Source organism: Rutidosis leptorrhynchoides, chromosome 5, assembly GCF_046630445.1.
Source record: "Rutidosis leptorrhynchoides isolate AG116_Rl617_1_P2 chromosome 5, CSIRO_AGI_Rlap_v1, whole genome shotgun sequence".
Classification (NCBI taxonomy): Eukaryota; Viridiplantae; Streptophyta; class Magnoliopsida; order Asterales; family Asteraceae; genus Rutidosis; species Rutidosis leptorrhynchoides.
This window is the reverse complement of record NC_092337.1, coordinates 348,641,198-348,713,286: the sequence shown is the minus strand read 5'-3', so window position 1 is coordinate 348,713,286 and position 72,089 is coordinate 348,641,198. Positions and strand designations below refer to the sequence as shown.

The following is a 72,089-nucleotide window of genomic DNA, read 5'->3' as shown; positions in this document are numbered from 1 at the left end:
ATGCCCTCATTTGCAAGAAATCAGTAACAATTTAAATTATTGAGGGTGATTAGCGTAAAAAGATGATTAAGATTTACCAAAGTTTCCAAATATATTGTTCTTTGTTTGAATGATTAATGGTGCACATCATTTGTTCATTCCTGCAGTTGTTATATCACATTTTTTTCGTCTTGTCGTCAAAATTAATAGTTTTTTGCTGAACTTAATGCCAGTCTTTGAAAGTGCACTGTTTTACCCTGTTTTGTGCATAAGATAAACTACAAACATATATATATTTTTTTGAAGTTGAGTATATCACCCCACGTTCAAAAATTTATAAAATCTAATATTTAAAACGTTAGAAAACTATAAAAACTATTACAATACCAAAATAAATATTAAAAGTAGTAACATTGCAAATAATAAAATAAATAAAACTAAGAAAATTAGGGTTGATTCTGATTGTACCAGAAGGGATTCCAAGGTTCGTGGTATATGTTTTGATACACTTAGAATAGGTCATATGTAGGAAAAGGTGGTCGTGTATCGTCGGTCCATGGAGGAAAATAGGCTGGTTCAGTAGGAATGTAGTTCCTACCTTGGGAGGCTAAATAGGCTTTGATATATTCTTGATGATATTGCCAAGCCTGAAACTCACGTTGCATAGCCTGATTGTATGCACTCTGGGCCATTATTCTTTGTATATCTGTCATTTGGTTTCCTTCACCCGCATTACCTTGCTCCTGATCTCGTTCTACCTATAGATGCGTGCCATCATATGGTACTGCAGCGTTATGTCATTTCTTTAAAACCTTTGCACCATAATACACGCGTAGATCAATTCTATCACGGGGTTCTGGTACTGCAACTAATAATCCCCCTGACTTCTATCCACATTGAGATACTCAGCAATTAAAGTAATGAAAATTCCACCTCCTATTATACTATTATTTCGCATACCCCTTACTATTACCGATAAGTAATAACCCACACAATAAGGTATGTTCACAACACTCTGTGGGTCTCGAATACACATGAGGTAAAATAGATCATTTTCATTTACATTTTCTTTATTCCTACCTCGTTGTGTAATCGAGTTTTCTAAAAACCTATGGATCACTCTTAGCTCAGCTCTATTAATATCAGTATAAGAGTAAGATCCCCCACGAAATCGGTTATGGCTAGTCATTCTACTCCATATTCCATTCATATCAAAATTTTCATCAACCCTTCTACCATTAATTATTAACCTTTGACAATCATTAGTATCTAATATAGACATATGGCGCATCACACCTGCTAACAAAAATCTAATAAAACTCTGATCAGTTAAGCTAGCTACCTGATCATTTATTTCAACTGTACTTAATAATTCCACACACCATTCCCTATATACAGGCCTACGTATAGTGAATAAACGTTCTCAATCATTAAAAGTAGAATTACCATACCTTTGGTAAAGTAATTCCCTGATTCATTCAGCTAATCCCACTGTTTCTAACGGTTCCCAATCTATCACACTGGGCACTTCAACATCCTTAGACTGAAGAATGTGTAAGTTCCTCTGATATTTTGGATAATCTATCCAATGTCTATAAAATCTTAAATTAGGGTGTAAATCTGCCACTTGTATATTTGAATATGAAATGAATTGATGTTGTAGATTTTGTCTGTATTGGTCGTTAATCTCATGTTCGTCTGCATTTTCAGGAGGAGCATTGTGAGCCTGAGATGCGGATGAAGATTCAACCATTTCAGTCTGTAAAACACATTAAACACAATTTTTGTGCATCCAAATATGCATTAGTGTTAGCAAAATCATAAATCAAAACAATCATAATGACATGTTTGAACAATATTAATCTTATACGCATTTTTCATAATATTAACAATTCTACACTTTTACAAAAAATATATATATGAAAATGTATACAATGTTTCTTAGCATTCATCTTCTAAAACATGTCAAAAATAATCATTATAGCAATTAAACAAGTTTCAAATGGCATTCATATCAAATTAATCAAGTTTATGTATTTTAGACTTAAAAAGTCCACTTTAATGCTCAAAAATCATTTTTAGGATCAAAGTTTGGATCATTTAGCAACCTAAACATGTTACATTACTTAATTAAGCATGAACTAACAACAAAATTCGGCCATAACCCGTTTATATCAAAAAAAACCTCAATTTTGCTCAAGAACACAAACCCTAGATTGTTAAAATTTTGAAGTTTAAGGCTTCTAATCATGTTAAATAGCATCAATCTAGGTTATACAAGCATAATATACAAACAATTTAAGCACAATTAAGCTAGAATTCATCAAAATTAAATTAGGTAAAATTTTGCTCAAGAACACCATAAATCCGAATTAAAGAGTGTATTGTGTAGAAATTTACCGTTCTCCTTGAAAAACTTCTTGGTAGGATTCTTCTCATCATGATTTTAGCAAGAAATTTGATGATTAACGGTGAAAAATCGCGTTTTTTGGTGTTGTTTGTGTGTGTTTTTCGCAGAAAAAAATGAGATGTGGGTGTTTTTGGGACTGGTCTGTCGACCAGTTTATCTGGTATGGGATTTGGGAGCTCCGCGACTGTGGATGTTTCTATACTCAGAAGCTCCGCGACTGCGGTGCTCTTTTATTTTTTATTTTTATATAAAAACCTTTATTAATAAAACAATTAATGGAGTAATTTTTAAAATCTTGTTCCTTTCTTTGGGTTGAGGTCGTTTCGGTACGTTCATCTAGTTCGTCCCTCTACAAAATTTTAAAATTTGTCATTTCAAAGTGATTGTTTTAAAAGCAAAGATTTTTGGGTTTTTTTTAATGTGTTTGGCATACTTTAGATCAATAAAATTAAAAATAATGATAACAAAATTTCTCGTCCCGCCCTCGGGTAAAGCAATTTCGGTTCAACGACCTAGTCTTCAACACACGATGACTTTTAGAAATCAAAGTTTTAACTTAATGAATTAAAGTAAATTTTTATTTTTAAACTCACACCAAACTTAAATTTAAAATGCATAAAATTTCATATAAATATTATTAGTATTTATATACATTAGTTTACAAACTTACATTTAAAAATAATATACTTATATATTAATTTAGAAAACAATAAAAATCCTTTTGTTCTTTTATCCCAATTTAATCAATCAAATATTAATAAAAATATACATCCCTCTTTTGGGTAAAGTAATTTCGGCTATATTACCTAGTTTTACTCCTGACGAATTTCTGAAATATTTTGAGTTGATTGATTAAAGATATTTATACCTTATGAATGAACGGTAAATTTCACAGTGATGAATTAAATTTTTGTCTGATATCAATAATTTCGGTTTATTATACCTAATTTTATTGAATATCAATTTAATACTTTATAGCGAACGATTCAGCGTTTATTATCAAAAGGTTAAAAGCAATAAATAAAAATAAAATAAAAACTGTACATACTTACCTATGAGATAGAATTCTCAGAGACCTACTTTAGTCGACTCATACGAGAGTCTTTCGATTTGGTTTTCCATAGCTACATAAGCGTAACCTCGATTTTTCAATAATTTTTCTTCTAAACATATGAACGGTCCTTCTCTGCATAAAGTAACGAACTCAGAATTGGAATGTGTTTGATTGTTCGAACATTTCCCTTCGTGTGACCATTTTCCGCATTTATGACATCTTTCAAGGTGTCGTGCTCTTCTTTTTGTTGCAGATTTTGATTTTCCTTTACCAAAATGTATCTTATTATGATCTTTCATGAGTTCTTTCCTCAGTTTGTCCATTTTGCCTCTTATGAATGATACCAGTTCACTTGGGAAGGTGTTATTATTACGTTTAGTAATCATGGCGTGTAGTAGTAGACCATGGATCAAATCAAAGGAATTCTTCATCTCGTGAAACCTAAAAACACAAAAATTCAGAATTGAGGGAGAAGACTAGTTCTTTAGGGTCTACTGGGGAAAGACCATTCGGATTCCATTCTTGAGAACTACACGAAAATAGAAAATCTAACTCTAGACAGCATTATATTATCCTTTAAAACATTTGAATCTCCCCACACTTAGTTAGCTGTGGTATCGAAATTGTGATTAACTTCAATATTAACTTCAATTGGACCATCAACAACTTTCATATCTCTGACTTTTGCTTCAAGCCATTTGTTGATTTCCTCTGTAACATTCACAAATTCAACTAACATCGCCTTTTCTTTAGGCGACAAATTGGATACTAATCGGTTACATAACTTAAAGTTTCCCTTAATCCTAGCATCTTGAATCCGTTTATAAAGTTTCTTCATTGAACTGTTAAAAACGGGTTCATCTAATTTCGTATCAATAACGGGGTTCTTTGTTATCGAGGTCATCATTAGGTGTTTCTTCATCTTCCTTAGGCGTTTTTATTGGTTCAACAGTTTTGGTTGGTGGAGATTTAAACTTTCGGTTTACAAAGTTGACCGATTTGTCACCATCCCTAAGTGTCATTCTACATTCTCTTACATCAAAGAATGCCTCGGTGGTTGCTAAAAATGGGTGACCTAAAATTAGAGGAATATCAACGTCTTCCTCCATATTAATAACTATGAAGTTTGCAACAAATGTCCAACTTCCCACTTTAACAAGTAAATTGTTGGTTATTCCAACAGGGTGTTTAATGGTTTGGTCAAATAATTGAACACCTATTTTGGTTGGTCTTAATTTACCCACACCTAATATTTTGTATAACGAAAGAGGCATAACATTTGCACTTGCTCCTAAATCTGTGAGCCCATTATACATAGCACCATCATTAAGCAAGCAAGAAATGATAAAATCTCCTGGGTCTCTTACTTTAGTAAGTAGAGTTGGTTTGTTAACCTTTTCCGGGTGATCTTTTCTTGGTTCTTTCACTTCTACTTGAACTTCTTGTTCATATTTTTCTTCGTTTCTTGGAATGAGAGGTTTATATAGAAATTCTTCTTCATCACTCCAATTTGAAGCCTCCCCGTATTCCACTTTTGGTTTTTCACATGTTGTGTAAAACATATTTATGTTTTCATTCTGAGGGTTTTCTTTGGTGGTGAAATTATGATTAACTTCATTGTCAACTTTCATCGGACCATGTATGTAATGTTTAACTCTGTGACCATTAACTTTAAATTCAATCCCATTTGAATTTATTAACTCTATTGTTCCGTATGGGAAAACTTTTTTGACTATGAATGGTCCAGACCATCTTGATTTCAATTTTCCAGGAAATAGCTTGAATCGTGAATTAAAAAGAAGAACTTTGTCTCCTTCCTTAAATTCTTTTGAACTTCTGATTCTTTTATCATGCCATTTCGTCGTTCTTTCCTTATAGATTAACGAATTTTCATATGCATCATGTCTTAATTCTTCTAATTCGTTTAGTTGACTTAATCGTAGACGTCCGGCTTCATGTAAATCAAGATTACATGTCTTCAAAGCCCAAAATACTTTGTGCTTAATTTCTACTGGAAGGTGACATGCTTTTCCGTAAATGAGTTTAAATGGTGTGGTTCCAATTGGAGTTTTGTAGGCTGTTCTAAAAGCCCAGAGTGCATCCCCCAATTTCATGGACCATTCCTTCGGATTTGATCCTACAGTTTTCTCTAGAATACGTTTTAATGCTCAGTTGGTATTTTCAACTTGTCCGCTTATTTGTGGATGATAAGCGGTTGAGATTTTATGAGTTACTCCATATCTTTTGAGAACTTTCTCAAGTTGATTATTACAGAAATGAATTACCCGATCAGTTATTAAAGCTTTTGGTGTTCCGAACCTAGCAAAAAGACGTTTTAAGAAGTTGACTACAACTCGTGCATCGTTAGTTGGGAGAGCTTGTGCTTCCGCCCAGTTAGATACATAATCAATGGCAACGAGAATGTAGAGATTATTATGAGATTTTGGAAATGGACCCATAAAGTCAATACCCCAAACGTTGAATACTTCACATACTTGAATGACATTTTGTGGCATTTCATCACGTTAACTTATTTTTCCAGCCCTTTGACATGCATCACAGGATTTACAAAGAAGGTGTGCGTCTTTGAAAATTGTAGGCCAATAGAATCCAGCGTCGTAAACTTTTTTACTGTGAGTTGAGGCCCATAATGCCCTCATGTTGGTCCTGTGTGACAATGGTTTAAGATTTGACTAGCTTCATCCCCGAATACGCATCGGCGTATTATTCCATCGGGACATCTCTTAAACAAATGTGGATCTTCGAAAAAATAGTGTTTTATATCACTAAAGAATTTCTTTAGTTTTTGATACGACAATCCTTTTTCAAGGAATTCACATACTAAGTAGTTTGCAAAGTCTACAAACCATGGAATTTCACTATAATCGATCTTTAGTAGATATTTATCAGGAAAGTTATCTTGTATGGCCGATTCATTTAGAACTTCTAATTCAGGATTTTCAAGACGAGAAAGATGATCAGCGGCGAGATTTTCTGCTCCCTTTTTGTCTCGGATTTCAATATCTAATTCTTGTAAGAGTGAGATCTAACGGATTAATCGTGATTTGGCATCTTGTTTTGAAAATAGGTATCTAAGAGCAGAATGGTCGGTATAGACCACCGTTTTTGCTAGAACGAGATATGAACGAAATTTGTCAAAAGCAAAGACGATAGCAAGGAGTTCTTTTTCAGTAGTTGTGTAATTTGTTTGTGCTCCTTGTAACGTCTTACTAGAGTAATAAATAGGTTGAAATCGTATTTCAATCCTTTGACCTAAAACGGCTCCCATTGCAAAATCGCTTGCATCGCACATGAGTTTAAATGGTAAATTCCAATTTGGAGTTATCATGATCGGCGCATTAGTGAGTTTTTTTTAAGAATATTAAAAGATTTGATGCATTCATCTGAAAAGATGAATGGAGCATCTTTTTCAAGGAGTTTATTCATAAGAGTGGCAATTTTAGAAAAATCTTTTATGAAACGTCGGTAAAAACCTGCATGCCCTAGAAAACTCCTAACTCCTCGAACATTGGTGGGATGTGGAAGTTTAGCAATTACATCTACTTTAGCTCTATCCACTTCAATTCCTTCCTTTGAAATTTTATGACCAAGAACGATGCCTTCTTTAAAAGGTTGCAGGGGCGTTGCAAAGTCCAAATGGCATGCGTTTGTAAGCAAAAGTACCATAAGGGCACGTGAAGGTGGTTTTCTCTTGGTCCTCGGGTGCGATTGGAATTTGAAAGTATCCGGAGAAACCGTCAAGAAAACAATAGTAACTGTTTTCGGCTAACCATTCCAACATTTGATCAATGAAAGGTAAGGGAAAGTGATCTTTTCTGGTGGCGTCATTTAATTTTCTATAATCAATACAAACACGCCATCCTGTTATAGTCCTAGTAGAAATAAGCTCATCTTTTTCATTTGTGATGACAGTCATGCCACCCTTCTTCGGTACACATTGAACTGGGCTTACCCATGGACTATCAGATATTGGATAAATTAACAACATCTTGCATATTAGGATTTAGTCTTCGTTGGCATTGCACATAGGTTTTATGATTTTCTTCCATAAGGATTTTATGTGTGCAATACGAAGGACTTATGCCTTTAATGTCATGAATCTTCCATGCAATAGCTGGTTTATGAGCTTTTAGCACAGAAATGAGTTGAGATTTTTCATTTTTCGTAAGAGAAGACGAGATTATTACAGGTAATTCAGATTCGCCATGTAAATAAGCGTATTCTAAATGGGTTGGAAGTAGCTTTAACTCTAATATCGGTGGTTCTTCTATCGATGATTTGTATCGATATCTGTCTTCCTCTTTTAGCATTTGAGGTTCTTCTGTTGTTGGTTTGTATTCATTAGCCATGAGTGTAGCTAACATTTCAGCTTCATCAATTGGTTCAGTTCCTTTCCCTAAAGAACATTCTCCTGTTCCTTGTAATTCTGGAAATTCTTGTAACAGTTCTTCTTGTGAATTTATAGTTTGAACATAATAACATGTATCATCTGCAGATTGCGGTTGTTGCATGTCTCTATCAACAGGAAAGGTAACACTCTCGTCCTCTATACTTAGGGTCAGTTTCTTACCAAACACGTCTATTATTGCTTTAACCGTGTTTAAGAATGGTCTTCCTAATATGAGAGGAACTCGAGAATCTTCTTCCATATCCAGAATAACAAAGTCTAGTGGAAATACTAAAGTACCAACTTTAACTAGCATGTTCTCCATTATCCCTCTAGGATATTTTACTGATCGATCGGCTAGTTGTATACTTATTCGTGTTGGTTTCAATTCTCCAAGGTCTAGTTTAGCGTATAATGAATATGGAATTAAATTTATACTAGCACCTAAGTCTGCTAATGCTTCTATTGAATTAAGACTACCCAGAAAACATGGAATTGTGAAACTTCCTGGATCTGATAATTTTTCTGGTATCTTATTCAACAGCACTGTAGAACAATTAGCATTCATTGTTACAGCCGAGAGTTCTTCCATTTTCTTTCTATTTGTGATTAGATCTTTCAGGAATTTAGCATATCTTGGCATTCCTAAAATTACATCAATGAAAGGAAGGTTGACATTTATTTGTTTAAACATATCCAAGAATTTAGATTGCTCGGCTTCAAGTCTTTCTTTTCTCATTTTTCTCGGGTAAGGAAGCGGTAGTTGGTATGGTTTAACATAAGGCTTTGCCTTAACTGTGTTATCTTCATTAACCTTTTTAACTACCGGTTCTGATTCCTTCTCTTGCTCAGATTGTGATTCATGTGTAGTAGGATTAGAGTCATCAGAATTTACAGGCATTTCAGGTGGTTTAAGTGTAATACCACTTCTTATGGTAATGGCTTTAGCTGTTTCATTTTGGGGGTTAGCATTTGTGTCGCTAGGTAGACTCCCCGGTTTTCTTTCACCTATCAACCTTGCTAGGTTGCTCACTTCTTATTCCAGATTTTGGATAGAAGCTTGTTGATTTCTAAATGCTTGAGCATTTTGTTCATTAGTTTGTTTCTGAGATGTGAAAATTGAGTTTGAGATTCAACTAGCTTTGACATCATGTCTTCTAAATTTGGCTTTTTATCATCGGTTTGTGGTGGTTTATTTGGAAAAATAGGTCTTTACTGGTTGTAAGTATTGTTAGATGCTTGTTGATTGCTAGGACCTTGTTGGTTGTTGTATGAAACATTTCGGTTATAATTCTGATTTTGATTGCAGCTTGGTCTTGGCGGTTGATAATTATTTTGATAATTATTTCCAGGCATTTGGTTCATGTATGAAACATTCTCTCTTTGTTCCATTGTTTGTTCAATACTGAGACAATCTTTTGTCATATGTGGTCCTCCACACTGCTCACAACTAATTCGTATTGCGTGAATATCTTTAGTCATTTTTTCCATTCGTCTCTCGAAAGCATCTAACTTTGCCGAAATGGAATCAAAGTCATGACTAGAATCGGCTCTAGCCGCTTTAGATGAACGAAGAATATCTTTTTCTTAATGCCACTCATGTGAGTGGGAGGCTGTGTTATCAATAATTTTTTGAGCTTCGATTGCAGTTTTCTTCATAATGGAACCACCACCTGCTGTGTCGATGTCTTTTCGTGTAGCAACGTCACATCCTTGATATAATATTTGTACTATTTGATAAGTGTCTAAACCATGTTGAGGACATCCTCTCAACAACTTTCCGAATCTTGTCCACGCCTCATATAGAGTTTCATTTGGCTTTTGCGTGAACGTAACAATTTCTCCTTGAAGTCTCACGGCTTTAGATGCCGGAAAGAATCTTTTAAGAAATTTCTTAACTAAAACATCCCATGTGTCAATCGCCCCTTCAGGTAACGATTCTAACCAATCTTTGGCTTCTCCCTTTAAAGTCCAGGGAAATAACAAGAGATAGATCTGTTCATCCTCAACTTCTCTGATTTTAAATAGAGTACAGATCCTATTTGTAGTGACCCGAACTTTTCCATGTTTATATATATTAAATGAAATTTATTTTTACATGATTAAGTGTTTCCAACATGTTAAGCAATCAAATTTGTTAAGACTTGATTAATTGAAATAGGTTTTATATAGACAATTGACCACCCAAGTTGACCGGCGATTCACGAACGTTAAAACTTGTAAAAACTATATGATGACATACATATGGATATATATATATATATAGTTATCATGATATTATGATAAGTATGTACCTCATTAAGTATTTTAACAATGAGTTATATACATAAAAATGAGACTATTGAATTAAGAAACTTGAAAACGGTATATATAACGATTATCGTTATAACAACGTCTTACTAATTACATATGAATCATTTTAAGATATTGATACACTATATATAAACATGTTAAATGATAAGTAAACATATCATTAAGTATAATAACAATGAACTACATATGTAAAAACAAGACTACTAACTTAAGGATTTCGAAACGAGACATATATGTAACGATTATCGTTGTAACGACATTTATCTGTATATATATCATATTAAGATATATTAATACATCATTATATCATGATAATGTAATAATTTAACATCTCATTAGATATAATAAATAATGTGTTAACAACATTTAACAAGATCGTTAACTTAAAGGTTTCAAAACAACATTTAGATGTAACGACTAACGATGACTTAACGACTCAGTTAAAATGTATATACATGTAGTGTTTTAATATGTATTCATACACTTTTGAAAGACTTCAAGACACTTATCCAAGTACTTCTACTTAACAAAAATGTTTAAGATTACATCCTCATTCATTTTCATCAACAATTCTACTCGTATGCACTCGTATTTGTACTTGTACAATACACGGCTTCTAAATGTATTTACTATTGGTATATACACTCCAATGATCAGCTCTTAGCAGCCCATGTGAGTCACCTAACCATGTGGGAACCATCATTTAACATCTAGCATGACTTATGAGCAAGGAAACAAAAATAAGAACTCCTTTTAACCCCACTCACCTTCACCACCTACTCCATTTCACTTCTAATTTTCTTCCCAATTCTCTCTCAAAACACACACACTCTGCCATGAACGTCTAAGTTACTATTTTTTCTGCAAAAATCATCAAATACAAGCTTTGGTTATTACCTATAATCATCATAAAAATAATTACTCAAGAACACTTCCAAGTTTACAAGTTTACTTCCAAGTTTCCTAATCCATTCCAAGCAATCATCTAAGATCAAGAAACCTTTGTTATTTATAGTAGGTTATCTTTCTAAATCAAGGTAATATTCATATTCAAGCTTTGATTCAATTTCTATAACTATAACTATCTTAATTCGAGTAATAATCTTACTTGAACTTATTTTTGTGTCATGATTCTATTTCAAGAACTTCCAAGCCATCAAAGATCCTTTGAAGCTCAAGTTATTTTTTCATCATTTCCATTAGGTTTACCTACTAAACTTTAGGTAGTAATGATGTTCATAACATCATTCGATTCATATATGTATAACTATCTTATTCGAAGATTTGAACATGTAATCACTATAACATAGTTTAGTTAATTCTAAACTTGTTCGCAAAAAAAAGTTAATCCTTCTAACTTGACTTTTAAAATCAACTAAACACATGTTCTATATCTATATGATATACTAACTTAATGACTTAAAACCAGAAAACCCGAAAAACACCGTAAAACTGAATATACGCCGTCGTAGTAACACCGCGGGATGTTTTGGGTTAGTTAATTAAAAACTATGATAAACTTTGATTTAAAAGTTGTTCTTCTGGGAAAATTATTTTTCTTATGAACATGAAACTATATCCAAAAATCATGGTTAAACTCAACGTGGAAGTATGTTTTTCAAAATGGTCATCTAGACGTCGTTCTTTCGACTGAAATGACTACCTTTACAAAAACAACTTATAACCTGTATTTCCGACTATAAACTTATACTTTTTCTGTTTAGATTCATAAACTTAAGTTCAATATGAAATCATAGCAACTTGAATCACTCAAAACGGATTTAAAACGAAGAAGTTATGGGTAAAACAAGATTGGATATTTTTGTTTGTTGTAACTACGTGAAAATTGGTAACAAATCTATATTAATCATATCCTAGCTAACTCATATTGTATTATACATGTATTATAATATATTATGTAATCTTGGGATACCATAGACACGTATGCAAATGTTTTGACATATCATATCGACCCATGTATATATATTATTTGGAACAACCATAGACACTCTATATGCAGTAATGTTGGAGTTAGCTATACAGGGTTGAGGTTGATTCAAAAAATATATATACTTTGAGTTGTGATCTAGCCTGAGAAGTGTATACACTGGGTCGTAGATTGATTCAAGATAATATATATATCGATTTATTTCTGTACATCTAACTGTGGACAACTAGTTGTAGGTTACTAACGAGGACAGCTGACTTAATAAACTTAAAACAGTAAAACGTATTAAAAATATTGTAAATATATTTTAAACATACTTTGATATATATGTACATATTTGTTATAGGTTCGTGAATCGACCAGTGGCCAAGTCTTACTTCCCGACGAAGTAAAAATCTGTGAAAGTGAGTTATAGTCCCACTTTTAAAATCTAATATTTTTGAGATGAGAATACATACAGCTTTCTAAATGTTTTACAAAATAGACACAAGTACGCGAAACTACATTCTATGGTTAGATTATTAAACCGAATATTGCCCCTTCAAGTCTGGTAGCCTAAGAATTAGGGAAATGACCCCTAATTGACGCGAATCCTAAAGATAAATCTATGGGCCTAACAAACCCCATTCTGGAATTTGGAATGCTTTAATACTTCAATTTATATGGTGATTGCAATTGCCAATTTATGACATACTTGCGAGTATGCGGGGAATATTCTATATGCATTATGTTAATGTCGGTTACCAGGTGTTCATCATAGAATGATTTTTATACACTTGCGAGTGTAGGATTATTGAATAAATGAAATCTTGTGGTCTATTATATTAATTTGATAATATATAAGTTAAACCTATAACTCACCAACATTTTTGTTGACATTTAAAGCATGTTTATTCTCAGGTGATTATTAAGAGCTTCCGCTGTTGCATGCTAATATATGGACAAGACTTGGTGTCAGCATGCTTGTATAATATTATTTAAAACTGCATTCGAGATTTACTTTATTGTAACATATTAATATTGTAAACCAATATGTATTGGTAGTGTGTAAGTGTGATATTTTTAGATTATCATTTCTGATAATCTCGGTGGTGTCCTTTTAACCTTGTCGATAAAATAAAGGTTATGGTTTGTTTTAAAAACGAATGCAGTCTTTTAAAAACGTCTCATATAGAGGTCAAAACCTCGCAACGAAATCAATTAATATGGAACGTTTATAATCAATATGAACGGGACATTTAACTATTAAAGGTACGAAGATGTTCGTTTGGATCTTCTTTTGACGTACCACTAAATTGGCATTGATTAGTTACCATGTGTAGGATTTGTCCTTTGATTTCATAATCTGGCGCATTAATGTCTGGCTGAGTAATGGCATGACCTTGGCCAGTGCGTGTGGCTCTTATTCGGTCTTCCATACTTAGAGGTTTCTGATTTTCCATGATTGAATTTTTTGAATCTGAATCACTAGAGGATTCTGATTTAATGGTTTCTGATGTTAAAGCGAAGGGGTACAAAATAGTAGTATTTTTGCTACGAAATACTATTAAATACGATACAATTTTACACAAGTTATTTATTTATTTATAGAATGGATATACCTAAACCTTGCTACAACACTTATAGGCAGTGTACCTAATCGTACAGTAGTGTAGTTTTTAGTAAGTCCGGTTCGTTCCACGGGGATCTTAGCCAAGTTTAACGCTATATTTTTAAAACTATATTTGTAAATATATAAATATATAAGTAGTATTATTATTATAAAAGGGGGTTTTTACCGTTTAATGACCGGTTTGTCGATTTTAAAACTTTAGTCGCAGTTAAAACCTAATGTAAAATATTAAAAATAAATATAACTTAATTTAAAGCATAAAGTAAATAACAATAATGACATAAAAGTGCGATAAAATAAAATTGTGATAATTAAAAGTGCAATTAAATAAAATGACAGTAAATAAAATGCGATAATTAAAAGTGCAATTAAATATGAAATAAAGGAATTATGCTTATTTAAACTTCCGTAATCATGATGTTTGACGTGTTGATTTTAGTTTTATTACCATGGGTTAATTGTTCTTTGTCCTGGATTATTCAATATGTCCGTTTGGTTTTTGTCCATAACAGTCCATCAGTCATAAATATAAAGTGCGGGTGTCCTCGTCAAATTATCCTTATATCCGAAGTCAAATATTCCAACTAATTGGGGACTTAAACTATAATTACACCAAGTGTCCTTGTATATAATTCACCCCTATTTTAATAAGTCCATTGACTATTAATCCATTCCCGTGTCCGGTTAAATGAACGATTATTAGTACTTATAAATATCCCGCCCATCGTGTCAGATCGAGTGTATATGGTTATTTATAGATACGTCCAATTGTAAATCTTTATATTAAATTAAAAAACTATCATTTAATTAAACAAATATAAAGCCCATTAATAGCCCATAGTCTAATTTCCACAAGTGTCGTTCTTTTGTCCAAACCCCAATTATGGTACAAAGCTCAATTACCCCGTCTTAATATTTTAGCCCAACATCATGATTACTTCGGCTTAAATAAACATAATAATAACTTAGCTACGAGACATTAATTTAAAAAGGTTGAACATAACTTACAATGATTAAAAATAGCGTAGCGTTACACGGACAGAATTTTGACTTACACCCATACAACATTCGCTAACATACCCTTATTATTAAAATTAAAATTAAAATTAATATATATATATATATATATATATATACGTTTGAGAGATGGAGAAAGAAAAAGATGTGTTTTTGTTCGACCAAAACTGCGAAATTTATAGATGTGGCCAGCATATTGGGGCCATGCGATCGCATGGAATTTTCACTTCCAGGCCATGCGATCGCATGGCCTGCTTTTCCAGCTCACATTTTGTTGTTTGCTTCTTGTCGGCGGTTTTATAAATAAATAAAAGTATATATATATATATATATATATATATATATATATATATATATATATATATATATATATATATATATATATATTTATATATATATATATATAATTTTTAAGAATTATTTATATATTATATTATATTTATGTGCATAGTTGACTTGTAATTTTTAGTCCGTTGCGTCGAGCGTTGAGAGTTGACTCTGGTCCCAGTTCCGGATTTTCGAACGTCCTTGCGTACAATTTAATATCTTGTACTTTGCGTTTCGCGTCTTGTACTCTTGTAATTTTGAGATGTTTCTCATCAATAATTTGAACCACTTTGATTGTACTTTGTACTTTTGAGCTTTTTGGTCATTTGTGTCTTCAATTCGTCGAATCTGTCTTTTGTCTTCACCTTTTATTATTTAAATGAATATCACTTGTAAATAGAACAATTGCAACCAAAAGCTTGTCTTTCTTAAGGGATAATGCTATGAAATATATGTTCATTTTTAGCATTATCAGTTTCTTCCTTGACAATCTCTGGATGAGTAATTTGTGGTTCACGAGGAATAATTAGTGGTTCAGGATCTCTGAATTGTCCTTGAATATCCTCCGAGTTCTCAATTGTGAGGTCGGGTTCAAAAAATGGATTATCAAAAATTTGAATTGGAGTATTTGTTCGACTAGATGATGATTCTAAAGAAAAATCAACGGTGACAATATTGGCTAGATGTCTTGATCGAGTTACAGGTGGTGAACGTATGAAAGGTGGTGAACGTTTTGCTCGGTGCATTCACTGAATATCCTATTAGTTATAAAGATAAGAATTATATAAGTTATCAAATTAATAGACATTTCTAATTTTGCCCACGTTTCGAATAGCCAATAGATGCAGCACGTAGCCAGGACCCTTTAAATCGGAAGCCCACAACTCGCCACTAACAAATCCAACTATTACTACTAACCAGAAAATTTTGGATGTCTATCCATTTAACCGCTTAAAATAATTTTTCGTCAAAATTTAAAGAAAATAAAGAAAATTCTATGTCCTAAAAACTAGAGCGTAGAAATGAGAAAGAAAAAGCGCGTCGAAAAATAAGAGGTCGAAAAATAAATCGTCGAAAAATAATAATAAGAAAGAAGAGCGTCGAAACTTAAAAGTCTAAAAACTAAAAATTAAAACTTGCGTCTAAAAGTATTAAAGCTTAAAGGAATTCTATATCCAAAACGGCAATAACTTGATTAGGCACATAAATCTTAATACGGCGTCGCAAAATTCTAAAGCACCTAAATCTTAATCTAAAGAAAAAGCACTTAAGGGATTTATAAAAATTACGAATTATATGATTAAAATATACAATTTATAAAAAGAAACAAGAAATGATAAAATTACTTATTTTATATAAAAATATTATTTTTATATTATTTTATAAAAGTATTAATTTTATATATTTAATAATAATTAATAAACTTAATATTACAAAATAAAACTAAAACTAAATACTAATTAAATAAATCAAGACCTAATTAGGTTAATAATAATAATTAATTTATTAAAACCCTAATCAGTAATTAATGCGTACAAGGTTCAGCCTGTCAGATGGCTCCGCGACTGCGGAGTTTTCAGACTCAGATTTCGTGCAGGCCAAAATTCGTGCAGATTCAGATATATTTTTTTTTAATATTTTGATTTTTATTTTCTGTTTCTGATTTTAGTTTTTAGAAAATATAATTTAAGTAAAACATACATTTTAACAAAAATTACTTATTAGTTTTTGTAACTAAAAAAAATAAAAACTTTTTTAATTTATATATATATATATATATATATATATATATATATATATATATATATATATATATATATATATATATATATATATATATATATATTTTAATATTTTGATTTTTATTTAATATTTAAAACTTATATAAATATATTTTTACAAAAATAGCTTAAAATTTTTTTTTATAGCGTTTTATGGCGTTCCCCGGCAGCGGCGCCAAAAATACTTGATGTTGTGCGGGGTGTATACGAAATAGAATATATTTTACTACAAAATACTATTAAATATGATACAATTTACACAAGTTATTTATTTATTTATTGAATGGATATACCTAAACCTTGCTACAACACTTATAGGCAGTGTACCTAATCTTAGAGTAGTGTAGTTTTTAGTAAGTCCGGTTCGTTCCACGGGGAGCTAGCTGAGTCTAACGCTATATTTATTTTAAACTATTTTTGTATAAAAATATATATATAAGTAATGTTATTATTGTTATAAAAGGGGGGTTTTACCGCTTAATGACCGGTTTGTCGATTTTATGTCTTAAGTCACAATTAAAACCTAATGTAAAATATTAAATATAAATACAACTTAATTTAAAGCGTAAAGTAAATGACGATAATTTAAAGTACGATAAATAAAATGACGATAAATAAAAGTACGATGAGATATAAATTAAGAGAATTATACTTATTTAAACTTCCGTAATCATGATGTTTGACGTGTTGATTTTAATTTATTACCATGGGTTAATTGTCCTTTGTCCTGGAGTATTTGATAAGTCCATATGGTTTTGTCCATAATAGTCCATCGGTCATAATTATAAAGTACGAAAGTCTTCGCCAAATTAACCTTATACCCGAAGTCAAATATTTCAACTAATTGGGGATTCAAACTGTAACAAGGTCTTAATACTTTATTTAATGAATACACCAATTACCCTTAAATGTAATCCACCCCTATTTAATGAGTCCATTGACTATTAATTCATCCCCGTGTCCGGTTAAATGAACAATTACTGGTATTTATAAATATCCCGCCCACCGTACCCAGTCAAGCGTATGTGGTTAAATATAAATACGTCAAATTATAAATCTCTATATTAAATCAACGAGATATCATTTAATTAATATAAAGCCCAATAATAGCTCATAGTCCAATTTCTACAAGTGTCAGTCTTTTGTTCAAACCTCAATTATGGTCCAAAGCCCAATAACCCCGTCTTTAATATTTAGTCTAACATCACGATTACTTCGTCTCAAATAAGCATAATAATAACTTAGCTACGAGACATTAATTTAAAAACGTTGAACATAAGTTACAATGAGTATTAATCGCGTAGTGTTACACTGACAGAGTTTCGACTTACAAACCTTAAAACATTCACTACAATAACCTTATTATTAATCTTAAATTAAAATTAAAATTATAAATATAAATATATAAATATAGATTAAGAGATTTAAGTAGAAAAAGGGGTACGTTCATCGGCTGAATTCGTGGCCTTTTATAGGCCCATTTTAACTGTAGAGCTCCGCGATCATGATAGCTTTGTTCCTCACAACTCTGCAGTCGCGAAGCTTTGGATTCCAGCTCACCAAATGAATTAAACGTGGGCTGCTGATTATTTTATAATATAATATATATAATTAATTATATATTATATTATATTCTTGTGCATAGTTGACTTGTAATTTCAGGTCCGTTGAGCCGCACGTTGATAGTTGGTTCATGTCTCGGTTTCGGATTTTCGAACGCCTTTTCGTATGATTAGATATCTTGTACTTTGCATTTTGCGGCTTGTACTCTTGTAATTTTTAGACATTTCTCATCAATAATTTGAACCACTTGGGTTGTAACTTGTACTTTTTAGCTTTTTTGGTTACTTTTTAGCTTTTTTGGTCATTTGCGTCTTCAAATCGTTGAATCTGTCTTTTGTCTTCACCTTTTATTATTTAAACGAATATTACTTGGAAATAGAACAATTGCAACTAAAAGCTTGTCTTTCTTAAAAGATAATGCTATGAAATATATATTCGTTTTTAGCATTATCAGGGTGTGACACATGTGGTCTGAAAATTAGCAATCAGAGCTCCCATCATCTTTTGCGACCATTGACGAACTATCCTCTTCTCCTTTTTCATTGCCAGTTGCTTGATTACTTGGGACCCGTTCAAACCAGTTCAATAATTTTTGTAAATCAACGAATGCCCGTTTGTATTCGTTAAATTCAATATAATATGCGTCATATGCTTCGGATTGTACAAGATTGTGCTCATTTAAATGCGGTAAGCGCGCTGAATTGTATGCACATTAAGGCATCTATTTAGGTCTAACAATCCTTCAACTTATCTTTTTATCGTAAGATTGATTTTTGATAGAAATACCTGACGCTGACCGTGATTTTCATCTGACGGTTTTGACGTCATTGTTGCGATTACAACTTGCGTAGGAAATTTGACCAAACCGTGCGATGTAGAAGGTACGACCCCAAACTTTTGCAAAGACGGGCACCCTAATAGCGCATCATAATCAGATGACGTACACACGATGCTAAACTCCACTCTCTTCATCCGTGTCTTCATCTTGTCATTATCATCTTTGAGTTGATGCTCAACTTCTAGGGTCCCCATGGTCCATGTTGGGTTACCCGAGAGTGTGATGCCCCGTACAAAACCGTCGTGTACGAATCATCAACAACAGGATCATTACAAGGTTAAGTACTATATGCTGTTTCAAAAGAAGTTGCATTCACGATAAAAAGGCGATGCCATAACCGACATCAAACGTTTTACATTAACAGTATGCTTGTATGAATAGAAAACATGAATAAATGTATGTGACCCTTAGGTCGTTACAAATCATAGTTTTAAAAGTAATATAGTTTGAATGCAAGATAAGGTGTTTCATGCAGTTGACATCTCTAGAGCAGCGGGTGTCTACAGCAAGTCTAGTAACACAGCGGAAGCAAGCTTAGGCACCTGAGAAAAACATGCTTAAAACATCAACACAACAGTTGGTGAGCTATAGTTTAAGTATAACAGTAATGTAAGGTTGGCCACAAGATTTCAGTGCTACAAAGAGCGTTTCAAAACAGTATGATAAAGTATATGCTTAACCGTGGGCACTTGGTAACTAACTTAACGTTTATACCCCCTGAAAGTACACTTGGCAAGTGCGTATGATTACGAAGTATTAATCACTCGTTAAATGCTAGCGCGACTAGCCCGAGTGGGGATGTCAACCCTTATGGATCCATATCTAAGATTCGCGTTCACCGGTTCAAAAACCAATGACTAAACCTTACCGAGCTAAAGGGAATGTTTATGCCGTTGTATAACCCACACATATATAAGTTTTAAGTACTCGTGCCTAGTATGTAAAACATAAAACGCGCATGTATTCTCAGTCCCAAATAGTTAAAGTAAAAAGGGATGCTATAACTCACAATGATAAAGTAGCGGTAAAGTCGAGTCGGGAAGTAAGCGAGTACGTTTGTCCAAAAGGTCCTCAACCTAAGTCAAATATTACTAAGTCAGTAAATCATCCCAAAAGGTTTAGAAGTAAGTAAATTAGGTCTTAAAGTTCATCATCATTCATCATCAAACAAAAGGTGTAAAGTAAGTTTCGTTTATCAAAGAAGTTTAAAACAAAGGTTGAATTTGATCAGTCACCACGGCCTATATACATACTGAAATAAGGTGAGACCAGTGGCCATGGCTCTGTATATGAGTCCTTTAGTTGTGGTAAAAATTCCAGAAGCAAACTCGTCTTCGTTTGACCGTGGCGACGGTTTAAGTGCGAGTAGGTCAGAATTTTCTGCACAACGTTAAAAGGACCTAGTGACGATCGGAGGGCCATAAATCCTAAACCGTAACTCGGATTAAGACGAGTCTTAAATGAAAAGTTATCTAATCGAACAGAGATATCTGAATATCACAGTTACAGTAGCCCAGGTCGTGCTTATCAGACCCAGAATACAGAAAACAGAAGGGTCAGTAGGTTCCGGTGGTTCTTGGTGCTCGATGCTTATCATGGTTCTCATCCTTGATGCATATAGCTTCAAGTGTACAATTCGTTGATGTGTTTGCATCATTTTCACCAAGGTTTGACCATCATAACACTTGTGTAAGTCTAAGATATGTAGCACAACTCATTTAAGTGTTGCAAGTGTTTTGATGAACCAAAGTTACATCAAAGTCTTAGATTTAACACATACATGAAATATAAAAGTATTATTTAACTACAAACTTGAAAGTAAACTAACTAATCAAGATCTTAAGTTGTAGAACGTAGTTCTCAGTTTGATCTTGAAGATCCAAGACCCAAAAGTCTTGATCTAAAGTTATTAAGTTAATTCTATGTTCTTGAACTTTTTAAAGTTAATCTTTAGTTCAAGAAAAATGAGATCAAAGTTAACTTGTAACACTTGACCATCTACAACCAAAATCACGATTTTTAAAAGATGAACAAATGAGGAAATAAACTAATTACACAAGTAGTAAGTTCATGGGTTTCATACTTTTAAAGATTCAAGCCTAAGTCTTGATCTTTAGAAAGTAAACTTTTAAGTTTACTTCATGAACACAAGTATGACTTACAACACATGGACTTTATTTCTTGTAACATATAATATGTAGAACATAAACTAGAGAGTTTTGTTCTTGCATGTTCTTATAAATACAAGATAAAATGAAGAATAAACTAAAGAGTTTGATTCTTGATAACTAATGAGTAATAACTAACAAAGACATGTAACAAAATAACAACAATGAATAAGCAACTAGTCAACAACATAAAACAAGTGATGATGATGATTATGTGTGTGTGTGTGTGTGTGTGTTCGGTTTTTGCAAGGAAAGAAGAGAAGAAAAATGCTCAAGATACTTACAAGTAGAGAGCAAGAATGAGAGAATAAGTTTGAGAGAAAAATGCTAGTAAGTGTGTGTAAAAGTGGAGAGGTAGAATGGTAGTAATAGGTAGTCAAAGTTTGAAACCAAAAACAACCTCCAAGGCCACTATGGCAGTGAGGTTCCCATCACCAATGGGGGAGGAGGATGTCCACTAAGTCTTGCATGCTCTTTGACTCAAGGTTTGGTAATTAAGGGTGCATGCATGGGGGTAAGGTGCAAGTAAGTGGTAACTAGATTCTTACTAAGTTTATTCATCTAGGTTAATCCTAAAGTAATACTTACATAGGTAATGGGCTAATAAGTCCATTAGGGTGAGTAGGGTGGGCTCTTAAGTCCACTAACATTAATCAAGGTCCAAGTTCAAGTAACTAACAAGTTAATCCAATTATAGCCCAAGTAATTAACAAGTAGTCATAATTAATTAAAAATGATTAATAGAAATTAATCATGAATGTAAATAATATTTGAAAGTATTATTCGTGTAATGTACGCGTGTCACAAAGACGTTTTGGGCAATCAAAGTTAATCACGGTAACAAGTAAGCGTATATAAACAATACATTTAATAAGTCACAAGTATTAATAATAATTATTATTAACAAATAACGTTGGAAAATCCAGGGTCGTTACATTACCCACCTGTTAAAGAAAATTTCGTCCCGAAATTTTAAGCTGAGGGAGTAGAAGGAGCTGGGAAAAGGTGAGGATACTTCCATATCATTTGATCCTCTCGTTCCCAAGTAAACTCAGGTCCTCGTTTGGCATTCCATCGTACTCGGACGATCGAAATCTTGTTGCGTTTCAAAGTTTTGATCTCACGATCCATAATCTCGACAGGTTCCTCCACAAAGTGGAGTTTGTCATCAATCGTAAGTTCTTCCAGTGGTATGATAAGTTCTGGTGCAGCAAGACACTTCTTCAAGTTTGACACGTGGAAGGTAGGGTGAACTGAGCTCAATTGCGTTGGAAGATCCAAACGGTAAGCAACGGGTCCAACACGTTCCAAGATTTCAAAAGGACCAATGTATCGTGGGTTTAACTTTCCACGTTTTCTAAAACGGATCACACCCTTCTAAGGTGCAACCTTCAGCATTACACGGTCACCCACGTTGAACTCAAAGTCTTTACGTTTACGGTCAGCATAACTCTTTTGGCGATCACGGGCCGTCTTAAGTCTCGCTTGAATCTGGGCAATCTTCTCTGAGGTTTCATGGACTATCTCGGGTCCGGTGATTTGCACTTCACCTAACTCAGCCCAACAAATAGGAGAACGGCACTTACGGCCATACAACGCTTCAAAAGGTGCAGCATTAATGCTCGAGTGATAACTGTTGTTGTACAAGAATTCGGATAACGGCAAATGTCTTTCCCAGGCCTTTCCAAAATCGATAACACATGCACACAACATGTCCTCTAAAGTCTGAATCGTTCGTTCACTTTGACCATCGGTCTGTGGGTGATAAGCAGTACTCATGTCGAGACGAGTTCCCATGGCTTCTTGCAAAGAACGCCAAAATCTAGAAGCAAAACGGGGATCGCGATCTGAGATGATCGATAAAGGTACACCATGACGAGATACAACCTCTTTGATGTATAGTTGAGCACGTCTCTCCACCGTATCCGTTTCCTTCATGGCTAGGAAGTGTGCAGATTTAGTAAGGCGGTCAACAATAACCCAAATGGTATCGTATCCGCCCACCGTCTTTGGTAGCTTCGTAATGAAATCCATTGTTATCATTTCCCACTTCCATTGCGGGATTTTCGGTTGTTGAAGTAATCCAGAGAGCCTCTGATGTTCGGCTTTAACCTTCGAGCAAGTCAAACACTTACCAACGTAAGTTGCAACGTCTTTCTTAAGATTCGGCCACCAATACTGTTCCTTTAGATCATGGTACATCTTGCTCGCCCCCGGATGAATCGAATATATCGTCTTGTGGGCTTCATCAAGTATAAGGTTCCGTAAATCTCCATAACGAGGTACCCAGACACTTCCGGCATAGCATCGGAGTCCAGATTCCCTAACCTTAAATTTTGAGACGAGAATGTTCAAGTATTCATAACGTAAGTTCTTCTCGATGAGAGCCTCTTCTTGGGCCGCTCGGATCTGGCTGTGAAGATTCAAATGAATGGTGATGTTCAGAGCTCGGACACGAAGAGGTACCGTCCTCTCCTTTCGGCTTAATGCGTCAGCTACAACATTGGCCTTGCCAGGATGGTAATGAAGTTCACAATCGTAGTCGTTTAACGTCTCAATCCATCGACGTTGTCTCATATTGAATTGTTTCTGATCGAATATGTGCTGGAGACTCTTGTGATCGGTGAAGATAGTACTTTTAGTTCCATAAAGATAGTGTCTCCACAATTTGAGCGCAAAGACAACGGCTCCAAGTTCGAGATCGTGAGTAGTGTAGTTCCGCTAGTGAATCTTCAATTGGCGAGAAGCATAGGCAATAACCTTCGTTCTTTGCATCAATACGCAATCGAAACCATTTTTGGAAGCATCGCAATAAACGACGAAATCGTCACTGCCTTCAGGGAGTGATAAAATAGGTGCGGTGGTCAATTTATTCTTCAAGGTTTGAAATGCTGATTCGTGTGCGGGTTCCCAAATGAACTTCTTTCTCTTGTGAATCAGTGCGGTTAACGGTCATGCAATCAGAGAAAATCCTTCAATAAATCTTCGGTAGTAACTGGCGAGACCTGAAAATTGGCGGATGTGAGTCGGAGTAGTGGGTGTCTCCCACTTGCTGATAGCTTCAATCTTAGCGGGATCAACTTTGATGCCCTGTTCGCTTACAACATGACCCAGAAATTGGACTTCCTTCAACCAAATTTAACACTTGGAAAATTTGGCGTAAAGTTGCTCTTGTCTCAAGAGTTCAAGCACTAGTCGCAGATGTTGTTCATGTTCTTCTTCGCTTTTGGAGTAGATGAGGATATCATCTATGAAGACGATAACAAACTTGTCCAAGTACGGCTTGCAGACATGATTCATAAGGTCCATAAATACGGCAGGTGCGTTGGTCAAACTGAATGGCATAACGAGAAATTCATAATGACCATATCGGGTTCTGAATGCAGTTTTCATTACGTCGCTTTCCTTCACCCTCAATTGGTGATAACCGGATCACAAATCGATCTTTGAGTAAACGCTCGATCCTTGCAGCTGATCAAAAAGATCATCAATTCGTGGGAGAGGATACCGATTCTTGATCGTCAATTTATTGAGTTCACGGTAGTCGATACACATACAGAAGGATCCATCCTTCTTCTTCACAAACAAAACAGGTGCGCCCCACAGCGAAGAGCTTGGATGAATGAATCCTTGGTCTAGTAGTTCTTGTAGTTGGCTTTGTAACTCTTGCATCTCTGAAGGTGCGAGTCGATAAGGTGCGCGAGATACAGGTACAGCTCCTGGCACTAAGTCAATCTGAAACTCTACTGCTCTCGGTGGCGGTAATCCAGGTAACTCCTCTGGAAAGACATCAGGAAACTCGTTCACAATCCGTACGTCATTCACACTCTTCACCTCGGTTTCTACCATTTTCACATGTGCTAGAACAGCAAGACGTCCCTTCTTCATGATCTTTTGCGCTTTCACGCAACTGATGAGGTTCAGCTTCGAGGTACATCTCTCTCCATAAATAACCAGTGGTTCGCCATCTCCTTGTGGTATACAGAGAGCTTTATCTCCACAAATAATATCGGCCCTTACTTTGGTCAACCAATCCATACCGACGATCACGTCAAAACTTCCCAGTTTGATAGGTATCAAGTTAATTTCGAAATCCGCACCAGCTATAATAATAATAGCTCCTCGGCCAATTTGGTCAACCTTTTTCAAGTTTACCGTTGGCTACCTCGACAAGCATACTTTCTTTTAAAGGAACTAACGACCAATTTATCTTATCGCAAAAGTGTCTGCATACATAACTTCTATCGGCACCAGTATCAAATAGGACAGAAGCTAAAAGATTATTGATAGTGAATATACCTGTCACCAATTCAGGGTTCTCGCGTGCATCCCTTGCATTAACATTAAAAGCTCTACCTCGCGGTGATCCGTCGTCTTTTCGCTTGTCGGGACACTCATTCCTGAAGTGACCCGTCTTTTCGCATCCGTAGCACTTCTTCGGCCTGGTGGGGTTCGCCCTTGCATTCAAAGTAGTGACCTTGCAATCCTTGCCTATATGCCCAGACCGTTGGCACTTCTCACAAACAACATTACAATACCTAGTGTGGTGTTTGTAACACCTCTTGCATTGCGGTAAGGTACCTTTGTAGTTCTGGTTGGAGCTTGTGCCGGGGTTGGGGTTTCCACCATTGTTGTGTCTCTTAGCGGGGGTTTGATCATAGGTCCTCCCCTTACTGTTATCCCACTTTCGCTTGTCACTACTACCCACTTCAGACTTGGACTTCTCCGGTTCATCGATGAGAATTTGATTCATGAGTGTATGCGCCATGCGCATTACTTCGGGAACATTCGGTGGCTTGGACGAGGTGACATTACCCTTGATGGACTTAGGGAGTCCCCAAAAGTATCTCTCCATACGCTTGAATTTCGGGGTGACCATGGTAGGACACATAAGAGCTAACTCAAGAAACCTCCGATTGTAACCATCGAGATCGTTGCTAATAGCTTTCAATTGCATAAACTCCATTTCCATCTTTTGTATCTCTGTTCTCGGACAATACTCATCAATCATAGCTGCTTTGAACTCCTCCCATGGCGTAGCATACGCCTCATCAATACCTTGTGCCTGTGCCATGGTGTTCCACCACGTGAGGGCACCATCAGATAGCGTGCAGGAAGCAAATTTGGTTTTGTTGGACTCGGAACAGTTGCTGACTCAGAATACTGATTCAAGCTTTTCAAACCATCTTGTGAGACCAACAGGCCCCTCAGTTCCGCTGAAGTTATGTGGTTTACAGCTCTGGAATTCCTTGTAAGTACACCCATCACGGTTGGGCTGATTAACTGCTTGAACTTGTGGTTGCATTTCCGCAAGTGCTGCGGCTACACGTTCCTGGATCATCTCTTCAATTTGAGCAGCAGTAGGTGTGGATCGACCGTTAGCCATGACGTTCTAAACAAAATTTTTGACTCGAGTCAAAATTCAGCATGCAATATGTAATAATATAGTATATAACAATCAACATGAAAACAGCACAACACATGTTGATAAGCAACGCAATTAGATATAAATACCACAAAACCATGATACGGTAACGTAAATAGAACACTTGTGCAAAAAGTAAACAACACAAAGTTTCCATTCATTAATAATAATAAGTTGCATACATCCGTATAAGTTCGTACAATACATAAGAGAAACATAAAACTACAACTTGATTACATAATGAAATCTACTACAAAATCCCTACGGGGATGGTAGGTGTAGGATGTCCAATACATGAGACAGCTGGTCCTCGAGCTCAGTAACCCGAGCTCGGAGGATTTCCACCTCCTTTGTCAATTCTTCGACAGTGGGAGATGGTGGGGCAGGCGGTGCTGGAGGTGTAGGTGGTGCAGGTGGTGCAGACGGTCCAGCTCCAGAAATAGAGGCTGCGAGGCGGTAAGGCTTACGGATGAAGGGGTCAGCAGGATACGGCACAAGCCGCTTACGGGCGGTAAACCTACGACGCCGACCAAATGCGTCAGTGAATGCTCGTCCTCCGTTGATCCCCGGAATAATGGTACCGTCGAAACGATACCGCTTCTTCAGCGGGGTGGAGGGTGTCTGAACAGATGCATCATCAAGTTCCTCCTCGTCGGAGTCATCGTCACTAGAGTCATCTGTGGATGAGTCGTCGGATGAAGGATCATCTGAATCGTGTGGAGGTGGCTGCACGGGTGGCTGTACTGGCTCTCCTCGGGCGGCCATTATCTGTCGATATCTGAAGGGTGGAATAGGCACGAGACTTCCGTCAGGAGCGCGTCGGCACCAATGGCGATACCGGTTACGGAACGGTCCTTCCCCGAATTCCGCAGGAATCACAATCTCACCGGAGCGGGGCTGTGATCCTGAGGGTCCGGGGGCAGATGGAGTTGGAATCTCTGGAGGGTCCTGGGTTCCGTTAGCAGTAACCACTGGGGCTGGCGCATGGCTGCTAGCTCCGGAGGATGAAGCGCCTGGATCACTAGTGGGTAGCGGGATCGGTGTGTCGGCAGCAGCAGCAGGTGAGGTGGCTGATGAGTCTGAACTGCCCAAAATGATAGCAGGTGGAGTATCCGACATCTGAACAAAGAAAAATAAATTTCCCATGTCAGTAAGTCATAAACCAAGCACGTATCAGGCCAACAGTTTAAATCATGTATAACATTAAATAGCATGGCAATAACAGCAAATCGTACAGAAGTAGCATGCAATCGGAAGCAAGTAATATCATGCAGTGGTGAAAGCAAGTAGCAGTATATGTCATATAGCAGTAAAAGTAAGCAACATCATGCAGTAAGTTCAACATAAGCACGTAAAGTAGCAAGTTGTAGATTAATCCTATTAGTGAATCCTACTCGGGTCGGTCTTAGATTCACTAATGCAACCTAATTCCCTACAACCAACACTCTGATACCAAATGTGATGCCCCGTACAAAACCGTCGTGTACGAATCATCAACAACGGGATCATTACAAGGTTAAGTACTATATGCTGTTTCAAAAGAAGTTGCATTCACGATAAAAAGGTGATGCCATAACCGACATCAAACGTTTTACATTAACAGTATGCTTGTACGAATAGCAAACATGAATAAATGTATGTGACCCTTAGGTTATTACAAATCATAGTTTTAAAAGTAATATAGTTTGAATGCAAGATAAGGTGTTTCATGCTGTTGACATCTCTAGAGCAGCGGGTGTCTGCAGCAAGTCTAGTAACACAGCGGAAGCAAGCTTAGGCACCTGAGAAAACATGCTTAAAAATGTCAACACAACGGTTGGTGAGCTATAGTTTAAGTATAACAGTAATGTAAGGTAGGCCACGAGATTTCAGTGCTACAAAGAGCGTTTCAAAACAGTATGATAAAGTATATGCTTAACCGTGGGCACTTGGTAACTAACTTAACATTTATACCCCCTGAAAGTACACTTGGCAAGTGCGTATGATTACGAAGTATTAATCACTCGTTAAATGCTAGCGCGACTAGCCCGAGTGGGGATGTTAAACCCTGTGGATCCATATCTAAGATTCGCGTTCACCGGTTCAAAAACCAATGACTAAACGTTACCAAGCTAAAGGGAATGTTTATGCCGTTGTATAACCCACACATATATAAGTTTTAAGTACTCGTGCTTAGTATGTAAAACATAAAATGCGCATGTATTTTCAGTCCCAAATAGTTAAAGTAAAAAGGGATGCTATAACTCACAATGATAAAGTAGCGGTAAAGTCGAGTCGGGAAGTAAGCAAGTACGTTTGTCCAAAAGGTCCTCAACCAAAGTAAAATATTACTAAGTCAGTAAATCATCCCAAAAGGTTTAGAAGTAAGTAAATTAGGTCTTAAAGGTCATCATCATTCATCATCAAACAAAAGGTGTAAAGTAAGTTTCGTTTATGAAAGAAGTTTAAAACAAAGGCTGAATTTGATCAGTCACCACGGCCTCTATACCTACTGAAATAAGGTGAGACTAGTGGCCATGGATCCGTATATGAGTCCTTTAGTTGTGGTAAAAATTCCAGAAGCAAACTCATCTTCGTTTGACCGTGGCGACGGTTTAAGTGCGAGTAGGTCAGAATTTTCCGCACAACGTTAAAAGGACCTAGTGACGATCGGAGGGCCATAAATCCTAAACCGTAACTCGGATTAAGACGAGTCTTAAATGAAAAGTTATCTACTCGAACAGAGATATCTGAATATCACAGTTACAGTAGCCCAGATCGTGCTGATCAGACCCAGAATACAGAAAACAGAAGGGTCAGTAGGTTCCGGTGGTTCTTGGTGCTCGATGCTTATCACGGTTCTCATCCTTGATGCATATAGCTTCAAGTGTACAATTCGTTGATGTGTTTGCATCATTTTCACCAAGGTTTGACCATCATAACACTTGTGTAAGTCTAAGATATGTAGCACAACTCATTTAAGTGTTGCAAGTGTTTTAATGAACCAAAGTTACATCAAAGTCTTAGATTTAACACATGCATGAAATATAAAAGTATTATTGAACTACAAACTTAAAAGTAAACTAACTAATCAAGATCTTAAGTTGTAGAATGTAGTTCTTAGTTTGATCTTGAAGATCCAAGACCCAAAAGTCTTGATCTAAAGTTATTAAGTTAATTCTATGTTCTTGAACTTTTTAAAGTTAATCTTTAGTTCAAGAAAAATGAGATCAAAGTTAACTTGTAACACTTGACCATCTACAACCAAAATCACGATTTTTAAAAGATGAACAAATGAGGAAATAAACTAATTACACAAGTAGTAAGTTCATGGGTTTCATACTTTTAAAGATTCAAGCCTAAGTCTTGATCTTTAGAAAGTAAACTTTTAAGTTTACTTCATGAACACAAGTATGACTTACAACACATGGACTTTCTTTCTTGTAACATATAATATGTAGAACATAAACTAGAGAGTTTTGTTCTTGCATATTCTTGTAAATACAAGATAAAATGAAGAATAAACTAAAGAGTTTGATTCTTGATAACTAATTAGTAATAACTAACAAAGACATGTAACAAAATAACAACAATGAACAAGTAACTAGTCAACAACATAAAATAAGTGATGATGATGATTATGTGTGTGTGTGTGTGTGTGTTCGGTTTTTGCAAGGAAAGAAGAGAAGAAAAATGCTTAAGATACTTACAAGTAGAGAGCTAGAATGAGAGAAGAAGTTTGAGAGAAAAATGCTAGTAAGTGTGTGTAAAAGTGGAGAGGTAGAATGGTAATAATAGGTAGTCAAAGTTTGAAACCAAAAACAACCTCCAAGGCCACTATGGCCGTGAGGTTCCCATCACCAATGGGGGAGGAGGATGTCCACTAAGTCTTGTATGCTCTTTGACTCAAGGTTTGGTAATTAAGGGTGCATGCATGAGGGTAAGGTGCAAGTAAGTGGTAACTAGATTCTTACTAAGTTTATTCATCTAGGTTAATCCTAAAGTAATACTTACATGGGTAATGGGCTAATAAGTCCATTAGGGTGAGTAGGGTGGGCTCTTAAGTCCACTAACATTAATCAAGGTCCAAGTTCAAGTAACTAACAAGTTAATCCAATTATAGCCCAAGTAATTAACTAGTAGTCATAATTAATTAAAAATGATTAATAGAAATTAATCATGAATGTAAATAATATTTGAAAGTATTATTCATGTAATGTACGCGTGTCACAAAGACGTTTCGGGCAATCAAAGTTAATCGCGGTAACAAGTAAGCGTATATAAACAATACATTTAATAAGTCACAAGTATTAATAATAATAATTATTAACAAATAACGTTGGAAAATCCAGGGTCGTTACAGAGAGTCCCTGAAATCTTTCACTTGACGGCTTTGAACTGGGCCTGAGCTTACACGAGAGTTTCTTGTAACAATGTTCAGACATGATATTAGCGTTGCTTCCAGTGTCCACAAAGAAACGCTTGATTACGAGTCCGCACTAGGGTAGATATCCACCAATCACGATGAGATCGCACTTGGCTCCCTGATCTCCAACAGATGGGAAAGAGACCTGCAAAATTTCCCATGAGTGTGTAGGTCTTAGCTTTGTTACAGCACGTTCTTTTTTGAAAACATGAATCACTTTATCTTTCCCCTTTACCTTGTCTTCATCATATTCCTCTTTGCGTGATTTCTCCTTATGTTCCTTCAAGTGTTGAAGCTCCCCTCGCTTCAAACACGTGACCATCTTATTGGTTAGAGCTTTACATCTGTTAGTTTCATGACCGTAGTCACATTGAAATCACAGAATTTAGATTTGTCGCGCCTTGCATATTCCGACATGCGCAGGTCGACTAAAGGTCTGAGATATTGGTTCTGTTGTAAGGATTTCCTTAAGACTTTTCGCCAAATTTTTTATGAGCGTTTGGTTGTTTTCCCTATTCTGGTTTCGTTGATTGTTACTGTCATGATGTCAGTGGGTGTGCCCACGATGGTTGTCATTGATGTGCTGATAGGGACCCGCATCTTGGTATCCTCTGAGAGAGTTGTGTGGGTACCGAACCTCCTCTAGGCGAGTCATGGTCATCGCGCCTTCCATGAATATTCCCGTACTGAAGAGAGTACGATATCTTCAGCTGCGCGCAAATGTTCTTGCGCTTCTCTGATCGTTTCTGCTAACGTCTCTGGTGGCCTCTTCCACAGCTTTTTCCATAACTGTAAATGTCACTCTCTGCAGATTTCATGAATGAATCCTGATACCTTCTGTGATTCTGCCAAATTAGGAATACGTGCCACCTCCCGGCTGTACCTATCAATGAACTGTCCCATAGACTCTCCACACCCTTGTTTGATATCATGACATTCGACGTGCGTCCTTCTGGATGCCCTCATATTGTGAAAATTAAGCAAGAAGTGCTCTCTCATATCATTTTAGAAAGTGATGAGGGGCGCATGTAAGTTGTTGAACCATTGGCGCGCTACGCCCTCAAGGAGGGGAGAGAACTTTGCGCACTTGGTTTCATCAGCTCATCTTTGATTGCGAGCTATGCCTTCGTTCTTCTGCAAAAAGTTATCAGGATCTGAAAGTCCATCATAGTATCCCAATGTGATCGGGATTATGAGTAGCGTTGAAGCAATGTAGTTTAGTATGTGAGCCGCAAACTTTTCAAAAGTAGGCGCTGTTTCAAATGTTGGCTTGACATTGATTCCCTTCATTCCTGCATATAGGTTTCTGACCATTTGCTCTGCTTTTCGTGGTTGCTCGAATTCCTTAACTATGCCATCTGACGTAACCTTCATTAGTGAGTAAATCAAGTTAGCCTGGTTTTGGGCGCGCTCTTCAAGTGTCTGAGTGCTTGACGCAGGATTCAACGTTGCAAGGGCAGGTGTCTGCTGCGGCATATAAACTGTTGGGGTTAGGCACGATTCTGTAGGCGGCGCCATCTGATACAACCCCAAGTTCTGTTGAGTACTCTGGATGTTCAATTCCTGTGTGTCGAAATCTAGTTTTTTAGAGCTTCTAACGCGCTTGCAGGTGTGGTGGGTGTGCGCGAGTCAATACTCGTGAACGCAACGGTGGTGTCTTGCACCGACGATCCAGATGCACTAGTGTAGATAAGGATAGTCCCTACGTAGGTGGTGTTTCCTGCCCATGGTATAGGTCGCGTAGTTTCTGGAGTCTTGAACCCTTGCGCCAGAGTTTATGGGGAAGGAGGGAGAGTAGCTCCTGTTGACAACACACTTGCGCAGCTACTTGTTCGGGTATCCGCAGATTTGGAGACTGGTGGCGCCTAAGGTCGTGCTAGAATTACCTTTGAGACTTCAAGCTGGTTCGTCATCTCCTTTTCGCTACGCTTTAACTACCTAGGGCTGAAACACACACAAAAAAGAATACCTGAATGTAATGAACTTTTAAGGAAAGAGATTTTAACAGAACCTTTTAACTAAGAGTTTCACAGATGGCGCCATTTGATCAAACATAAAATAGTCCAAGGGGTTCGTTCAATGCAAGATCAACAAATAAAGGAGATTTAAGGGTCCCTTGAGTTTAACTCTCCGGTCCGGAGCACCGTGAGTAACCCTCATACGAGAAAATGATCACATAAAGGGTGGTTAAACATGACCCACCATCATTCGGGTAAGCCGGAAGTGATGGCTCAGGGGCGGTGTTAGGGTTTTGTTATGATAACGTTACCTGAAACCGCAAGGAGTGTTGAGTGACTATTCTGGTTGCGCGAGTTAGTATGTGTAGATTGTGTATTAAGAGGATAATACAATTGAGAGTGATTTTTGGGTGTGTGAAGACGATGATTATTTCGGCTCAAGTTACATCTATTTATACATGTGAGTTTTTGTCCCTTAGTGCCACGTATGGGACAAAGAGACATGTTAGTGGTACGCTGTTTTGTTCTTGTCATTTTATTTCATAAAGCTGCAAAAGGTGCTGCCATTATCTTAGTGTTTCCCCCTTACGCCCCGCTGTCCTTATTCAGCCGTTATGCAGTGTTAGGATCGTACCAACCTGCCACAGTGTCCTTTTTGTTTTGGTGAGTGATATTTCCAAATTCAAAAATGATAGATCCACACATATTTCCTACCATCTTCCAATAATACCCTCAAATAAATTATAAAGTAAAATCTGTGCGATACATCATTTAAGGGTATATTAGGTATTTTAAGTGGATTTATCAATTAGAAGAGTGAAAATATCATCACCCTTTTGTTTTAGTGTCACCATTGTACACTTTTCACCCTGTATACGCAATCTCAGTGGCACCATGCTTATATTGCGCAATCGTCGTCCAATTCGTCCCGCCAGAACTTTTATGCAACTCAAGTGCATTATGCGCATCATCACGAACTTGCGCGACTATTGCGAGGCTATGCGCGCCATTAGGATGTTGCGCAATGGATGTTCAGCTATGCGCATCATTAGGTGAAAACTTCTATTTCGAATGTAGAGTTGTCTGGGATTCTGCTAACGTGGTAAATGTATCGCAAACTAATAGATCGTGATTCTTTATATCCCAACAAATATGAGCTTAAAAGAGAAACTTTGAGTAATTATATTGGATTAAAGGCACAAACAAAATTTGTTTAAAATAATTATATTACTACCTCCGTCCCAATTAGATAGTCATGTTTTTTTATTTTGGGATTTCTCAAATTAATAGTCCACTTTCATAAATAGAAAGGAAAGAAGATATTTGATTGGTGAATCTGGAGAGAGAAGATATTTCATTGGTGGAGAAATGAAGTTAGTGAGATTTCCTAAAACTGCGTACCCTTTTGTCCGTGGACTATTAAATTGGGACGGAGGGAGTACTTCTTATTAACGAAAAATAAAGCGGGTTAGATGATGATCATACGACATCTCGTTTTCGCCGTAAAAAGTAGATGTTTTATTGAAATTTAAACACTATTTCTTTAATTACATTTGGGGAAGAAAAAACACGAAAGATATGAGGCATCGAGAAAATCTTAAATGGTGTGAGCGATTTACTATTAATAATAATATAAAGAGTGTGGATGTTGTTAAAGATGAACAGTCTTCATTATTACATGTGGATTCACAGGTTTTATTTTTGAAGTCTCATAGTTATTCACTAATATTCATTTTTTTGGTTTTTTGAGAGCTTAGATGATGTTGTGTGGTTTTAAATCTTCTTTTTGCTTTTGTCCGGAGTCGCGTATATCATCCGTATCAATATTCATATCCATCTTAATAGATCGGATCAAATAGATATGTGATGGATGACGGCATCGAGGTTATATACACTGGTTAGATTTGTCGGATGCTAACTTGAGGGTAACATTATCCAATATGCAAAAAAATAGGGACCTCACTGCAAATAAATTGATAGCTAGACCACGTCACACACGTTTCCACAGCCAATAAAATCACAGTTTGAAGTCAATAAACCAATCAGACGCTTCCACATGTGAAATCCAACGTAGCAACCATTTTACATCTCTACTTCCAAATACTCGAAGTCTCGAACTAACAACTTGCAAGAAATTAATAATTAAATTAAATTTAAATTATAATTCATAAATTCTGCTTAAATAAAACTTTAAATCGTTTCAGTTTTCAGTTACATCATCGCTTGAAATCGCGACTTCGTTTGTGATTGAGGTAACTAATCGCCGGATAATTGAAGATTTTTGCCGGATCTCAACATTCCAACGGCGATGGAATCTCACGGCGTCGGTTTGCGCCGTGTTCTGCAACTCACATTTTGCGTCGCCGGTATTTGGTCTGCTTATATATATCAAGGCGTTCTTCAAGAGACAGTGTAAGTATTTCATATATCATCCTTATCAAATAACTTGCCTTATACAGTTTATGTGGAAATGATATTTAAAAATGTTTCAAAATTTCAATTCAATTTGTAGTTAAATTAATTTCAATACAATTTGTAGTTAAATGAATTTCATTTCAATTTGTAGTTAAATGAAATTATATGTTTTGTAAGTTGTTACGGAGTAGAATAATTTGGAGTATGGTGGATTTGGTGTAGACCTAACTAACACAATAATCATGTTTAGGTCATCACTGATTTATGAGTTGTAAATTCACATTTTGTTGTCATTGAGTTGGTTTTATGCAGGTTAATGTGCTTGATTAATAAACATTTAGTGTGCATAAATCAAACATAATGTGGTTTATGAACATTAGCAATTTTTACCTTCCTTTGATAGAATCGATCGAGTATATCTGTATATAGTTTTTTAAGGTTGTAGTGGTAATTGACTTATACAACAACAACAAAACCCAATACCACATTAGTGGTATGGGGAGGTGAGATGTAGACAATCCTTCCCATAGAATAAAAACAAGTCATTTGTTCACCCAGATTGAAAACTCTCTCAAAAGTAGAGAAAGTCATTCCTCTCTCTATTCGTACCTCCGGCCAATAAGTAGGAAATTTAAAAAAAATAGTAAAATAAAATTGAGACGCCATGAAAATGGTAGAATCAAATATCCATGGGTTTTAAATCCTGCCTGAAATTCAATTTAGGCTCTAAACGGCAGTCAAGACGCCAATAAATCCTGCCTGGTAATTGACTGATCATTTATTGAAAACTTTTATATGAAATTTCAGGTCTACTAAACGATTTGGTCCTGACAAGGAGAGGTTTGAACACCTGGCATTTTTAAACTTGGCACAAAGTGCCGTTTGTCTAATATGGTCATTCGTGAGTAAGTGTCTCATGTATTATTTTTTCGTTAACTTTCTTCTCATTTAGGACACGATCAAAGAAAATGATGATTGATATTTGTTGTTTGTTAAATAGTGATAAAGCTGTGGCCTAGTGGTGCTACTGGACGTGCTCCTTGGTGGAGTTATTGGAGTGCCGGTGTGACAAATACTATCGGTCCCGCTATGGGGATTGAAGCTTTAAAATACATAAGTTATCCTGCTCAGGTATTTATATGATTCAGTAGTATCTTTACCTATTAAGTATGACTTTGATTGTTTCGGTACAAATCTGCATTGTTTATTGCGTGCTGACTCTTGTTTAAAAATTTCAATGTGGTAATTTTGGAACTGATTTGTTTTATTATTACTTGCAGGTCCTGGCAAAATCCTCAAAAATGATTCCGGGTAAGTTTCAGCTTGTGTAGAATGCACAGTTTATTATATATAGTATTCTGCCGCTATGAATTGATGCTGATGTGGATGTGATTATATATATAATATGTTTTTTTTTTATGCAGTGATGCTGATGGGAACACTAGTTTATGGTATAAGATATACATTCCCCGAGTATCTTTGTACTCTTCTTGTAGCCGGTGGTGTGTCTGCATTTGCACTAGCAAAGGTGAGTAACAAATGACTCCGGAAAATGCAATCGTAGTGCTTGTTTTATCTTCCTCTAAGTCTGTTGAATGTATTTTATTTTATTTTATTTTATTTTAAGTCTGATGTTCTTTTTCATTCTCATCCAAATTATATTATATTATTGTGTATTTTCAGACTAGCTCAAAGTCGTTAAGCAAGCTGGCTCATCCTAATGCTCCACTTGGATACGGGTTGTGTTTTCTAAATTTGGCATTTGATGGTTTCACAAATGCAACTCAAGATTCAATCTCAGCAAGGTAATTAATCAATGTGCTTTATTTATTGAATCTTTATTTATAGCAAGTTATATAGTAAATACATCTGGCCATAGAAAACTTATTCTTTTGGGGTTAATAGATTTACCCTTGTAAATTTTATTAATATAGGAAGTATGGACACACATATAGCAACTCTACAAAGTATAAATAAGACATTACAGAAAACTTTATAAATTCTTGAAGACACTCGTTATATATTACTTCCTCCGTCCCAATTTAATAGTCTAGTTTTCCTTTTTGGGTTCTCTCGAATTAATAGTCCACTAATTAGGTCAAGTTCTTTTATACCCTTACTTTATGCATGTCAAAAAAGAAAGTACAGTGTAATAATGACTTTTTTCTTAAACTGTTTTTTTTTTTTTTTTTTTTTTGTATGTAAACTACTAAATTGGGACGAAGGGAGTAAGTCGTTGTGTTTGCTTGTGTTGCTGTTAAAATCACTAAATGTGTAAAATTTTAACAAAAGACATCATAGATTACAATCTGTGACATCTAATAATTGTGTATGTTCATCATTTAGGTATCCAAAGACAGGTGCATGGGATATAATGCTAGGGATGAATTTATGGGGTACTATTTACAATTTCGTTTTCATGTTCGGTTGGCCACAAGCAAGTGGTTACCAAGCAGTTGAATTCTGTAAGCAACATCCCGAAGCCGCATGGGATATACTATACTACTGTTTATGTGGTGCAATTGGCCAAAACTTCATATTTTTTACGATTAGCAGATTCGGTTCGTTAACAAACACTACCATTACAACAACCCGAAAGTTTGTGAGCATTGTGGTGTCATCGTTACTTAGTGGCAATCCGTTGTCTAGAAAGCAATGGGGGAGTGTGGTTATGGTGTTTAGTGGATTGTCGTACCAGATTTACCTCAAATGGCAGAAAGTGCAGAAGAGGAAGAAGATGGTTTGAAGTGTTGTATACAGTTTTGAATGATTATGTTGGTTTTTATAACATTTGGATATAGAAATTGTGGGTTTACTGGGTTCTGTGGTGATTTAGAAGGTTGAAAAGGTTGCAGTTGGTTAGATCGTATGTGTGGATCATGTTAGATTTCATTACATTGAACCCTCTTAATAGTTGAAATATAATGATCAATCTTTATACAATGCTGGTTACTTTTAACTCAAGAAACTTACACATACATGTGTTTGCTTTTATATATGTGTAATGGGTTTAAGACAAGGAGTCCATATTAGCCGGAGGTCCTTCCAAGTCTCTGCACTCGGGTAGAAGGGGAGCACCTTTTTACCTTCGGGTGAAGAAACTATTTCCCTTTCGGGTGAACAAAATATTCCCTTTTACTCTAGGATAGAAGAAAATTGTATACATATTATATCTCCAGACATTATAGTTGTGGGATACTTTATATTTATGGGAATATGGGATCTTATAGTTGTGGGAATCTTTATATTTGTGAGATTGAGTAGTGTTGTTGATGTGTCCATATAATCCCCTGAAATTTTATATAATTATCATAGTCTAGTGATCTAGGTAGCATATTATAGAGTGCTAGGAAATAGTCACAGGATAACTGGTTAGACGATGCAGTGCTCGCCCTTTGAATCTTCAGTAGGGGCCTTTAGTCTTTTGATTAGAGTAGGGGTCGCGAGAGAGCAGAGCGTACCGCCTTGCCATGGTCGCGAGTCTGTTTATAGTCGCGACTGTTGTCATAGTCAACAAGGTTGAAACTTCCAGGAAAAAACTTCGAATTGGGAGGGCGATCCTCCCGGTGAACTGACCGTACCCCAAACCGACACAGGTGAACAAGTGTAAATTTCAGGATTCGGCTTGTTTTGGCCTTTGAACTAAGAGGATAAGGCGATGCCATGGTCTCTCTGAACGCTTTAGACACGTACCTTTGTGGGCTTGCTTGTCTTTCTGTCCTATCCAATTCTCGATCAAACTTGCATTTTCTAAGCGCTAGATCGTTCTTGCCTGTTCAAGCATTAAATTTGCGTGTAATACTCCGCAAGTACTATAATGGTTTTGATCAAATGGGCTCCTATTTTGAAGTTGAACACAGATGGTCCCGTAAAGGGCTTTAACCTTGTGTAATATGTGGTCGGTATTCTTTGGAGAGTGTTCTTTTATATCTCCGCTTGGTACCTAAATAAAATGTTTTTTCATACACTTATCAGTTTACACGTGAATAGGAACAATTATACCTAGTATTTCAACATACAATCTGTTTGTAAATCCTGTAGTGTTGTAGTTGTATTTTTTTTTTTTCACAATTATTTTAAATTTTACATATAAAATAAAACAAGTCAAATAAAAGTAAACAAAAGAAATTTATTGTTTTAAAAAGACAAACTCACGCCTTTACAGGAATTTTCTACGATTATAAACGTTCACCTGTAAACATGAACTGGTGATTTCAATACCAGTCAGGCCAATAGCCTTATAGCCCTATGATTAACAGAAAATTAGAAAAATAAAAAAAAGTTACATGATATTATGCGTAATTGAGTAGATAAGTCCCACTCACCGCTATATGTCCGTAAGTTTTTCGAAAGTTGTGAAATGAACAACGTATTAATCACAGCTTACAATAAGCAATAGCTCATAGTAATGCCAGTTACAAAGAAACATTGACTAGGGCCCAATAAGTTAGTAAAAATAAAACAAAGCAAAAGGAATGCTTTAGACTTAAAAAGACAAATAATATAGTTGACCATAGCTTTTTAATAATGTTTCTCTTTCATTCTTGCACCCTTTAACCACTTTAACAGAATATTGCCCAATTACATCGTTTACTTTAAATAACCTTTATGCTTAAGTAACTTTCACATCATGGTTCATTTTATTATTTTAAATTTCTACTTTTATTCATCCTCCTCATCAACATGCTTGACCAAAACCACATTTTTTCACTTAGAATTTAAGGGTGAGAACATGAAACACATGTACAAGGGATAACTTTTCAATTCTGAGGCACCCATTCATCAACTACAGGTAAGTTCACAACCCAACATTCCAATTTTCGTTGTCAAAATAGCAAAAAAACAAAATCTTTTGCACACAACAATCGAGTATTTAAATTGAAGTTTACCAAACAAACAAACCTCTACACACACCAAAACAAACAAAGAACAGGAGTACACAAATCAGCATCTTGATTCTGATACTCCTTCACACTCTTTTATAATTCTACTACCCCCACACACACTCTTATTAGGTGTATAATATAACTGGGGCCATGATCAGCTATGTGCTGATGTATAGTTACACTCTCAAACACAAAATATATTCTATACAGCATTTGGCATACTTTGAGGCCAAAAGTTGTTATAGGGGAATTCAAATACCGGAATTTAAACTCCCCCGAAAAAATACACACACTAAAAGAATAAGAAGGCGGTTATCAAAAATGAAAGGGTTATTAGATCTGCTTGAAATACTACAATGTACGAGCACATTCGTAGCTTGCAAGCAGATCCTTATCGAACGATTTTGGGTTTAGAGGCAGTGGAGAAGGGCCTTTTTGCAAGATGGGGATTGTGAAGTTCCAGTTGTCGATTTTATTCCAAGTGTTTTCAGTAAAAAGCTCTTCTCCTGAAAAACGATAAAAAAACGGATCAATCGGGTCAGTTCAGCTTTTTCTCAAACCATTATGTATAATTTATTTTGTAGGTAATAGGATTATGATTCACATTAATTTAAAACTAAGGCCCCTTTGTTTTTATTTCTGATCTTGAACAGGATGGACCTTCCAATCTGCCCCTATCAAGCTTCTCCTATTTGAATTTTTTGGCAGATATAGAAGTGGCAATTTCAACCCAATTACTATAATTGGGACGATTCAGGTTATGCTTTCATCTCTAAAGAGCCAAACGGTTCAAATTCAAAAGACGTACTTAAAAGGAAAAGGTGATGTGTTCAACGGGTCAAACGAGCATGGTTGTTCCAGTATTAAATTAGTAGATTTAAAAGTCTCTTCTTATCTCGCATGATTTATAACTACAAATATTAATCCCCGTATAATTTACCTACTACACCATATATTAAGATCAAAGTTGTAAAAGTCGCGCGCCGGGGGACAAGTCGGTCTGGATCTTGTAGGAAATAGTCGGTCGAGACGAGGACGAGTCGGGCGTTGACCAACGTTGACCTTTAGTAATAAATTAATTAATTAATTAAACATTTATTATATATTACACATAACTATATCAAACATAACACATAAATATTTTTTAGAAAATAGATATATGACAATATCTAATCTTTAAAAATATAAAAAGTTTGACATAACTTCGACTTTGACTGACATTGATCGACACTGACCCGACTCGGCCGACGGACTTTGAACCAACATTTTAGCCAACTTTTTAACGTTGACCGACTTTTAAGATGTTTTGGGCGAGTCGGGACAAGCTAGTTCACAAACCGACGCGTCGGCCGACTTTTACAACAGTGATTAAAATAGTATCAGAAATTAAAATATTGTATGTTGCAGATTATTACAAACAAATAGTAACAAGAACTCACACTTTCTGAAAATTGTGGGCTTGGAATTCGTTGTGCCATTGATCTAAACAATGGGGTTACTTGAATCGGTGAATTAAACTCTGAGTTTGGTAAGGGACATACACCTCCTACATCATTTTTGAATTTGTAGCAAGATGATAAAATATCTGTAACACAAACAGAATGAATATCTTCTTTTCGGGCTATGACAGTTGAAAGAAGTAGATAGCAATATAACTCACCTTGATTTGTTGCAGCATCACATTCTCCAATATTTATATCATCCATAAGTTTAAGACTACTAGTGTGTATTGGTTCAGATAGTACCGGTTTAACATCACATTGATCATCCTGTGCCGTTGCAACGATTTTTGGATCCTCCTTCTTCAAGCATGTTTCTGCAACAATTTTTACAATACTTGCTTCTATAAGACACCAAAAAACATGTGCAAGTATTCATCCAACTGAATGATTATAGCTCAAATCAGAGATAGAAACAAGGTTGTAAAAGTCGCAAGTTGGGGACGAGTCGGTCGGGAACTTGGAGGGACGAGTAGGTCGAATCGGGGACGAGACGGGGATGAGTTGGGCATTGACCAAAGTTGACTATAGTATATTTTGTGTTTGATATATATATATATATATATATATATATATATATATATATATATATATATATATATATATATGTGTGTGTGTGTGTGTGTGTGTGTGTGTGTGTGTGTAATATATATATATTTATGTGTAATATATATATATATATATATATATATATATATATATATATATATATATATATATAGTGGTAGGATCAAGAGGGAAGTAACCATTCGGGGAGAAGCGGGGGGAAGCAAAAACTTTTTTTTTTTCGTTTTTTGAAAAAACTTTGTTCACGAACATTATAGATGAGATGAAAATATGACCATTTAGTAGAGACACTTTGTGATAAATGTTTTTATTTTGGCGGAAAAACGCTCGAAGAAGTAATATATTACAATTATCGTGTTTTTCGAGCGTATTTTGAGATTTTAGCTATTGGGGTTTAGATATTAGGGTTTAGATATTAGGGTTTAGAAATTTAGGGTTTAGGGTTTAGATTTAGGGTTTAGATTTAGGATTTAGATTGAGTTTTTAACACGAACGGTTTAGAGTTTAGAGTTTAGGGTTTAGGGTTTAGGGTTTAGGGTTTAGGGTTTAGGGTTTAGGGTTTAGGGTTTGGTGTTTAGGGTTTATTCATAAACCCAAAACACCAAACCCTAAACCCTAAACCCTAAATCGGGCTAAATTTTACTTCACAAAACATGAAAAAAAAAAAAACGTTCATATTCTTCACGAACAATATTATCTTGAATGTTATTTTTGTCGATCGTTTTTCCGCCTAAATAATAACATTCATCACGAAGTGTCTCTTCTAAATGTTCATATTTTTGTGTGATCTTGCTGCCGGAAAAAAAAAAAATTTCAAAAAAAAAACGAAAATTTTTTTTTTTGCTTCCCCCCGCTTCCCCCGATTGGTTACTTCCCCATTGATCCTGCCCCTATATATATATATATATATATATATGTATTACACATAAATATATCAAACACAAAATATAAACACACGTGGCACAAAATCTAATTTTAAAAAGTATACGAGTAAATTTTTTACCTAACTTTGACTTTGACCGACTCAGCCCGACTTTCACCCGACTTTTTAGTGTTGACCAACTTTTAAGGCGTTTTTGTTTTGGGTAAGTCAGGACGGGCTAGTTTCCAAATCGACACGTCGGCCGACTCCGCTAACTTATACAACAATGTTAGCATCTCTTTAAGCTAAAGCACAGTCAAGAACTAAAACGTTACCATCGACGGGGGCCTTATTAGTGTTGGCATGAACCTGGGCAGCTGAAGTGCCGGTTTTATGGCTCTTCTGCAGAAGTACAGTCAAAGGAGGTCGTCTTAGTTGCTGGTCCGTATTTATGCTTTCCTTAACCAATCCTTCATCTAGATTACAATCATCTGGTGTAGAAGCAATATGTTTCCTACTAAATTTAAACAATAGTATTAAGATAACAAGTATAACATGGTTGCAGAGCTCGAAATTACTCGGCGCGTACTCGCCGAGTACTCGTTTTTTGTAACTTAGCGAGTACTCGGTCAAAATCAGTCAAACTTGACCAAAACTTGGTCAAAACTCAGGATTACTCGGAAAATCATGTGAAATTCGGTCAAACTCGGTCAAAGTCAAACTTTGTCAACATCCGAGTACCCCCCGAGTTTCCGAATACTCCCCAAAAAGTCGTGATCGAGTGCTCCCGAGTAGCGATTTATGCAACCTTAAGTAGAAACTTGATTTCTTTTCTATTAAGTAAAAATTTTTACACCCAATATACCTTGTCTTCATAGGATGCACCAAAGTTTCTCCATTTTCAAATTTATTATTTCTGTTATTTAACATGACTCTTTTGTTGTTGGTGTTCACATCAACAGAACTGTTTTCTTTATTTAAGGCTTCATCCTGTGCTCTCCTTTTACATATGACAGAAAACCGGTTCTTAACAGCATTATCGGTCCTGTATTACATACGGAAACAATAGAACTCAAATTACTTTATTCAACGCCAAATTCGTATTCGAATAGAACGTTATTTACCTGCCTGTAACCACTTTAGCAATCTCAGTCCATCTGTTGCCAAACTTCTTTTGGGCCTGCGGTTTATTTACAGATATCAGATAATCACATTGACGTAGTTATATTTTCTTGATTTGCAGCACAAACTGCCAACTACCAATATATAAAAAAGATTATCGTACAACTTTACCTCGCATAAAAGTGTATCTTCCTCAGGTGACCATCCTCCTCTTTTATAATTAGAATTCAAATAAGTACACCATCTGCATTGCATTGCAATGACAGTTTTATAACTTTGCCCAAAATTAGTATCCATACATTTTAAAGTGTGTTTGGATTAAGCTTAAGGGTTTTAATATGTATCAAATGGCAATGAGAATGACGAGATATGATATAAGGTGTTTGTTTAAGGGGTCCGGATTTTGAAAATTGGGAATGATTCCCATTCCCGTTCCCATTCCCGTTCCCATTCCACCTCACTATCAATCTCATACGCATAGTGATTCCGTTAAGACAAATCAAATGCATCAACACTAACATAGAATGAATCAAGGGAACAAATATATTCCAATATACCTTCTTCTACATTGCCTTGTACTTTTATCCTCAAACTTGGACGCAATAATCGCCCAACTGCATATAACACTCGTTAATTGATCAGCCAAACTTGACGTTTACTCAATTTATACATATTATTACGATTTCATCACGAGATTAGTTACATTACGAATTTATAAATATTCAATGAAACTATGATTTCAACGTATTTTAACCGAATAAAGACAACCATTGAGAAAATTTAGTAAATAAAATCATACTTATTAGTTCCATGAACACCGATTTGTTCCCTCAAAATATCATCCTCCTGAAACCACAATTAGTACACCATATATCACAATCATAACACAAAATCTCAATCTTAATAAATTAAATAATAAATAACTCAATCAGAGAAGATAAATTAAACCTCTTTAGTCCATGAAACAATGTGCCTCTCCTTTTGCTTCAAATCACCACCAACATTATCACTACTATTACCACTATCACACGCTTTCTTCTTCATATTACAAATCTAACATACTAAATTGAGTGTCGTTTTGTGTTGCATTTGAAAAATAACAGAAACTAAGTACACTTTGCTGACCTAATAAACATGCCAACGAAAATCAAACAATTAGAATTAAATTATCCAAACAAAAACAAATTGACGTTTAATTAATTTATACAAATTGTAACGATTTCATCACGATATTGATTAAATCATGAATTTATGTATAATCATACACGGAGTATATTTTTTATAAACTATGAATAAATGATTAAATTGAAAATAATTATTATAAATTGGTAGGGCATATCACCAGGACAGTGGTGTGTGTTTAGGTATCTTCTTCGGAGCTCCGGCGTGATGGAGGCGGTGGTGTGTGACTGTACGGTCAACTGGTCAAACCTGTGGAGGTGTGATTCTCTGTATATGTGAATGTTTCAAATATTTTAAGCCGTTTATTATTTTTCGTTATATTGCCCAATTTTTTGAAAAGTTTAGACGTTACGTTGTTCCATATTAAATACATAACTAGTAAAAGCGGCCCGATGTTGCGGGGCCTTTCGTGTTACAAATCCATAGTTAACGTAACGTTATGTGAATATAGAATTAAAAACGTTTTGCTACGTATGTGTTTGAATATACGTGGTTGGTACCTAGTACACCTAATGACATGTGAGTTTTTAACGCTAGGAAGTTTGAGTAAAAAAGGAAATCGGGACCATCGATATGATTTAGTTAACTTGAGTTGCTTATTATACGTGTATATATATGTATAAAGGATAGACCGAAGTGTTTATCGTTTTTTTTAAAAACGTCTGTTTCGCGTATAGTCACATGCATTGTGTTTGTAAAATTATTTCGAGTTGTATGATGAAGTCGGAAAAATTTAACGCGTGAGGAGCGGGAAGATATGACCGGTTAAATATTTGGTTGAAGTTTGTTTAATTTTTTTTATTAAAATAATGATTTTACATTTTTAACTCTTGAAAAGTTGTCATTTTAACATTGTCTAGAAGTTTTTTATATTTATTTTGGGTTCTGACTTCTGAGTTGTGACGGTCGCTCCAAATCCATATGGACGAACACGTAATTCATTGATTTCATTGCGAGGTGTTTGACTTCTATATGATACGTTTTGTAAACATTGCATTCTTTTTAAAATGCACACCATAAATGAATATTTAAGTCAAAGGTTTTCGACATCTGATGATTTTTACATATAGACAATCACCGTAATATAATAGTTTACGATAATACTTCCGTTGACAATGCAGTCAAAATAAGATAGATGGTGATGATTTGTGAATGCAACGCTTTCTCGAATAAAACATGTATGACTCCATGCACATAGCTTGTCTAACGTATAAGCAAACAGCGGAAGACTTCTAGGAACCTGAGAATAAACATGCTAACAAGTGTCAACATAAAGGTTGGTGAGTTCATAGTTTTAATGTATCGCATAATCTGTATATAAAGGTGGATCACAAGATTTCAGTTGTTTCATCCAGAAACGTTTATCAAAATATTCTACAAGATTGAGCACCCTGGTAACTAAACTTTAACGTCTTTATAATAAATACCCCTGTTTTAACATACATGCAACCAACATGTACAATACACGCAAACCAACGTGTACTAAACTCAAATAGCATACGTCTGTTTTATAGTTCAGGCTAGGGTTTCTATACCTGGAACATACGGGGATGTCAAGCCCTATGGATCCATATATAACTACTCGCGCCCACCAGTTCTTATAACCGGCAGTTACTAGTTACCAAAGCTAAGGGATTTTCGGTTCAAACTCGGTGTAGAATTTAGTTTGTACTTGTATCCATTGCGTTTAAAATAAAGTGCATGTATTCTCAGCCCAAAAATATAGATTGCAAAAGCATTTAAAAAGGGAGCAAATGAAACTCACCTTAGCAGCATATAAAGTCGTTCACCAAAATGTGATCGAAACTCGGATTACCAAATAACCGTAGATCTTAACCTAGAGAACATATGTTGGTCAATAAATATCTATCAAGCTAGGTCAGGTCATAGTATATCACAATCCTAATGCTCGAGATCAACATACAAAAGTTTATCAAAAGTCATTTCAAAAAGTCATTCTGACTTAATACTATAGTTGAATGATCATGGCAATCGAAACATTTTAACATTTCACATAGTTTTCCAATTCTTGTAAAATTAGTCTATAGTTTTTATAAGGCTTTAAAACATGATAAAACATTCAATTTTGACAATTGTTCAACAAAACGAGACGTACTTTATATAAGGATTCATTTACTCGGTTGGTAATATTCAAAAATTCAATTTATCAATCTCGTAAACAAGTTGTTTAAATCTTAATTGCAGATTCAAAAGCAATTTCAATTAACGTCAATCATAATTCAGTTGATCATATCTTTTAATCCGTTCATCGAAACTGTTCGATATCTAAATGAAAAGTTATTGATTTTTCGCCAGCTTTCCAAAAACATGTATATCATATACCTTTTACCAGTAATATATGTATTTAATTCGTGATTCATTATAAACTGTTTAACGACGAAATTTAGCATACAAGCATGTATAAATATATATACTCGAGCACTAGACATGGATACATATTTAATATATAAAAGATAAGATATGAATGCTCACGTATCAATATTGTGATTCAATATTGCAGGAAAGTACGTAGACGCAACATAGATGATAAACACTAGGTTTGATTTGCCAATAATACCCACGTACATTACCCATAACCTCCGTAGCTATAACCCATAATTTTCTTAGCTCTATCCCGCTTGAAAACCCATTTTGAAAGTGACACGCTCATGACTTCATCGTAGTATTTTATGTATAATAATACTACTAATAATAATAATTAATAGTAATAATATTAATCTTAATAATAATATAATAATAATAATAATAATAATAATAATAATAATAATAATAATAATAATAATAATAATAATAAAAATAATAATAATAATAATAATAATAATAATAATAATAATAATAATAATAATAATAATAATAATAATAATAATATGTATATTAATACGGAGGAAATAATAGAAGAAGAAGTGGTGCACAACAGAATGAATTCGATCGTGTTTTATAGATGTGGCCTGATTTTCCCCTCCATGCGATCGCATGGTTTGAAGGGCACTAGGCCATGCGATCGCATGGCCAGCTGTGTCCAGCCTGGTTCCTTTGTTTGTTTGTTCGTCGACATATTAATTAATTATATTTATAATATATTTAATTTATATAATTAATTATATATTATATTAAATTCACGTGCATAGTTGACTTGTAATTTTCGTTCCGATAAGTCGTACGTCGTCACTCGACTTATGTCCCGGTTCCGGTTTTTCGAGCGTCCTTTCGTACACTGAGAAAACTTGTATTTTACATTTCGTGATTCGTACATTTGACAAAATATAGTCTTAGATTATCCATAAACTATACCACTAGAATTGTAACTTATACACTTGAGTGTTTTGGTCATTTAACTCTTGACGTAGTAACGATTGATTTCCGGAATTTAAGAAATAGAAAATCTTCATAATCTAAATAAGATTTGATTCTTCGGTAATTGCGGAAGTTAGGATTTCCTTTGGTTAAATGCGTAATCTGCCTCGATTGCTATGTCTGATATTTCGCTATAAATTAACCACTTCCGTTTCATTATTTTCACCACTCCTACATCTTCTTCCTTATTTCATACTTCTAAAAGATTGTGAAATGCTTAATCCAGTTCTGATTCTTGATATTTTCTTGGCTATCGTATCCTTCATTCTTCTTTTTCATATGCCACCAGAGGAAGTTATTTTCTTCTACTATTACCTTGGGGTTATAGTATTTTTCATTCTCCCGTGTCTTTATATTGCTATACGCATTGATATACACGGTTTGTAATATATGTTTTGTTGTCAGGCTTTATATTTTCCCTTATATTTAGGAGCTCCATGCTTTCGTTTTTCCTTCCCGACTAATGGTCCAGAATTTGTAGGTATGGAGTTTTGGATGAACATAGTTAATGTTTTGAGAAGGTAATCGTAATGGCACGATCTTGATTTGTCAAATTACCAGAATATCCGGAAAAGACCGAATCATCAAGAAAAATATTTTCTTGAAATGTTTATAGGTTAACTAGAATACAAAAGTCGTGTAACATGGCACATGATGACGTTATGATCTGTGAAGCATCACGTTCCATTTAAAAAAACTCAGCATGACTTATTGTAATATAATCACGTTGATCAAGTGTCATTATATTATACTAACTCATGCTTCAGTTCCCAACACTACTTCAAAAACATTCATATTTTAAATATGAACTTTTCAGAATTTAGAAACTAAGACAGTTTCCTTTCTAATGTAATATTGATATCGCGAAGAGATAAATGATTTCAGATAAGAATAGTTATGAAAGAATCTTCAGAAATATTGAGGATATTTATAATGAAAGATACGATGATATCTTAGAATTTCTAATATCGAAAGATGATGAAGAAGATTTGTTCGTAACAGATTTTGAGTCAAGAGCAAGGTATTCGTTAATGACTTCAGCAGATACTGAATCATTTGGATTCTTTGAAGGTAGATTTCGTCTTTGTGATTTGTCCACAGCTTCCTTCATGGTTTGCTCAATCCGTTTTCCAACACCAAACTTTCTCTTTTTCTGTGCTTTTTCAACACACTACTCTTTATCATTAAACTTTCGACTATTAAAGTCGTTCACAGTTTTTGCTGCTTCATCAGCATTTTTCCAAAGTTCGGAGAACTAGTTTCGCAGTTTGGGATGTTTTTCAGAAACTTCACATTAGAAGTAAGTAAGTCTAGGAGATGGACATTATATGTATATATATAAATGTTGGCGTAGAATTGCTGCGAAATTCGAAATACTGATTGCTAATTCCCGGTAGTTGGTATGGCAATTACCGTTACAAGATGTGGATGAGTACATGATAGGGTTTCAATGAGTATAATGATTTTTCGGAAGGTCAGGGATCAATGAAGTTGTTGGTAAATTTACTGCTAATGTGGTGGAACATGAAAGGTTCCCCAGTAACAAGAACGTATATGTCAAGGTTATAATAAGGCTAATCTGAAAAGTCGAAGTTGACTGGTTGGAAGTGTGGTAAAACTGGATACTTTGAACAGGGATTGCAAGATTATTTTCGGTAATAACAATGCTAAAGGATCTTTCACAGTTTTGAAGTCAAAGTATAGCTTTGAAAGATGTAGAGATCTAAGAATGATGTCACTTGTTAAATCTTGACTTGGATTATGTTGTGTCAGAATATGTAATCAAATTTGGATGGGGATGGTTGCTTTGATTTTTATAAAAGAATATATATTGTTGTGAAAGTAGTGAGTATAGTTGATGATTTGTTGAATCAGAATCGAAGAATGTAACATATTAATTGTGAATTTATATATCTCTCGGGTATTACCTACCCGTTAAAATATTCTCACCATTAACAGTTTGTACAAAAGAATTTTCTTAATTACAATCTTTATGAAAATATACCTACATATATATTTTCCTTAGATGTAATCATGGATTTAATGAGTTAACATAATATTAATCTCATCTGGTTTTCGACTAGGACTAGAATATATAATCTCTAAAACTTTTAGAAACTACATATTCTCTGCAAAATATTTCTTTGATGAAGTTATGAATCAATACTTCATCGTTTGTTGTTGTTGGTATTCCTTGGTATCTATGGTGCGTATGACGTTGATGTTCAAGGTACAGATTGTGATGTTGAGGTGTGGGATGCGGATGTTGTTATTGGTGGTGGTGATGGTACTGTTGGTGTTGCTGATGGTGGTACTGTTGCTGCCGGTGCTGCTGCTGCTGCTTGTAACCTTTGCACCACATTCTCCAAAGCCACTACCCTAGCGCGAAGCTCGTTGACTTCTTCTATTACACCGGGGTGATTGTCGGTTCGGACGAGTGAACGAATAAGATCTAGAATTTGAGATAATATATAATCGTAACGAGACACTCTGGAAATGAGAGAGAAAATGGTGTCTCGAATAGGTTCGCCGGTAAGTGCTTCAGGTTCTTCGCCAAGAGGGCAATGTGGTGAATGGAAGGGATCACCTTCTTCTTGTCTCCAATGACTAAGCAGGCTACGAACCCATCCCCAATTCATCCAGAATAGGTGATGGCTGATTGGCTGATCCATTCCGGTTACACTGTCTTCGGAATTCAGGTGAATATCCATATCGGAATAGCTGTCGGAGTTTAAGGAATTTGAACTAGATACAAGATCCATCTTGTATAATTAGGGAGATGATTTTTGATATGAATTAGATTATAGAATTTAGTTTGGTATTCTTCAATACATAATTTACATATGTATATATAATACCAAATTCCATAAATCACGGAGAAATTTTCGGAAGGTGTCAGGAAAAGTTTTCTGTAATTGATATGCCAAGATATGAATTTTGTCTATACACTATCTATGCAATAAGACGCGTTTAGACTTAAGATGATAGACAGGTAATTTCTGACAAGAAATGATAAGCAAAACCTTTGACATGCAGACGCAGTCGAAGTCCAGACTTACTAATGCATCCTAACAACTATCAGTTAGACACACTCATACAAGACCTGGTTCACTAGGACCAACGCTCTGATACCAACTGTGACGATCACTCCAAATTCATATGGACGAACACGTCATTCATTGGTTTCATTGCGAGGTATTTGACCTTTATATGATACGTTTTGTAAACATTGCATTCTTTTTAAAAGGCACACCATCAATGAATATTTAAATCAAAGGTTTTCGACATCTGATGATTTCTACATATAGACAATCACCGTAATATAATAGTTTACAATAATACTTCCGTTGACAATGCAGTCAAAATAAGATAGATGGTGATGATTTGTGAATGCAACGCTTTCTCGAATAAAACATGTATGACTCCATGCACATAGCTTGTCTAACGTATAAGTAAACAGCGGAAGACTTCTAAGAACCTGAGAATAAACATGCTAACAAGTGTCAACACAAAGGTTGGTGAGTTCATAGTTTTAATGTATCGCATAATCTGTATATAAAGGTGGACCACAAGATTTCAGTTGTTTCATCCAGAAACGTTTATCAAAATATTCTACAAGATTGAGCACCCTGGTAACTAAACTTTAACGTCTTTATAATAAGTACCCCTGTTTTAACATACATGCAACCAACATGTACAATACACGCAAACCAACGTGTACTAAACTCAAATAGCATACGTCTGTTTTATAGTTCAGGCTAGGGTTTCTATACCTGGAACAGACGGGAATGTCAAGCCCTATGGATCCATATATAACTACTCGCACCCACCAGTTCTTATAACCGGCAGTTACTAGTTACCAATGCTAAGGGATTTTCGGTTCAAACTCGGTGTAGAATTTAGTTTGTACTTGTATCCGTTGCGTTTAAAATAAAGTGCATGTATTCTCAGCCCAAAAATATAGATTGCAAAAGCATTTAAAAAGGGAGCAAATGAAACTCACCTTAGCAGCATATAAAGTCGTTCACCAAAATGTGACCGAAACTCGGATTACCAAATAACCGTAGATCTCAACCTAGAGAACATATGTTGGTCAATAAATGTCTATCAAGCTAGGTCAGGTCATAGTGTATCATAATCCTAATGCTCGAGATCAACATACAAAAGTTTATCAAAAGTCATTTCAAAAAGTCATTCTGGCTTAATACTATAGTTGAATGATCATGGCAATCGAAACATTTTAACATTTCACATAATTTCCCAATTCTTGTAAAATTAGTCTATAGTTTTTATAAGGCTTTAAAACATGATAAAACATTCAATTTTGACAATTGTTCAACAAAACGAGACGTACTTTATATAAGGATTCATTTACTCGGTTGGTAATATTCAAAAATTCAATTTATCAATCTCGTAAACAAGTTGTTTAAATCTTAATTGCAGATTCAAAAGCAATTTCAATTAACGTCAATCATAATTCAGTTGATCATATCTTTTAATCCGTTCATCGAAACTATTCGATATCTAAACGAAAAGTTATTGATTTTTCGCCAGCTTTCCAAAAACATGTATATCATATACCTTTTACCAGTAATATATGTATTTAATACGTGATTCATTATAAACTGTTTAACGACAAAATTTAGCATACAAGCATGTATAAATATATATACTCGAGCACTAGACATGGATACATATTTAATATATAAAAGATAAGATATGAATGCTCACGTATCAATATTGTGATTCAATATTGCAGGAAAGTACGTAGACGCAACATAGATGATAAATACTAGGTTTGATTTGCCAATAATACCCACGTACATTACCCATAACCTCCATAGCTATAACCCATAATTTTCTTAGCTCTATCCCGCTTGAAAACCCATTTTGAAAGTGACACGCTCATGACTTCATCGTAGTATTTTATTTATAATAATACTACTAATAATAATTAATAATAATAATATTAATCTTAATAATAATAATAATAATAATAATATAATAATAATAATAATAATAATAATAATAATAATAAAAATAATAATAATAATATTGAAGGGGTGCACAACAAAATGAATTCGATCGCTTTTTATAGATGTGGCCTGATTTTCCCCTCCATGCGATCGCATGGTTTGACGGGCACTAGGCCATGCGATCGCATGGCCAGCTGTGTCCAGCCTGGTTCCTTTGTTTGTTTGTTCGTCGACATATTAAGTAATTATATTTATAATATATTTAATTTATATAATTAATTATATATTATATTAAATTCACGTGCATAGTTGACTTGTAATTTTCGTTCCGATAAGTCGTACGTCGTCACTCGACTTATGTCCCGGTTCTGGTTTTTCGAACGTCCTTTCGTACACTGAGAAAACTTGTATTTTACATTTCGTGATTCGTACCTTTGACAAAATATAGTCTTAAATTATCCATAAACTATACCACTAGAATTGTAACTTATACACTTGAGTGTTTTGGTCATTTACTTCTATAAATCGTCGTCTCGCTATTTGTTAATACATATATAATATCAATTCGTTTTATGACCAAGTTAATATATATTCAAAATTCATAAACACGTTTTAAAATTTATAACGCAAGTTATTCATATAACTAATTCTAGCAGTTAATATTCCTTATTATTGTATGTGTCCAAATTACGTTATTTAAACAAACACACTTAATTATTATATCGAAAAACGTTTTCGCATGTTTGAAACAAAATCAATTGATTATTATGCAGTTTAGTTCTCCATTAACTTTTATCTAGCTTTCATTATCTAATACTTTACCATTTTCTGAATACCGTTAAAAATGAACGATTTCTCAAATCAACGTGGACCTCACAACAGAGACCCGTAATAATATCATAATCCTTAAGGGACTCAATAAATATCTTTTAATTCAATCGTTTGGTATAATCTTTTTAACTCCGTAGTTAAATATATCAATCAGCTAATCAAATCAATAAGTTTAATGCACAGTATCATATACTCAACACTTTGTTACGTTTTCAAGTTATAGTATATGTATCTATTTACATATAATTGTGCGTGCATCGTTGAGAACAATTGAAGGGTATTTGAATAGTTCAAGAATTTTGAGATTCAGCTTTACAGACTTTTCTTATCGTGTCGGAATTATAGATTAAGTTTGAATTTGGTCAGAAATTTCCGGGTCATCACATGAGTGTTTTCTTTCTTTCGTATATATGTAAAACGACCTTTGCCCCCAAAAAATTAAGGTATAGAACGACAGTCAAACCCTTTGGTTGTTATATACAAGGTTGCAAAAATCGGAAAAATCAGCTGAGTTCTCGTCGAGAAATCGTTTTGGAGTTGATGCCGAGTTCTCATTTTGGAATCGGCCAAAAAATAAGTCAACGACCAATAAATGGAGTTTCTCGGCCAAAAATCGGTCAAATCTCGGTCAAGTCGGTCAAATCTTGGCCATCATAAAAATTGTCTCAAAATTCAACGAAAGTCAACCGCAAAGAACTCCCCGAGCTCTCCCCGAATTCTTCGAGAACTCCGAGAAATAGTCCCACCGAGAACTCTTCAAGTTCCGATTTCTTCTACCTTGATTATATATTTGTATATATGTGAAACGATCTTTGCCCCCCCAAAAAAAAGGAAATAGAACGACAGTCAAACACTCAAACCCTTTGGTAGTTATATATTTGGTTAATGTACTTATTTCTCAACAAAACTTTAAATAAAAGTCTTAAACCGAACTGAAATCAACTTCAAATATCAAAACTGAAACCGAATCAAAAATTGAATTAAATTCAATCTAATTTCGGTTAAAATCAAAGGGGAAGTCATTTGTTTACTTCCGAGATTAGTAAGTGTAGATTTTGTGTCTTTCTTTTTAGAATTTCGAACTTATACATTTGTTCAATAACTAACATTCAACATGTTCAAATTAAGAAAGTATCTTCTTGGAAAAGGACCATTATATTAAAGTATACTGCAGTTTTTTTCTTTGAGTTTAACATATCATTAACCACAAATTAAAATCTTTAACTCATTAATTATAAAGAACATGTTCCAACAATTCGGGATGGCAAAAAGACCCGTAAACATGTTCCAACAATTCGGTTGGGTTTGGGCCGGATTTGCGGGTCCGCGGGCCGGGTATGGGATGGTTGATAGTGTTCCAAATGAACATATATTTAGTCGCAATATCATCCCAATATGTAAAGTTTTTAGTTGTAATTATTATATTTTTAAGTTCTAATCGTTTAAATAAATAAATGTGAAGACGAAGCACGAAAATTAAAGAATTGAAGAAAAAGTGCCACTAAAGCCTGAAAAGTGCCACTAAAGCCATAGTGCACTCAAAAGTGCCACTAAAAGTGAGTTAAAGACTTGTGCGGATTTTGGGAGTTAAGGAAAATATTTTTTTGTGCAAATTACAAATTGCAAAACGCAAAGTACAAGATATCTACGCGTACGAAAGGACGTTCGAAAATCCGGAACCGAGACATAAACCGAGCATCAACGCGCGACGCAATGGAGCTAAAATTACAAGTCAACTATGCACAAGAATATAATATAATATATATATATAAATATATATAATTATATATATTATATTATATATTAATTTAATCGAGCAGCCCACGTTTTGCAAAAGAAAATATCCTGATCCAGCTGGCCATGCGATCGCATGGCCTGAAAGAGCAAATCCCATGCGATCGCATGACACCCAGATGCTGGCCAACTCTATAAATTGCAACGAATTTCGGCGAGTTTACACACACCAATATCATATATCTCTCTCCCTCTGTATAATATATATATATATATATATATATATATATATATATATATATATATATATAATAGTTTAGTTTTATATTAGATTAGTTTGTGAAACAACCCAATCCGTATTTAAACCGGCCCGTAATTTTTTTTGTTAATACATTAATATTTAGGTCCCAATACACAATTTCCAAAACGTATTTTTATCAAAGTAAGTTCAACGAACTTAAAAACGTACAACAATAAGTTAAACTTCTTAATACAATAATACGCTAGTTAAATTCATAAACCGGTTATAATCATTATGACCCGACTAGTTACGTTTACACAAAAATGAGCATGGTGATTTGGGACTACGCTACTCAAATCCTAATCGAGTCCAAAAGCAAGATCTTCTAAAGCAACCTAGCCAAGATCTCTAATCCCCACGCTTACCCGAGCCGCCACCACGCGAACCTATAAAAATATAAACAACGAGAGGGTAAGCTAATGCTTAGTGAATGTAAAGATACTATACACATACATATGCATAAAATGGCTACGCATCACTAAGCATCAAATAAACACATACCGGCTCCGCATGGTAAACAAACTACAAAAGAGCACATACACAAAGTAGCTACACGCTACGTAATCACCAAGCTAACGCCACAAGATTAGCTACAACACAACAATAAGTATATACGCGTATATAACAAATATAATCAACAATAACGATAAGGTTAACCCCTTAACCCAAACCACATGACAGTCGGCCGAACTATCCGAGCCTCAGTGAATTCGCACTACCCGAGATTCACTTCCTTCACCACTTCTACAACCGAGGTTGGCCGAACTACCCGAGCCTTAGTGAATTCGCACAACCCGAAATTCACCACCTCATCACCAAGATGACCGAAACAACCCGAGTCATCATGAATCCGCACTAACCGAGATTCATTTCCTCAACAACAAAAGCTAGCAACCTATCGCCAAAAGGGTTATCCAAAACGCTAGCCAATTCACAATACCAAGGGTAAAAACCCACAACGCATAAGCGTATCACATGGACCCGAAGCACAAGGTCCATTCTCCCACACGAACATAGAGTAAACCTGAACAAGGGTCACCCTACACACACGCACCCATTTTACACATACACATGTGCATAGTAAATTTACACTCACCTTGTCGCCTTGATGAATGCAACCGAACAATCCGCAACTCGCCAATGGAATGTACCTATTCCATTATCACATAACAAATAACACAATTAGGGTGGATTTACAAACTAACCCAAATCGACAACTAGTGCAATTTCGACCCAATTGCACTTTCAAGCTCAAACCGCGCCCAAACTAACCAATAATCACTAACACTAGTGACAATGGTCCTAATAAGCCAATTAAACCCGAACACAAGTGTTAAACACTTGTCTTGCCCAATTTGACACCTAAACCCTAATTTTGACCCATTTCAAAATTAGTCAACCAAACACACCCAAATGAGTTCCAACACTTCCATAATCACTAATCATAGTGATTACACTCAATTTAAAGCCCTAAACAAGGCTAAATCATCAACCAACCCAAAATCCGCCTTCATCACTAATAAACCCGAATCCTAGTTATTATTTTCCATTAACAACTAGTGGGGTTCCAAGTACGAACATACAATCAAAAGCCCTAAATTTGAATGATGAACACGAAAATAAAATTCGGAGTTAGAGCTTACTGCTAGTATCACCTTGAAGCTAAGAACGAGGAGAACAAACTTGTCTCTTACGCTTTCGATCAAAACCCGCTTCTTCCTTTCCAAAAAACCTTTTGAATCAATTGGGGTTTGAAGTTTTTGAGAGGAAAATGAGAAGAAAAGGAAAAAGAAATAGAGAAATGAAATGAGTAGATGAGATTAAGATCTCAAATCTGACTCACACACAAAAAGATCAAAATGCCCTTGAATATCCTTTAAAATTGCAAATCTTGTACCAGCTCGCCCAGAATGCCGCGCTGCGGCCTTAATCGTCGCGCCGCGACCTATAACGTATTCTGGTGGTTGCCTCAACATGTCTCATGGAGTTGAAATCAGCTAAATGCCGCGCCGCGGCCCTTTCTGTCGCGCCGCGACCCAAGGCGTGGTCTGGTGCCTTCCTTACCGTGCCTCCTGATCCTGATTTGTTTGTAATGTCGCGCCGCGACCCATACCTCCGCGCCGCGACCTTTAACATGGTCTGATCCGTTTTCTCGCACACATGAACTTCACACACGAACATATCTCAATCCTTCATACTCTAGTCGTACCTACACAATACTCTTATATATCACGTACGGGGAAAAACGGGGTGTTACAACTCTCCCCCACTTAGATTCGATCACGTCTTCGTGATCCTAATCACTTAACCAATCTGAACCTACACATTACTCATTAACCCGAAGGTTAATCTACTAACTAAAACCACACTTGCACGCATTCCGAGCCGTGCAATACACACACCACCCGTAGTCTATATCAATCACCTAGAATACGCGAAATCGCCACGTATTCTTCCAACTCCTCGAGGCAATTCTTCTCAAAGAGTCACCTTTAACTACTAAATCGTCACTCGCGATTTATTAATATCCACAAATCCAAGCACCAAGCTTGCTTAATCCCTCACATCGGAAAAACTCATCCAATCTCGAATCGAGATATCAACTCCTAGCGTACCATACCAAGTACATAGCTAGTAACAACCATATACCAAAATAAAGTCAACCATCTAACCGATGAAGACCGACTAAAAGCGAATCCTTACAGATAACACTTACCACTTAACAACCCTTGTAGTGCGCAAATACGTCTATTACGCAACTTCCGCAACATCACAATCAATGGCTAAAACCGTTAGCGTCCAAACGACTATGGCAACGCAAATCCCAAGGTGTACAAAATCGACTATTGTCACACCCGTAACAACATGTGAGCGAAACACGGCTATCGCATCACAAATCACAGAACATGGTCCTTGCGACCCCACCATTGGTGTATAAACAACCAATAGTTCACAACACAACATGGTCCTTACGACCCCACCATTGGCGTATAAAACAACTAATAGATCACAACACAATATGGTCCTTACGACCCCACCATTGGTGTATAAAACAACCAATAGATCACAACACAATATGGTCCTTACGACCCCACCATTGGTGTATAAAACAACCAATAGTTTACACAACATGGCCGAAACAACCCGAGCCTAAACACATATGGAGGATGGTCGAAACAACCCGAACCTTAGTGAATTCACAACAACCCGAAATTCACCAACCCAATCCATATTTCCCACAACGAAATGACCGCACAACCCGAGTCACCGTGAATACGCGCAAACCGATATTCACTACCTCTACCCCATAGTATAACCGAGGATGGCCGTACAACCCGAGCCTTAGTGAATCCGAACTACCCGACATTCACTACCTCAAACTATGAGTCCAACCAACAAGGACAATCGTACCACCCGAAATATTGTGAATACGAACAACCCGATATTCACGTCCCAAACCACACGCAAGAATGGTACTCCCATTCCCCATCGGTACTCGAATTTCCCGATAACGTTATACCATACCGATATAACACTAAACCCATGATGAAGTTAGCGGAACGAACCACGGCCATAACCCACCAATCACGTACGCACTTTTGGCCTCATACAACGAGTAGTGCAACATCGCGCACTGCTACACTATAGTGAATCCTAACGGATCACACTAACCATTCACCACAAACAAAATGTATACGTATACGCGAGCATCGCTATCACAATTGAGCAAGAACCACCAATATCGCAACATAGGCACAAAACAATAATTCTCTAGAAGAGAATCCGACACACACATCCCTTAACCGAGGGATTTCACCTTGTTCGCCAAATACGCCCATTATCTCTCAACGAGATTCACCACATTACCACCTCGGTGATAATCCAAATCCGAAACCATGAGTACAATTTAATTGAAATCGTACTCTACCACAAATCGACCAAATCTAGGTCCCGTCACAAATTTCCGGACCTACTAAGAGCATCATCCGAAACCTTACAGTAAAACCTCCTCGTGTGGGAGTGTAACTCCCCCACTCGGAACTACGTTCCATAACTGCCCCTTGTACAACCGTACCATGCTACCAAAGGTAGACTCTACTAATAATTGGGTTCACACGACCCATCACCACATCTTGCTCCAACCTTGAGAATGCAAAGGATTTTAACCAATCCTTAAACAATTCGAACAGAAGTCACTACAAGTTGCACAAATTTCCTCTCGCAATCTTCCAATTGCTATAGCTTGTCCAATTTTCACCTAGTCACTCATGTACCTAAGTGTTTCTTACCGGTACCCTAAGCACAAAGTAACCGCACTACCATCGGAGTCAAATACCACGCTAGTAGGTATGAAAAAGTCACCTAACACCGCGTCGTGTAGACTCCCTTACCAACATACATCGAGATCAAACACTTGACCTTTAGGGTTTTATCCACACGTTGAACCTCATGGTTCCACTACTTCAACACGGAAGCAAACACGTGCTAACAACCGAACACCAAAGCCCATACCCAAGGCTTGGTAGAAATATTTCCCAACACTAAGGAATGCTTGGTTGCACCAAGTCTTACGTCCTTCGTTCGCCAACCAAAATGCCACCATAGAGTAATTCCAATAGGAACATCACTCCTAACAATAATACGCACAACGCAATGCATTCAACAAATTCTCACACGACGACACATAATAAATATCAAAAGGACATATGTAACATCCTTAATCGAGCCTAGATGTAAGATTACTAAATTGCCCTTAAGTTAGTATTATGTTATTATATGCTTTTATTTTTATTTATTATTTACTATTAAATAGTGATGTGGTTAGGACCAGTTTGTGACAAGGGTCACAGAACATGTTTAGTTATTTAATTTGGACTTCGTTTGGGTTGCCAAATGATGTACGAAAGATATCAGATAACTGATAAATACCCGTGTGTTGCACAGTGTGGGAATTATCCACAATTAAGTGACTAGTGTGCTGGTTCCCTTCTCATTTTCCAGACCTTTCCAAACACACACAAACACATCTCGTTCTTACTTCCTTCACCTAACCAAACCCTAATCCTTAATTCTTGTTTTAGAGCTCAAATCGTTTGTATCTTTGTGTTCCTTGTGATTTACTGATTTTAACAAGGTAAGATTCATAGCTTTTCATGCTTTAATCTTTGAGAAATTTGAGTTTTTGTGTTAGTTTTATAAAGTGAGTAATTTGGATCAAAATGGGTAGATTTGATGTTGTTTGAGTCCAAATCTAGTGGGTTTATGTTTCTTAATGTATAGTTTCTTCAATTTGGTCAGTGTTGAGGTCATAATCGAGCTCTAGAGCAAGAATTGGATGAATTTGGGTGAAACCCGTCACTTTGGCTTCAGCTTCTGCAGATGAACACGGTCGGCCGAGTGTCTCCTGATACTCGATCGACTGACTCGACCGACTGACTCGACCATCGACCGAGTGTGTAAGACCCACGACCGAGTGTGTCTATGAGAGACCATCGACCGAGTGACTAGACACTCGGCCGAGTGAGTGTAGACAGTCGGCCGACTGTCTCTGACAGTCGACCGAGTGTCTTGGGCAGTGAATATTTTACCAAGTGTTGATTTCTAGCCGTTATGCTGTCCGTTTGTATTTTGATGATTAGGATGTAAATTTTGAAAGTGCATAAGTGTTAAGCAAAAAAATTTTAGCGGATACTTTTTCTGACAAAAATTTCTGTATTGTGTTATTTGATGTTAATGGACAAAAACTAACTTGTGTATATGTCTTTCTCAAGAGAAAATGAGAAAGAGAAGGTTCAGTGATTAGATAGCTAACACCTTCTCAATTGCTGGTAATCGGTGAGTGGGACTAACTAGAGAAAATAGTATATAGTAGCATGTTATATTATGATTGCTATGCTTGTTTGATATACTTATTCTTGTGATTAGTTAGTACTTTGTGATGACTGCATGTTGGTTGATGCTTGTCTGTTGGATCCCAGTAAGTCCCTATCTTGTGGTAGCCTAATTCAATAGAAGAGATCAACCTGCGGGTTGGGTTCCTCATGTGGTAGCTTATTTGCATCCGTGTGGTATATGTTTGAATGACGCGTTCGTCGCATGTGGATGATGTATGTAGCACGGTATGTAGGAGGAACTTTCGGTAAACCCCAGCCCGGTCAACTGGTGGTTAATGGTTTGGCCGAACCGTCGGAGTCTCTGTAGACTACACTACTGGGTGATGTTTGTGTCTTAGACTATGTGACATGATTAGTATAACACTTATGTATGCTATGGCCTGTAGTTATTCGTACTCACTTAGCTTCGTGCTAATTCCCCTCCATCTCCTCCCTGCAGGTTATAGCCTTGTAGATATTGCTTTTGGGAGAAGAAGGGCATGGTGATGTTATGTTTGACAGGAGTTAACTCTTATGTGTCTTTTCCATTAAAACTGTATTTTGTTATTATGTCACGTGACACCAGATGTATTAGTTTAATGCCAGCCGACAAATACTTTGGGATATGTAATTAAATATGTTTATGTTATTGAAATGGTTTATTTAAAATTAATGCTTCCGCCACGTATTTAAAAAAAAAAAAATTAGCGGTGTCACAACATATTTATTAAAACAAAACGTACCTTAACGTCTCCTTGCGGCATTCACCGCCGCCAACTCGGGACAATCCGGCTTGCGATGTCCCTCTTTATGACAATAGTAGCACATTCCGTCATCATTTCTCAGCATTGTGCATTCCCATAACTTGTGGCCCCTAACACCACAATTGAAATATCTAGGCGCACGAGAACTCACCGAACCTTTCTCCACATTACCCATACTCGCACTCGCGCCCTTAGTTTTCTTACTTGGAGCACCATATGAATCAACCCTTCTCTTACTTGAAAGCTCCCTAACCTTTGATCGCGAATAAGATTCGAAACCCCTAGCCATGTTAAATAACTCCGCAAATGAGTTCACTTGGCCAAAGCTAATTTTGCCCTGCAACTCATCATTTAAAGTCCGATAGAAATCTTCCATCAACATCCGATCATTCCCAATATACTCCGGGAAAAAACGAGCCTTCGACATAAAGGTCGTCTTTAGAGTATTCAAGTCCATCGATCCTTGTTGCAAATTTCGCAACTCATTTCGCATTTTCGACAAATCGGCTGAAGTCCGGAACTCCTCGAAGAATTCCTTCTTAAACTCGCCCCAAGATAACGCCATAAACGGTTCGCCACCGAACAGATCAATCTTACCATCCAACCAATCCTTTGCCCTTCCCTGCAACAAGCTAGTAGCGAGTCTTGTCCTCTTCTCAGGAGGGCATTCAATCGTGCGAAAACACCCTTCGACATTCGAGATCCAAGTTGTGCTTACCAAAGGATCCGGTTTCCCATCGTGCATCGGAGGTTTAGTTATCATGAAGCTCTTAAGACAACGCTCCATTTCACTACTACCCCAAAATTCAGAATACCCCCTATCCATTCTTTCTTCCAACGCACCCATTTGCTCCGCAACGATGGCCGCAACTCTAGTATTAAACTCCTCGGCATTCGTCTCGATCTCGTTTCGCGTCATCATTCTAAAGAATGCAAAATGGTTAGTCCACGAACGTATAAAACCATACATCACTTGTTAGACACGATTTGCACTCGTAATAAGGTTTACAAGTCCTTATTACGCACACACGCCGTATCAACTCGTTAGTACAACGACTATCTTGCTCGATGATATTCGCAACGCGAACATAAGTACAAACACAACGCAAAGTATATTAATAATATCCGCATATTAAAATGAACGTTAGTACGCCTACAACCAAGGCACTAACTACATCTCCCTTTCCGACCCGTACACCTACAAATTCCGCAACAATTTAGCACACACAAAAGTCTAAGTCTAGGCACCTATCTCAAGTCACCTAAATCCTTTAGACCATGCTCTGATACCACTTGAAACAACCCAACCCGTATTTAAACCGGCCCGTAAATTTTTTTGTTAATACATTAATATTTAGGTCCCAATACACAATTTCCAAAACGTATTTTTATCAAAGTAAGTTCAACGAACTTAAAAACGTACAACAATAAGTTAAACTTCTTAATACAATAATACGCTAGTTAAATCATAAACCTGTTATAATCATAACGACCCGACTAGTTACGTTTACACAAAAACGAGCATGGTGATTTGGGACTACGCTACCCAAATCCTAATCGAGTCCAAAAGCAAGATCTTCTAAAGCAAACTAGCCAAGATCTCTAATCCCCACGCTTATTTAACTAGTATATATATATATATATATATATATATATATATATATATACACGCGAACCTATAAAAGTATCAACAACGAGAGGGTAAGCTAATGCTTAGTGAATGTAAAGATACTATACACATACATATGCATAAAATGGCTACGCATCACTAAGCATCAAATAAACACATACCGGCTCCGCATGGTAAACAAATTACAAAAGAGCACATACACAAAGTAGCTACACGCTACGTAATCACCAAGCTAACGCCACAAGAGTAGCTACAACACAACAATAAGTATATACACATATATAACAAATATAATCAACAATAACGATAAGGTTAACCCCTTAACCCAAACCACATGACAGTCGACCGAACTACCCGAGCCTCGGTGAATTCACACTACCCAAGATTCACTTCCTTCACCACTTCTACAACCGAGGTTGGCCGAACTACCCGAGCCTTAGTGAATTCACACAACCCAAAATTCACCACCTCATCACCAAGATGACCGAAACAACCCGAGTCATCATGAATCCTCACTAACCGAGATTCATTTCCTCAACAACAAAAGCTAGCAACCCATCGCCAAAAGGATTATCCAAAACGCTAGCCAATTCATAATACCAAGGGTAAAAACCCACAACGCATAAGCGTATCACATGGACCCGAAGCACAAGGTCCATTCTCCCACACGAACATAGAGTAAACCTGAACAAGGGTCACCCTACACACACGCACCCATTTTACACATACACATGTGCATAGTAAATTTACACTCACCTTGTCGCCTTGATGAATGCAACCAAACAATTCGTAACTCGCCAACGGAATGTACCTATTCCATTATCACATAACAAATAACACAATTAGGGTGGATTTACAAACCAACCCAAATCGACAACTAGTGCAATTTCGACCCAATTGCACTTTCAAGCTCAAACCGCGCCCAAACTAGCCAATAATCACTAACACTAGTGACAATGGTCCTAATAAGCCAATTAAACCCGAACACAAGTGTTAAACAATTGTCTTGCCCAATTTGACACCTAAACCCTAATTTTGACCCATTTCAAAATTAGTCAACCAAACACACCCAAATGAGTTCCAACACTTCCATAATCACTAATCATAGTGATTACACTCAATTTAAAGCCCTAAACAAGGCTAAATCATCAACCAACCCAAAACCCGCCTTCATCACTAATAAACCCGAATCCTAGTTATTATCTTCCATTAACAACTAGTGGGGTTCCAAGTACGAACATACAATCAAAAGCCCTAAATTTGAATGATGAACACGAAAATGAAATTTGGAGTTAGAGCTTACCGCTAGTATCATCTTGAAGCTAAGAACGAGGAGAACAAACTTTTCTCTTACGCTTTCGATCAAAACCCACTTCTTCCTTTCCAAAAATCCCTTTGAATCAATTGGGGTTTGAAGTTTTTGAGAGGAAAATGAGAAGAAAAGGAAAAAGAAATAGAGAAATGAAATGAGTGGATGAGATGAAGATCTCAAATCTAACTCACACGTAAAAAGATCAAAATGCCCTCGAATATCCTTTAAAATTGTAAATCTGGTACCAGCTCGCCCAGAATGCCGCGCCGCGGCCTTAATCGTCGCGTCGCGACCTATAACGTATTCTGGTGGTTGCCTCAACATGTCTCCTGGAGTTAAAATCAGCTAAATGCCGCGCCACGGCCCTTTCTGTCGCGCCGCGACCCAAGGCGTGGTCTGGTGCCTTCCTTACCGTGCCTCCTGATCCCGATTTGTTTGTAATGTCGCGCCGCGACCCATACCTCCGCGCCGCGACCTTTAACATGGTCTGATCCGTTTTCTCGCACACATGAACTTCACACACGAACATATCTCAATCCTTCATACTCTAGTCGTACCTACACAATACTCTTATATATCACGTACGGGGAAAAACGGGGTGTTATAGTTTGGGTAATGTAACGGTTATTTTACGGGTTTTAAAGTCGGAGTTCTGTCCGTGTAATACTACGCGATTAATAACCACTGTAAGCTATGTTCTTCCTTTTTAAATTAATTTCTCGTATTTAAGTTATTATTATGCTTGTTTAAGCCGAAGTAATCGTGATGTTGGACTAAATATTAAAGACGGGTTATTGGGCTTTGGACCATAATTGGGGTTTAGACAAAAGACCGACACTTGTGGAAATTGGACTATGGGCTATTAATGGGCTTTATATTAACTAAATGATATCTCGTTAATTTAATATAGAGATTTATAATTTGACATATTTATATATAACCACATACGCTTGACTGGGTACAGTGAGCGGGATATTTATAAATACGAATAATTGTTCATTTGACCGGACACGGGGATGGATTAATAGTCAATGGACTCATTAAAACAGGGGTGGATTACATTCAAGGGTAATTGGTGTAATTGATAACAAAGTATTAAAACCTTGGATTACACGCAGTCGATAACCTAGCGTAATCATTAACAAAGTATTAAGACCTTGTTACAGTTTAAGTCCCTAATTAGTTGGAATATTTGACTTCGGAAATAAGGTTAATTTGACGAGCATTTTATAATTATGACCGATGGACTATTATGGGCAAAAACCAGATAGGTTTCAAATAAACTAAGACAAAGGACAATAAACTCAGGGTAATAAATTAAAATCAAAACGTCAAACATCATGTTTACGGAAGTTTAAATAAGCATAATTATTTTATTTTATATTTCCTCGTACTTTTATTTATTATCATTTTCATTATTGTTATTTATTTTATCGTTATTTAAATATCGTCATTTACTTTACGCTTGACTTAAAATATAAAATCGACAAACCGGTCATTAAACGGTAAATCCCCTTTTATATATTATTACTATAAATAATTATATATATTTTGTACAAATATAGTTGTTTAAAATATAGTGTAAAATAAGTCGTCTCCATGTGGAACGAACCGGACTTACTAAAAACTATACTACTCTACGATTAGGTACACTGCCTATAGTGTTGTAGCAAGGTTTAGGTATATCCCATCCGTAAATAAATTAAATAAAACTTGTGTAAATCGTATAATATTTCGTATTAAAAATATAAGTATTTCGTATACACCGCTGCACACATCAAGTTTTTGGCGTCGCTGCCGGGGACTCGGTGAAAAATGCTATATTTTATTAAAACTATATTTTTGTAAAAATATATTATTTCTTATTTCGTAAAAATATTTTATATTTATAATAAGTGTTTAAAATATTATAAAAAGAAAAAAAAATATTTTTAAGTTTTTATATATAAAATGAACAAGTATTTTTATTTTTAGATTTTAAATTATAAGTTTATTTTAATTTATATAAATAATTTCTAATATTTTGTAAATTAAAATTCAGAAAAAAATAGAAACTGGGCCGAACCAGTCGAAGCCCAAAACTGATCTGCAATCCAGGTCCATGCAATCGCATGAACCTGATGCTTTAAAACCATGCGACTGCATGGTGTTGTCTGACAGCTGAAACCTAGTACGCATTAAATACAGTTTAGGGTTTAATTAATTTTTATTATTATTATCTAACCTAATTAAGGTTTTAATTATTTAATTAGTTTTTAATTTTAGTTTATAATTAGTAATATTAAGTTTTAATATTATTATTAGATATATAGATTAATACTTTTATAAAATATAATATAAAAATAATATTTTTATAAAATTTGTATTTTTATCATTTTAGTTATAATTTGTATTTTTATCGTTTATTTCGTAATATTTGTCATTCGTAATATATAGTTTTAAGTTATAGTTTTTACCGTAGTTAATTTTATTTTCTAAATTTTTAAGTTTGCCGTAAAATCTCTTAAGTGCTTTTTCTTTAGATTAAGATTTAGGCGCTTTAGAATTTTGCGACGCCGTTTATATTTTAGTGCCTAATTAAGTTATTGCCATTTTGGATATAAAATTCCTTTTAAGTTTTAATACCTTTAGACGCAATTTTTAATTTTTAGTTTTTAGACTTTTAAGTTACGACGCTTTAATATATTATTATTATTTTATGATTCTTTTTGTTTTTCGACGTTTGTTTTTCGACTTCTTATTTTTTGACGTTCTTTTTCTTTTTCATTTCTACACTCTAGTTTTTAGGTCATAGATTTTTATCTTCTTTAAATCTCGACGAAAAATTATAAAAAGTGATTAATCCAAATTTTATGGTTCGTAGTAATAGTTGGATTTGTTAGTGGCGAGTTGTGGGCTTCCAATTTAAAGGGTCCTGGCTACCTGCTGCATCTATTGACTATTCGAAACGTGGGCAAATTAGAAAAGTCTATTAATTTGATAACTTATATAATTTTTATAGTTTTATAACTAATAGGATAATTAGTAAATGCACCACATTGTAGCTAAAATTTGGTAATAAGTGTATTATGGAAAATTTCGAGAATATGTTGGAAACTCTTTCTGACATGCAAAATCAATTAAATCAATACTCTCAAACGAGTGTTGATGAAAATTTGTTCGGTCAAACTTAGATCACGAATGACGAAACAATAACTGGTTGTGAAATCTGTGGAGATTATCACCCAACATAGGAATGTTATTATTACGTTCCTATGGAAAATTATGCACCCATGGAACCTGAATGGAACGATTATGAAGATTTAAATTGGGATTATTCCCAAGAATATATCCAAACTCAACAACCAGAGGACGAGAAAAATTATGTGTCTGAAAATTTATTAGATTATATGAAAATCAAACTCAAAGAATTTGATGCTCAAAATGAACAAATGAGAGAGTTTGCAAATAGGCAAGCCGAAACTCTATCAGACTACACACCTATCGATCTGAGGAGTATTGTGCAAGAAAATCTCATATCATCGAATTTTGATGAATTCGAGAGCTCCGAAATCATCAATTATCCCGATGATACTTTTTATTTAGTCTTACCAATTTCACAACATATCGACACATTAGCCTCTACCGACGAAATCATTGATCCATCAATGAATGAAGAAGAAATAAGGGTGACAAATTGGTACTCTTGGGAAGACAATGACGATGAAAACTTTACCCCCGAGACCAAAATAGTGGGACCGATAAGGACCGTTAAAGAAGAAGAATTTGCTTCGATCTCGAAATTCACCATTCCACAACCTTCTAACCCAATATTCTCAATAGACGAGTCATCTACCGAAGATGAACTACGAACTTTAATAGATAATGACACCTCGGATTTCACTCAATTGGGTAATAGAGGTGAAAACTTAGATCCCGAGAATGAACGAAAGGAAATGTTAGGAATTGTCCACCCTATAGAAATATGTATGTCGGTGTATATCGATCCATTTGACCAAGAACCAGAAAAGAGACATATCCATTTACTAAAAGCTACACTTAAAAAAGAATTAAGTAGTGACGATCGGGTGGGTTTAAACTTTAAACCCATTGATATATTATACACCACCCGAGATGTAAATAACTGGCTCACTATTTTAATTCGTGGAACTTATTCTACCGACTTCACATGTCGTCAGCTAAGTGTGGGGAAGTCTAACCCCACTTAACGTTAAATTCGGGGTTCGGGTTAATACATAACTCGTTAATAAATATACATGATGAGTAAAGGTAAAGACGCATTTTCAAAGATTAGCAAACAGTTCGGAAAAGCAACCGTTTTTGAAGAAAAAAATGTGTGATAAAACAACAAAAAGAATGAACGATGAGGCGCGTCATCTATCATTCGACGAGCTTAGTAATTACAAACTGGGTATTTTTAATCACTTTTCTACACTAATCACCCTCATGAATTTATAATTATAGTCTGATTTCATGCAAATGAGGGCATTGAATGATCTCAAGTGTGGGGAAGGGTTATAAATTCTCTCGGGTTTATACTTGGTTTATTTTCTAAATTGTATGAAAATTTGAAAAAATTTCAACTAAATGAATTTAAAATCATGTTTATACATATTTCGGGACGATAAAACTAGGTGATAATGCCGAAATTATTGTTACCCTAAAAAGAGGACATAAATTGAGAAACAACTAAAACGCTTGAATTTATTTATTAAGATATAAAAAGACGCATGAAAAAGCCAAGTGTGGGAAGAATGTACCAAGTTATTCAATTAAAAACTATCTATCACATGTTTCTGTAAAGTTATTGCATGTGCTTCTGTTTTGGACTAAATTAACTGTTTTACCCGTTTATTGTAATACATTTGAAAGAAAAGATGGATCTACACGATGAATCAATTCCATCATTGAAAGGAAGTAAAGTCTTCCGAGAAAGAAATGCGCTTCTTGATTTAGGTCAGGAAGTTGTCATCCAGACCAGTTATAGAGTCTATGAAAAACCTTGAAAAGTTTTCTCGAAAATCAGCTGGAAATCCACGGACCTCAGCATCAAACAGGGTCGCCAAGTGGTCAGACTTATCCTAACCATGAGAGGATCTGTCTCGTAAAATGGGGAGGGCGCCATGCAAATTAGCTTGATAAGACTAATAAATCAGACATCCAAAAAGGATAATCTCTTTAAAGATTAAAAATCAGCATTTAAGCATGATATTACTCAATCCTTGATATTGACCTTAAAGATTGAGAATTACAAACTAATGGAATTCGATGATATCTAAACTCGAGCTTGAACGAGAAAATATTTTGATCAAAATTAAAACCGATTTGTTTTCTGAAAACCTATTTTCAATGCGTTCATTACTGTAGAACGTAAAATCCTATGAATTCACCGAAATTTATTAGGTCACCTGAACCAAATCGGGTGTCAACCATAAGAACGGTGGTTGCATAGCATGGTCGAATACAGGACCTTGTGCCAGACCGAAAAATTATAGGGTGATCTTTACTATTTCTCCTACAAAGGATAGTAATTGCATCAGACACGTTTTTGACC

At 35.6% G+C, this 72,089-nt stretch overlaps 2 protein-coding genes across 2 annotated transcripts; one reads left to right on the top strand and one right to left on the bottom strand.

The window, feature by feature from the left end:
• The first annotated feature begins 35,326 nt into the window (after positions 1-35,326).
• Positions 35,327-38,579, top strand: LOC139847525 (UDP-galactose/UDP-glucose transporter 3). Its single transcript, XM_071837207.1, has 7 exons — positions 35,327-35,618; positions 36,429-36,526; positions 36,622-36,752; positions 36,902-36,932; positions 37,046-37,149; positions 37,305-37,426; positions 37,968-38,579. Exons 1-7 carry the CDS (start codon positions 35,515-35,517, stop codon positions 38,365-38,367), a joined length of 990 nt encoding a protein of 329 aa, XP_071693308.1. The 5' UTR covers positions 35,327-35,514; the 3' UTR covers positions 38,368-38,579.
• A 1,859-nt stretch (positions 38,580-40,438) lies between these two features.
• LOC139850472 (transcription factor MYB124-like) lies at positions 40,439-46,019 on the bottom strand. Its single transcript, XM_071840042.1, has 11 exons — positions 45,900-46,019; positions 45,506-45,682; positions 45,357-45,403; positions 45,115-45,171; positions 44,729-44,801; positions 44,560-44,615; positions 44,301-44,480; positions 43,771-43,949; positions 42,168-42,323; positions 41,947-42,092; positions 40,439-41,013 (listed from the first exon to the last, which is right to left on the bottom strand). Exons 2-11 carry the CDS (start codon positions 45,599-45,601, stop codon positions 40,918-40,920), a joined length of 1,086 nt encoding a protein of 361 aa, XP_071696143.1. The 5' UTR covers positions 45,602-45,682; positions 45,900-46,019; the 3' UTR covers positions 40,439-40,917.
• Between the last annotated feature and the right edge of the window lie 26,070 nt (positions 46,020-72,089).

What these genes read in the sequence shown, in the direction of transcription:
- LOC139847525 (XM_071837207.1), top strand. Translation starts at nt 35,515, where the DNA reads ATGGAATCTCACGGCGTCGGTTTGCGCCGTGTTCTGCAACTCACATTT. An exon ending in TCTAATATGGTCATTCGTGA is followed by an intron (nt 36,527 to 36,621) that starts GTAAGTGTCTCA and finishes TTTGTTAAATAG; the next exon opens with TGATAAAGCTGTGGCCTAGT. An exon ending in CTGCATTTGCACTAGCAAAG is followed by an intron (nt 37,150 to 37,304) that starts GTGAGTAACAAA and finishes GTGTATTTTCAG; the next exon opens with ACTAGCTCAAAGTCGTTAAG.
- LOC139850472 (XM_071840042.1), bottom strand. Translation starts at nt 45,601, where the DNA reads ATGAAGAAGAAAGCGTGTGATAGTGGTAATAGTAGTGATAATGTTGGT. An exon ending in GGTGTTCATGGAACTAATAA is followed by an intron (nt 45,172 to 45,356) that starts GTATGATTTTAT and finishes TGTTATATGCAG; the next exon opens with TTGGGCGATTATTGCGTCCA. An exon ending in TAATAAGGCCCCCGTCGATG is followed by an intron (nt 42,324 to 43,770) that starts GTAACGTTTTAG and finishes AAATTGTTGCAG; the next exon opens with AAACATGCTTGAAGAAGGAG.